This window comes from Bombus huntii, unplaced genomic scaffold (assembly GCF_024542735.1).
Source record: "Bombus huntii isolate Logan2020A unplaced genomic scaffold, iyBomHunt1.1 ctg00000075.1, whole genome shotgun sequence".
Lineage (NCBI taxonomy): Eukaryota > Metazoa > Arthropoda > Insecta > Hymenoptera > Apidae > Bombus > Bombus huntii.
In genome coordinates, this window is record NW_026099333.1 from 178,554 (window position 1) to 250,642 (window position 72,089).

The 72,089-nt window shown below is 41.7% G+C and overlaps 3 protein-coding genes across 3 annotated transcripts in view; all 3 read left to right on the plus strand.

Annotated features, from left to right (window-relative positions):
- The first annotated feature begins 618 nt into the window (after positions 1-618).
- LOC126876439 (uncharacterized) lies at positions 619-6,183 on the plus strand. The gene is made up of 2 exons (XM_050639294.1): positions 619-1,732; positions 2,309-6,183. The coding sequence occupies exons 1-2, from the start codon at positions 619-621 to the stop codon at positions 6,181-6,183; spliced, it is 4,989 nt and encodes a 1,662-aa protein (XP_050495251.1).
- A 27,431-nt stretch (positions 6,184-33,614) lies between these two features.
- Positions 33,615-39,179, plus strand: LOC126876440 (uncharacterized). The gene is made up of 2 exons (XM_050639296.1): positions 33,615-34,728; positions 35,305-39,179. Exons 1-2 carry the CDS (start codon positions 33,615-33,617, stop codon positions 39,177-39,179), a joined length of 4,989 nt encoding a protein of 1,662 aa, XP_050495253.1.
- Positions 39,180-66,676: 27,497 nt separating this feature from the next.
- LOC126876441 (uncharacterized) overlaps positions 66,677-72,089 on the plus strand; it is a 5,565-nt gene continuing 152 nt past the window's right edge. The window contains exons 1-2 of the mRNA XM_050639297.1: positions 66,677-67,790; positions 68,367-72,089. The exon at positions 68,367-72,089 is cut by the window's right edge and continues 152 nt beyond it. Coding sequence (XP_050495254.1) covers positions 66,677-67,790; positions 68,367-72,089 — 4,837 coding nt within the window. The remainder of the gene's footprint in view (positions 67,791-68,366) is intronic.

Genomic DNA, 72,089 nt, shown 5'->3' on the forward strand with positions numbered 1-72,089 from the left:
TCCCAACTAACGCCTAACGCGACAGTCTATCACCTAACGCCTAACGCGACGGTCTCCCAACTAACGCCTAACGCGACAGTCTACCACCTAACGCCTAACGCGACGGTCCACCAACTAACGCCTAACGCGGCAATCTACACATAGCGCGAGAGTCGCATACTTCACACAAATCCTTTTGTAACTAAGTGCTTGGAAATATATACTTTATAATACTGTGAATCCCAGTGTTATACCAAATCAATCACCCCTTATTATCCCACCGGAAATCAGGGGATCGATCAATTCGTGGTGTCGATTGTTATAATCGTAACGGGGATTTACGACCCCCGTTGACGACTCTCCTCGCGAGTACGTCTCCCCGCGATTGGTCGAACTTACATGGTCCTTCGAGCCGGATCTCGTGCCACCAAAAAGTGCACTGACCAGTGACTATACAGTGTCGCGTGAGATCCAAGTTCCAACCACTTAGTCAACTGAGCAAGGGAACCGCCATCGGAGAGAAGCACCTCCGTCGCGCAGCATCTACACGAGCCCACGCCGCATCGTAACGATTAGCAACAGAATCCCAGATCAACGTCCATTTGATCAAGGTAAGGGCGTTCATTATCAAAATCAAACATGGCCCAAGCTGAATCAATCAGCACGTTACGGCGGAGACGAGGCGTCCTAGCCCGTCGACTTGCAACCATAAGGCGCGAACTCGATGAGTACGAAGCGTCTGGGAAGGCAAACAGAATCTTCCTAGCATCTTGCCGCAGCTCGTTCGATGAGCTTTGGAAGAGGATACTCGAGGTTCAAGAAGAGTTAGGTGTGGTAGATGAGGGGGAAGATGCACGGGTAGATTCGTTATCGCAAGAGCATCGGGAGCTTGACATGCGGTTCCGAGAGCTCTTTGAACAAATATCAGCAACAACCCCGTCGACTACAACAAGAGGTGAGACATGCCGGAAACCAGAGCCGACCACCGTTCCAGAGGTCCGCGTGCCCCAATTCGACGGTGCCCTCGAGAATTGGACCTATTTCTACGACACGTTCACATCCATAGTGGACCGTAACGAAGGTTTGACGAATGTCCAAAAGTTCCAGCATCTACGCTCATCTATAACTGGACGGGCCGCACAGAGTATCCAGTCATTAGAACTCACAGAGGCCAACTATTCCATCGCGCTTGATACACTGAAGGACAAGTTCAATTGCCCCCTCCAAATCTGCATGCGCCATTGGAATCTGATGCGTAATTATCCGGAAATCAAAAAGGAAACTCCAGAGGCCCTGGAGGATTTGCTGGAAACCATCAGCGTAAATCTAAAGGCGCTCGAACATCTAAAGGAGCCCGTCACTTCAAACATAGCGATGATCGAATTGATCGCGTCGAAGTTGCCCGCGTCCAGCCTGCGTAAATGGCAACGCACACTGCCCCGCCAAAAGGTGCCATCCTATCAGCATCTGATAGACTTTCTCAAAACACGGGCGAACGGGACTCAATTCCTCTCTAAAGAGAAGGAATCAAAAGGGTCAACACACAAACACCGCAGTCAGCGAACAACCATACCGCATGGGCGAACCCTTGCTACAACCAGCAGAACGGTGGTGTGTCCGACCTGCAACGGACATCACGAGATCAGACACTGCAAAATATTCAAGGCCAAATCAGCGACCAAACGTTTTCAGATCGTGAAGAAGGCATCGTTGTGCATAAATTGCCTAGGCACAGGACATTCGCCGACACAGTGTACGTCGGGTTCGTGTCGTATCTGCGGTCACCGACATCATACGTATCTACACCGCGAAAAAACCCAGGTAGATTCATGGTCGTCGAGCGGTCGATCTGCGAGCGGTCGATCTTCGAGCGGTCGATCGTCGAGCGGTCGATCGGCAAGCGGTTGGTCGCCGAGCAGTCGGTCGTCGGACAGTCGCTCATCGAGCGGTCGGTCGTCGGGCAGTCGCGCATCGAGCGGTCGGTCGTCGGGCAGTCGCGCACCGAGCGGTCGGTCGTCGGGCAGTCGTTCATCACACAAGCGAGCCTCCACCGAACAATCCCCATCGGGATCATCGAAGTCGCGGTCGTCCCACAAATCGAGGCGAACATCCGATACTTCACGGAAGCATACATCTTCGGCTCCAAGAGGTACGAAAGAGCATTCCTCGTACGAGTCACGCTCAGCCCGGATCCGGAACACCACCCCAACCTCTTCATCCAAGTCCCAACCGGGGAAAAACTGACTGTCCGAGACTACGACAGCAAGGGGGATCGGACTAACAAACACATCTCCCCACACCCCTCTGCATCATGATCTGTTGGCCACAGCACAGATCAAGGTCTTGAACAAACAGGCACAACCAATCCGAGCCCGAGCCTTACTCGACACTGGGTCGAGCATGAACTTCATGACCGACAGGCTCGCGAACTCCCTCGGTATAAGGCAAAGGAGATGTGCGATCCAGATCGGAGCCCTCGACAATTTGAGCACCACGGCAAAACGTTACACCACGGCCACCATCACGTCGACGGACGGCGAGTACAAGAAGACATTGAGATTTCTTGTTATCCCGGCCATATCGATCCTCGTACCAAGCGAGCCCATCGATCCCTCGAGTCTGGGACTACCCAGAAATATTCATCTAGCCGATCCACAATTCCATTGCCCAGCCCCGATCGATGTATTACTTAGTACCGGATCAACATTCGCGTCGCTGTGCATCGGGCAGGTCAATCTGGCACAACCAGGCGAACCTGAACTACGTCTACAGAAAACACGCTTCGGCTGGGTAATCGGGGGGAGTCCCACGTCCCAAACCGCGATAAATACGTTCCACGCAACCACAACGGCTCTGCAAGAGGACCTCGCACGGTTTTGGGAGATCGACGAGGGACCGGCCACTACTCATCTTTCGGACTCGGAACGACTATGTGAAGAACATTTCCGAAACCATGTCCGACGAACCAAGGAAGGCAGATACATCGTTGCATTACCGTTCAACGAAAAGCTTTCCTCACTAGGGTCATCGAAGGCCGCTGCAATGAGCAGGCTCGCCTCTCTTCATCGCCGATTCCAACGCGACAAACAATATGAAACCGCGTATAGTGCTGTGATTCAAGAATATTTAGACTTGGGTCACATGACAAAGATCAACACGGATCACGCCACCGACCACGGATATTATTTACCACATCACGGCGTGACCAAGGAATCGAGCGACACCACCAAGCTACGGGTTGTGTTCGACGGCTCAGCTTCAAGTACCACGGGAGTGTCTCTAAACGACGCCCTTCATACGGGTCCGAAATTACAAGAAGACCTGAGGAACATCCTATTGAGATTCCGGTCATTTCAATATGTCCTTACCGGCGACATCGAAAAGATGTACCGCCAATTCCTCCTACGTCCAGAAGATCGTCCCTACCAAAAGATTCTGTGGCGTGCCGACAACGGAGAGATCGAAACTTACCGACTCAACACCGTAACGTTCGGTCTATCCGCAGCCCCGTATCTGGCCATCCGATGTCTCAAACAGTTGGCAGAGGACGAGGGACCTCGATTTCCGAGAGCAGCGCAGATCCTACGGCGAGACTTCTATGTCGACGATGCGTTGACCGGAGCCGATACGAAGGACGAAGCCCTATCAATCAGGAATGATCTCACGAGATTACTTAAGCTAGCCGGTCTAAATATCCGCAAATGGGCCTCAAACGATCGGGATCTGCTGAGAGGGCTACCTGAGGAAGACACCAAGCAGAAATTACATCTCGGTGAGTCATCCACGTTAAAAACACTCGGCGTCTTTTGGGATTCAGCCGACGATACCATACTATATTCGGTCAAGACGAACAGTGACACTTCCCGAATCACAAAGCGATCAATCAGCTCAGTCATCGCACAAATATATGATCCACTAGGATTGCTCGCGCCGGTAATCGTTCGAGCAAAAATGATTTTGCAACAAGTCTGGACATTGAAGGTAGATTGGGACGAATCCCTTCCGTCAGACGTACACACAGCATGGATCAAATACCACACCCAATTGCCGTTGTTAAATGCGGTAAGGTTCCCTCGGAAGACCATCCTAGAATCCGCAACGAAAATTGAGCTCCACGGATTCTGTGACGCTAGCGAAAGGGCATATGGGGCGTGCGTCTACGTGCGGACGACTGACCGAAAGAACAATATTTGGACTCGACTCCTCACGGCGCGGTCGAAGGTAGCGCCGCTCAAATCGCTCTCCATACCACGTCTCGAATTAAGTGGGGCACTTATTTTGACGTCCTTGATTTCGTCAATACAACAGGCCCTGACGACCAAGATATCGCGGATAGTCTACTGGACTGACTCCACCATCGTACTCCATTGGATCAGGTCTTCGCCGCACACCTTGAAAACATTTGTGGCGAATCGAGTCGCTGAGATACAGACCAAGACCAATATCTCCGACTGGCGTCATGTGCCTACCGACGATAATCCAGCGGATCTCATCTCCCGAGGCCAGACGCCCAAGGAATTCCTATGTCCGTCCATTTGGAAAAACGGGCCAAGGTGGCTCCTGCAAAGCGAAAGCTATTGGCCGGTTTGGAGCCCGACACCGGTAGTCGACCTCCCGGAGCAAAAGAAGACGATCTGTCTGAGGACGAGTGTTAACGACAACACTCTCCTCCATCGCTACTCGTCTTGGCCAAGACTAATAAGAATCGTCGCCCGGTGTCTTCGATGGAGACATAAGCAACACCGAACTGCCCATCTCACCACAGACGAACTGACCGCAGCGCACAACAGGCTGATAAAAATCTTACAATCCCAGCATTTCGCGCCTGAAATTCGGATCCTCCAAAAGAATCGAAGCGAGGACGTTGGAGGGAAACTACAGCCATTAAACCCCTTCCTCGACGAAGATGGGCTACTCCGGGTAGGAGGGCGACTAACCAACTCCGCCATACCCTTCAGCCAAAAACACCCGATCATCCTACCCAAATCCCCGGTGACAGAGCTAATTATAGAACAAGAGCACCGGAACAATCATCACACAGGGACCCAAGCTACCCTATACGCGATGAGACTGCGCTATTGGCCGATCGACGGCCGTAGCCAGGTATGGCGCACTCTCAGAAGGTGCGTCCGCTGCTGCAGAGCCAACCCTCCACCAGTGGAATACTTGATGGGTGATTTGCCAGAGGCGCGTATTACCGAATCGCGGCCGTTCACGAACGTCGGAATCGACTACTGCGGCCCATTCAACATCAAGGAGAGGAGGGACCGCAACCGACGTAAAATCAAGACGTACGCCGCCATATTCGTTTGTCTGGCGACAAAGGCGGTCCACATAGAGTTAATCAGCGACCTAACCACCGACGCCTTCTTGGCCGCGCTACGCCGTTTCATCTCGCGGCGAGGATACTGCGCAACGATCCTCACCGACAACGGCACCAATTTCGTCGGGGCTAATCGGGAGCTGCAAGAACTCCGGACCCTATTGCAGTCCGACGACCACCAGGATAGGGTACAGAATTTTCTCGCCGACCGACAAATACAATGGCGTTTTAATCCTCCGAACACACCACATTTTGGCGGCTTATGGGAAGCCGCAGTTAAATCGTTCAAACGCCATCTCATCCGCGTGGTCGGCACGGAGCTCCTGACCTTTGAACACCTCAACACCCTTGTGATCGAAATTGAGGCCATTCTCAATTCACGCCCACTGACTCCCATCTCATCCGATCCGAAAGATCCCCCTGTCCTCACTCCCGGTCATTTTCTAATCGGTGATACCCTAACCAGTTTACGGGAGCGTGATTTCAGGACAGTTCCATCAGGACGGCTATCCAGTTGGCAGCGCATTCACCAGATTAAGCAGCACTTCTGGAGCCGATGGTATCGAGAATACCTAAACGAGTTAACCCGCCGCAGCAAATGGGACAAGGGCAAACACAACATTCATGAAGGCACCGTAGTAATCCTCAGGGAGGACAACGTGCCCTCTATGCAGTGGCCTTTGGGCCGCGTAATCAAGGTCCATCCAGGAGCCGACGGAATCATCCGGACCGCTACAGTGCAGACGGCAACAAGCATCCTGGACCGCGGCGTCAAACGACTGGTCCCCTTACCCATCCACCCAGATCCAGATGAGGCCGAACGCCCACACGGAGCGAAGGAGGTCACCAACGACACCCCTGACTCCACAGCCAGAATTTGATCGGTGCCCTCTCAACGGGGGGAGGATGTTACGACGCCTAAAACATCTGCACGCCAGCCCGCGCGACCGGACAACAACCGACCTGCGTAACGGCACTTCGACCCTCAATAAACCTAAGGACCCACCATAACTTTCACTTCCCTGCATTGTTTAGCCATATGTCTTCAATCCGATTGTCTTGAAGAATTGCTAAAACCTAAAAATATGCTCGAAACACAGTCGGTTTTATAGGTGTCCTTGGGTTTATTAGTCGCCTTTAAAACACGGAGAAAGCGGGTATGCACCCATTAGGAAAACCCGAATAGCCCTGTAATAAAACAGGCTAGGTTTTCTCATACACACCGTCATTTACGCACCACGATGGTAGAAGACTCCCTACTCATCCCTTCGAGCAGTAGTGCAGCATGACCAATCGACACCGCGGTTCGTTACCCTCACTTTTCCTAACGAAAGTGGGACCAACGAATCCGCGTTCTTTAGGCACAGGGGCACACCCACACCGAGCTTTCTTCCGTATTAAACAAAAGAGCGACAAACAGTCTCCCAACTAACGCCTAACGCGACAGTCTATCACCTAACGCCTAACGCGACGGTCTCCCAACTAACGCCTAACGCGACAGTCTACCACCTAACGCCTAACGCGACGGTCCACCAACTAACGCCTAACGCGGCAATCTACACATAGCGCGAGAGTCGCATACTTCACACAAATCCTTTTGTAACTAAGTGCTTGGAAATATATACTTTATAATACTGTGAATCCCAGTGTTATACCAAATCAATCACCCCTTATTATCCCACCGGAAATCAGGGGATCGATCAATTCGTGGTGTCGATTGTTATAATCGTAACGGGGATTTACGACCCCCGTTGACGACTCTCCTCGCGAGTACGTCTCCCCGCGATTGGTCGAACTTACAGTATGTATGTTTTATATTATCGAATACTCTATAAAATAAACTACTCAAAACAATAAATAACGCAATCGAAGAATTACAAAACATTATATATATATATATATATACGTATTCATATGCATATTTCTCTTGGCAGTGTAGTATTCATACGAAATGAAATGTCAATTATTTATTTATCCTTTACCGGAATGTAGGCTAGTTTTAAGTATGTATCTTAGATTATCGATTTGATAGAATTCGCACACATATATATATTTCTGACAATGTAACCTTCATTTCTTTAATAATACAATATTGTATGTTTTATGTATTCGTTAAACTATTAGTTTTTGACTTCATGTATACTTTTATTTCATAAATTGATAATATTGTATTTATTGCATAGTATTGGAAGCACTGTCTCTAATATTTACTAGGTTATTACATGTTCGGCATATATGTTTATACTTATATGTAACTGTCCAAATTGATTGATTGAAATATATTTATATATATATATATGAGTCTAAAAAATTTATTGTAGCTGTGTATGTGGACGACATCCTCGTGTTTGGGACGAATGAGTGGATTGAGATATTCAAAACTAGGATTAAGGACAAATTAGATGTTAGAATGCTAGGCGTAGACACTCAATTTCTGTCCATCCACCTGAGTAAGCCAAACAGCACCACTGTAGTATTCGATCAATCTGTACAGATAGGTCAAATGCTGGATCTGTTTGACATTACTCGTGAGGTTGGGGTGGTGGGAGTGTCGACACCGCTAGCTAGAGAATGCGAGGCTGGTTTTGATATTGAACGTGATGAGCCTCTCGACAGTAAATTATATGAACAAGCTGTGGGGCACATAATGTATGTAGCTACTGTAAGTCGTCCTGATGTTGCGTGTGCAATAGGGAAACTAAGCCAAAGATGCGCGAATCCGACTGTATCCGATTGGAAAGCAGCGAAGCGGGTATTCAGATATTTACTAAAGACCAAAGACTTGAAGTTAGTATACCAAAGGATCGGGCAACCTCTGAAGGTGTTTTGCGACTCGGATTTTGCGGGTTGTACGGTAGACAGGAAATCCAGGAGCGGGTATATGTTCATACTCGCTGGTGGTGCGATATCCTGGCTATCCAAAAAACAACCGATTATAGCTCAATCGACGTGCGAAGCGGAATTTGTGGCAATGCTGGAAGCAACAAGGGAAACAGTGTGGATTTCTTTACTGTTAAAGGAATTGGGTCAACTGTCATATTGCCATCGCCCCTGCAAGATATTCTGCGATAATATCGGAGCTATTTCATGGTCAAAGGACGAAATAGTTGCTGAGAGTTCTAAGCACGTCCAAGTGCGCTACTTTTACGTTAAGAACTGCGTATCGAGGGGGATACTAGATTATACTTATGTACCTAGTCCTGAGAATGTGGCTGACATTCTCACCAAAGGCCTAACTAGGATTAAGACCCAGCAATTTACCAAAGCTATGGGGCTTGTAGAAACTAGCGATCAAAGGGGAGTGTTGAGAAATGTTAAGTTGGTATGATCGCTGCTTACTACAAGCTAAGTTGGTACGACTTCTAACGACGCTCTTTTGTCTTAGAAGTCGACCACGTTGTTCTATTGACTTGGAGATTCCTGTGTGGTAAGACGTGTTATAAGACTGAAATATATTGGAGAAAACGAATCTAAGTGAATCGTTATTTTATAAACCCAAAACCTTATTAAATAACAATCAAAGCCATGTGTCCTGGGTTTTGGTTATGGTGTATGCAAATTCGTCGGGCGGTAAGTTTGCCAAGCTTAAAGCGTTCTCTATTAGTTTCTTCTGTGTGGTGTATCTTTGTGTCAGTGTATCATGGTATAATGTTTTCGTTTCTCGAGTTTATCAGAAATAGGAATAACCTTTTACAGAAAAAGAAAATTTTATATTTATATATATTATATTTTTTTTCTTTCCTTTTTTTTCTTCTTCCCCTTTTTTTTGTTTTTTTTTTATTGTTAAAACCTTTGTTTTATTTTAGGTTTTACGTACTTGTTATCAGTGAAAATAAATATTATGAATACTACTTGGATTGTAACTATATACATATATGCGTACAAAATCCACTTCTACATGTTAGATATAATAATATAACAATACTACGTAGATTAATACACAATAAAATATCCTTTTACTCCGGTTATATTTATTACTAACTCTCAATTAATCTATCTTAATTATTTTCTAACCACTTTCTATATTTACCAGCTATTTTATTTCTTTTTGTTAATCTGCGAAATCCATGCATGTACACTTCCTTGTATGGTGATTGATTGTTCACGAGGTAAGTTGCACTTTCACTGTTTTCGTTATTCGTTGAACTAACACGTTTTACATTCAAACAGTAATTGGTACACTCGTAATAAACTTCTTTTCTTTTTCCAAGTTTCCGCTATCTGTGTCATTCGACGAACACTGCCACGCCTCCACAGCACCGTTATAACATTTAGCGATGCTGCTCTTTGCATTAAGGCAATTGAAGTTAATTCGTTCGTTTATTTTCAGCTGGTACATGGTGTCCCGCAAGCAGGGAGCCATATCATATTTTGCATGTAGACCTTCTTGTTTGATGATTACTTGTTTACAAGGTAACTTTCACTTCCCCTCTTTTAATTATTTATTGAATCGACACGTTGTATATTCAAACAATAATTGGAGTACACATAATAATTTTCCCTTTTTCTTTTTAGGTTTTCGCTATCTGTATTATTCGACGGACAGTGTTACACCTCCTTTTGATTTATCCATAATATAGTTATAACATTTAGTAACCTTGTATTTTGCACTGAGACAATTGAAACTAATTTATTCACTTATTTTAGGTAGCTGTCATACATTGTGTTCCACGAACAACGATCCATAACCTATACTTGCACGTACACTTTCTTGTATGTTGATCACTTGTTCACAAGGTAACTTTTACTTTCACTAGTTAATTGTTCATTAAGTTAACACGTTTTATATTTAAGCAATAATTGAAACACGTATAATAATTTTCCTTTTTCCTTTTAGGTGTTCGATATCTGTATTATTCGACGAACAGCACTATAACATATACTACCGCACTACGTTGCCCACTGAAATCGCTTTATTCATTGCTTATTTCGATTATGCGCTAGTTTTAACTTGTTTAAATGCACCGTTCGCGGAATCCCTTTTACTTCGATCTTGACGTTTTGGTTCTGCAAGATTTCTAGCACTTTGTATGGTCCAGTATATTGATCGGAGAATTTTCCTTTACTGGGTTCTTTTAGTAAATATATCGAATCTCCTATTTTAAAATCTTGGGGGTTGATTCGTCGGTCGTAATATTCTTTTGATCTTAGTTTGGATTTTATCAAATTTTCTCTCGCCATTCGTTGTACGGTGTTAATTTTATCGAACAGATCTTCGAGATATTCTGCGTAAGTTGGTTCCATGTTCTCTTCGATTATTACTTCACCAGTAGGTTCTCTGGCTAGATGTCCAAAAACTAATTCGTGCGGGGAGAATTTCGTTCCTTCGTGTACAGAGGTATTATAGGAAAACATAGCTAATTCTACCCATTCGTCCCAATTTTTGGAATTTTCAATGTATAATTTGAGATATTCTATCAGCACGTGGTGAGATCTTTCGATTGAACCGTTACTTTGTGGATGATATGCCGTCGTGGTATATTGTTTGATGCGGAATCTCTTTGCTACTTTCTTCATTAGTGAGGATGTAAAGTTCGTTCCTTGATCAGTGAGAATAGCTCTCGGTGACCCGAAACGACAAATAAATCGCTTTACAAAAACGTCCGCTAAGATAGGCCGAGAGGCTGAAGAGATTCCTCCTAGTGGAATCCCAATTGAGTATTTTGTTAATAAGTCTTGGATAGTTAATATATATTCGTTTCCCTTTTGGGTTTTTGGTAATGGACCTATAATATCCATACTAACCTTATCGAACGCTTTACCTGGTGTGTCTGTAAGTACCATTGGTTGCTTTGCTTTTATTCTTGTGAGTTTCTTCAATTGACATTCCTTACATGTTCTTACGTAATCTTGAATTTCCTTTTTCATATTTTCCCAATAGTAATGTTGTCGTATTCTTTGATAAGTTTTTGTTATTCCTTTGTGTCCTGCTACGCTTGATTCATGTTTTTCTCGTATTATGTTGTTCCGCGCTTCCACAGATGGGGTAATTACTTCCCCAGTGCAAATGGTGATGGTTAAGGTTTTTTCCATAAATATTTCCTTTAATTTTCTGATTGTATATCGCCAGGGTATTGTTTCTCATTTACTGCGTCTAATAGAGATCTTAGCGAGTTTAATAAATTTTCTGGTGTTATTGGAATATTTCTATTTTCCTTTATCGGTAGGAATACAATGTATTTTCCAGAATCGTAATTCAATCTTGCTTTTTCTAACATTAAATCTTCATAACGAGGTAACTTTCCCGTTTCCTTCATTTCTAAGGCTCCTTTATCTATCGGATTGCCATGTATATCTATAAATACTACTTTATGGTCATTTACTCTCGCAATTGAGTCTCGGGTTTCTGAAATTCTTAGTTCCGCAATTATCGTAGGTCTCGTGTCCTTTTCTCGTTGTTGAATTAGTTCTGGAATTACAGTGGAGGTCTCTTTTTCGCTTGTTGTATCCGTGCCTTCTTTTTCTCGATTGGTTATTGCTCTATCTGTACTTACATCGATTTCTGCTAATGCTTGGTCTAAATATTTTATGGGGGTTTCTTCTATTGTAAAATGTTTTCGGGTAAAACCCTTTCCTTGATTTTTAGAATCACTGGATTGAGGCAAGACGTGTGGTTTAGCTTCGAATATGGGAGAGTCTTCGGTTGACGTATCTATTTCGAATCTTTTTGAGACAGGATAGCGAATCGGTGAGACTTCCTCTCTCTTTCTGATTGGTAAACAAACTTCCGGAGGTTTCCTAGATAATGCGTCTGCGTTTCCGTTCGCCCTGCCTTCTTTGTATACAATATCAAATTCGAAGTCCGATAACTTTAATTTCCATTTCCAAATTCTTGAAGTAGGATCTTTGATAGAATGCATCCACGCTAAAGGTTTATGATCGGTTACGATGGTAAACTTTCTTCCGTAAAGATACGGTCGGAAGTGCATTGCGCTGTAAACAATTGCCAGACACTCCTTTTCTATGGTAGAGTAGTTTCGTTCGGCGGGATTTAATAGCCTTGAGGCATACGCAATCGGCAAATCCTTTCCGATTGGCCCTTGACTCAGTACACCGCTTATTGCATATCCTGATGCGTCTGTAGTAAGGTTAAAGGGTTTAGAAAAGTCTGGATATTGCAGGATGGGTTTCGTCACTAACGCTGTCTTTAAATTATTGAATGCGTTTTCTTGATTTTCTGTCCATTTAAAGGGAGTATCTTTCTTTAATAGTTGTGTCAATGGTTTCGCGACCTTGGGGAAATCGGGTATAAATCTTCTGTAATATCCTGCTAGTCCCAGAAATCGTTTGATATTTTTCGCCCTCTTTGGTCGTGGAAATTTTGATACGGCTTCGACTTTCTTTGGGTCGGGTTTCACGCCATCCTCACTAATTATATGTCCTAAATAATTCACCTCGTGTCGTAAAAATTCGCACTTATCAGGTTGTAATCGTAATTTAGCTTTCCTCAGTCTTTCCATTAATTTATTAAATTTAATTTCGCGTTCTTGGAGAGACGTGGAATAAATCACTATGTCATCCAGATAGACGAATAGTTCTATTCCTTGCAGACCAGATAATATTGAATTCATCAAACGTTGAAATGTTGCTGGGGCATCTTTTAATCCAAAGGGCATTCTTTTGAATTGAAAATGCCCGTATGGTGTCGAAAATGCAGTTTTGTGGGCATCTTCCTGTGACATACGGATCTGGTGAAAGCCCGATGCCAAGTCAAACGTGGAAAAATATTTTGCACTTCCTAATTGATCCAATATTTCTGTAATGTTGGGTAGTGGGAAGGCATCGCCAATCGTTTTATCGTTCAATTTTCTATAATCGATGACTAATCTCCAGCGCTTATTTCCTTGCGAATCGGGTTTTTGAGCACAATCCATAACGGGGAGTTATATGGAGATATTGATGGTTCCACTACGTCCGTATCTAGTAGTTCTTGGTCCTGTCGATTTATTTCTTCTCGATGTATTGGTGGATATCGATACTGTTTAGTATTGATGGGTATATTATCCGTTGTAATTATCCTATGTTCCAGAACTTCGGTTGCTTCCAATGTATCTCCTGGAATATGAAACCTATCTTGATTATTACGAATCAATTTTTTAGCATTTTCCTTTTCTTCTTCGTTCAAATGTTCGAGTCGTAGTAACTCATTTATTTTATCGTATCTACTTTCCTCCGATCTTAGAACTGTATTGCACGCTGTCCTAGGAAGCGGGGCGGGGGGCGGGGGGATTTTCAAATTCTTTAATTACCATCGTTGGTGTTGTAAATACGTAATCTCTCGAAGTAGTATTTATTACTCTTATGTAACCTTTTCCTTTATGATTCCTCACAACTGCATTACCAAAATAGATTCCCTTGTTCGGCTCGATTCTTGGAATAAATCCCTCTTTTATCTCTGGATTAGCGATATTAACTGAACACGTTATTGAACTTCGCTTCGGTATAATTATTTTTTCTTTACTATCGAAGGGAATATAAATATTTCCCCATCTGATATGTTTTCCCTCATAATCTAAACGAGCCTTACAACCTGCAAAAAATTCGGATCCTAGGATTCCGTCTTGATCGATTAGCAATGAATCATCGACTATGATGAAAACCAACCGGATGGCCCGCAACCTGTATTACCGTCTGCCCTAGGGAGACCAGGCTCGTTGCCGTAATTCCTCGCACTTCGATTGATTCCTTTTCGTCGATGATGGCTGAATCGAGTAAAGCAGGTTTCTTGATAATGTTGATTTCCGATCCAGAGTCTAATAATAAACTCGTCTTAGTCTTTAGATCTGGGGAAACTATTCGTGCAGTTGGGTTCGTTGGGGAATCGTTAAATTTTATTGAAATAATTCGGAGAGGTCGCCTTCCGAATCTGAATTCAACTCCTGATGATTTTCCTTCGCCGGTTGCTTGTGCTTCACTCTTTTCCTTTTGCCTTGAGATTCTGGATTCTCTGTCTGTGACCTCGTTTGGTTGTGGGATGACTCCCCCACAATATTTAGTGGTTGTTCGTTCGATCTTATGGTCGGCATTGCGTTCGCTCTGTCTCTCGTTATGGGTGGTGGAGTCGATCTCGCGGGGGTGGCTGTCCTTGTTCTGTTTGTTGCCGTCGGCGCCGGTCGCCTGGTTGCCGCCTGTACTCTTGGGCGATTCGGCGTATCGTTCCTTCGTGGCTCGCCCCATTCTCCCGAAGGACGTGTTTGGTTTCCCGATGGTCTCGAAGCATAGGGTACGATTAATCCGGCATCTACTCGGGCTTTAAATTTGTAACAGTCTTTCACTAGATGCCCGGGTTTTTTGCAATAGTTACACGTGATATTTTGTCTTGTAGAATTCAAAAAATTCTGCGATGGAGGTAGCGATCTTCGATCTTGGCGGTTGTTCCTGATATTGTTGTTAGTGTTCGAAGGATGTGCGTTGTCGCGTCTGTAATAGTTCGAGGGTGTCGGTCGTTGGGGTCGCGTTCTATCGGTTATTTGTTTCAATTCGTGTGTTGCTTTGACGGCTTGACGATACGCATCTTCTAAAGTATGGTACCCTGCTATTTTTACTCGCACATATACCTCGTTCGGAAGTCCTTTAACGAAAGCTTCTTTCGTTTCCCAATCTATAGTATCTTGGATATCGGGGGATATGATGCCGTAGTCGCCTCTTTCTCCGTCCATTATTGCCAATCTAAGATTTCTAACGCGATCCATATAATCTAATATGTCTTCCCCGGGTCGTTGAAATATCGTTCCTAATTCCCCTTTATATTCGTTAAGAGATTTCTTTGGGCCGAATAGATCCTTTAATTTGTTTCCGAAATCGTTTAGACTCATTAATTCTGTGTCTTCGATGGCGAGGAGCGCGTGTCCACGGAGCTTATTTACTAACAATTTTACCAATTGAGGTTCTTGATATCTGGAAATCATATTTCGCGCGCGCTCACAAGCTCTTAAAAAGTGGAATACCGATGGTCGATATCCGTCAAACACTGGCACCGATTCGATCGCATCTTTTAGCTTAATTGGCTGGGTATGTCCACTCGGCTGGACCGTCTCTTGTTGCGTTGTCGGCGGCGATACGGGTGTTTTAGGTTCTTGTTTTGTTTTAAGTTCGAATAAGCCGCTTTGTAATTCGGCGAGTTTTGCACTCATATCGCGAAAGTTCGCATCCCATGCTTTAAGCTTTTCCGACAATGTCAAAACCATTTCTTCGTCCAACGATTTCACAACACTCGCCATTGTTTCTTAAATATTTGTTAAATATATATATTAATCAAGATAGACTAACTAAATATTAACGACAAGACATAACTGACCTCGGTGCGAAGGAATAAAGTTATGCTACACGAAATAACTGGTAACACAATACACAAAACATTAACTAAATTAAACGAGACTTACATAAATGCAAGTCACGTATAATCAAAACAATGACTATTGAAATTCGGTAACAATACAATCCATGCTATCACATTAAAGTAGCACACGGTATTGACACACACAATATCATGAAACACAAAACAATATTACAAAACACTACTAAATAAAATTATAGTGATTAACAATTAATTAGTTATTTCAACAACACGTTACTGTTGACATTAAACCAACGCCATACCAAAGAGACACGCGAGCGACCATGTTGAAAAATTCGTCGCGCGCACATACAAATAACAGCCAATGCAATACAATACAGCATCATAATAGCAATGTTAGGTACTAATAAAAAAAAAAAAAAAAAAAAAAACAAGGAAAAGGGGGAGAGAGTTAAGGAAAATATATATAATAAATAACAACTAACATAATTATAACATATTATATATATTATATTATATACAGGGATACAGTATTCGTACAAAGGAACAGATCCAAACGAAAATTATATATATAAAAAAAAATAAATAATATATATATGTAATATCGTGATATAATATATTTACAAGGAATGGATGATACAGATGTTAATCGGACAGAAAAAGACGATTGTTGTTCAACCTGAACTATTCACACCAAACGTACAGAAAACAGCACAACTAAATAATTAGATAACGACTCGACTTTCACAAAATGCAATCAACACTCTCTCGGCAACGCCACTCGCAAACTCTGTTTGTTGATTCCTTTTCTCCCGTCCCTTGGCAACCGCTCGTGGCCAAGATCACGTAGGTCTCCTCTTTCCAAAACTACGCGATCAAAAACAAACGCCTCGGCTCTCGCGACATTCCACGCGGATCACCCGCCAACTCCCAGGCCTCTCACTCACGATACTACATATATACATTAACTATTTTTATATGTGTGTACAGAACTGATGGCGAACTCATCAACCATTTTCTGAACGACGGATGGAACAACATGAATAGCAATTCACACAGTGGAACTGTAAAGTATTTGTACGAAACCAAATACTGATGCTATCCACCTGTAAACAAACAATATTTATAACTATGCATATAATTTTCACTTATGTTCACCACTATATATATATATACTCGAAGACAAGGTACATTTGTGATATTTATTCCTATTGATGATATATACTTATATATTTATAACAATAAAACAAATCTCATTTATACTACTTACCAATACGTACGCATATATGTATGTCGGATCACGATTCGAATTTTGGGCGCGCGACGACTCTTCGTGTGGACTGGCCATCGTTTCACAAAGCCGAGATTTTATTTACACGTATATACAGGTCTATCACTAAGCTTAACAAATAATAAGTACAACTAATAATCAGTCTAACAAACACTAAGCCTAATGAATAATACGATCTACGAATAATTAAATTAAATAATACTATTAGCAATGTTTGAGTTCAAACGAATCCACGGTCACCGGGATAACTCCTTACTAAGCGAAACTAACTTAGACGCAAATGCGATCGTCGAAAATGCTCGATGTATCACTCTCCAAGGCAATCGCAAGAATGCCAGCCTCGTGGTGATTTTTCTCCCTGTACGATTGCATTTTGTTTTCTATACCCGTTTGGAAGCATCGAGAAGGTTCCAAACGCCGTTGCTAGGCACACTCGTTGGAAGCATCGAGAAAGTTCCAAACGCCGTTGCTAGGCAGTTTCTGCCTGGAGTTTTGATTACTAATACAATGTATGTCCCATTGCATCGGCACCTCCGAGGCAACATCACACGTGGCTAGGCCCGCTCTCGAGGCCGCATGCCGCCACAACCACATTTCTCGGAAAACACATACAACCACTCCAGACCTCCGTTAGATAAAACATCCATCCCGTGACCGTGGCTACGTTCAGCGACCGATTGTCACCTCGAACCCAATCTCGCTTATTACAAATCTTAAGCAATTACAACTATAATAAAATCTAGGCTAAGGTACTAGAGGATGTTCCCAAAATTTCCAAGGAAAGGCTTCGGCTTTCCTTTCATCTCCGACATGTATATAATTACAAGCCAAGTAGTATTCATAATATTTATTTTCACTGATAACAAGTACGTAAAACCTAAAATAAATCAAAGGTTTTAACAATAAAAAAAAAAACAAAAAAAAAAAGAAAGAAAAAGGGGAAGAAGAAAAATAAAGAAGAAAAAAAAGGAAAGAAAAAAAATATAATATTGTTAGGGAAGTGATACATTTACACTGTACATGAGAGTGTGTGTGTAAGGGCCAGAGGGCGTCAAGGCTTAGTGGAGACAAAAGACTGTTGCCAGATGTTAGCAGAATCTAGGATAGTCGGTTGGCGACCAGCGTGCGTGCAAGACGTTCTTCAGAGAGTAATATAGATGTATAACTGTTGTGTGGGAAATATAGGCAATAATTTGTATTCCCAAATCCTCGAATTTCCTTAACAAATATATATAAATATAAAATTTTCTTTTTCTATAAAAGGTTATTACTATTTCTGATAAGCTCGAGAAATGAAAACATTATACCATGATACACTGACACAAAGATACACCACACAGAAGAAACTAACAGAGAACGCTTTAAGCTTGGCAAACTTACCGCCCGACGAATTTGCATACACCATAACCAAAACCCAGGACACATGGCTCTGATCGCAGGAGAAGCGATCCATATAGTCAAATGCATTCCGGTACAAGTAATGGTACGACATACAACAAAATGCTACTCGGAACTACCCGTTTGGCAAAGGAATCGCACCACAGGAACTCCACCCGGACGTGCGCCAAACGTGGCGATATTCAGCACCATCGTCGTTGGCCACGAGCGGAAGCCACGTCATGTTCCCGGCAGAAAATCTGCAGTCTCGAACGCATTGGCGAGAGGAGCAACAGGAAAAACAATCGTCCCTGGAACAGTAAACATCCTGGGAATGATGGACAAAACACATTAACGACAATAGCGAAAAATACCGTATCAAGCTTATGGACTGGTTTTATGGAATTTGGAACTGTCAGTGCAGCAATATTTGGAATACTCGCAATATTTAAACTAATCAAAACAATAATAGATATAGCCGCACACGGATACCAGTTACGTGAAACTTACGAATGTGGAATCGCCCTATTAGGAGCAATATGCGGCTCAGTCACCCACCCGCTACGATACCTCAAAAGAAGACGAAATATCGATGATCAAACAGCACAACCTCAAGGGATATCGATAACACCGGTAGTCACTCAACTACCAACGACATCTACGTCCGCCTTGAGCGAACTCAGAGATACCATCAGTCAAATTTCCTTTGGAAATTTGAACTTCAAGGGCGGGGGTGTCACGTCCCGCGCTCCGCACACGCCGTAACAAGAACAAGAAAACCATTCTATACAAAACACGCGAATAAGGATTTGAATGCACAAACGAACACACGGCACTACGAAACGAAAGGAAGGATTAACAAAACGAGGGCGATTAACGGATCCAACCAATAAACAAAATACATATACACACAATTCAAAATAAACCAGGAAATAAGAATAACTACAAAAGGGGAAAATAATTGAAACGCCAGGAATATATATATATATATATTTCAATCAATCAATTTGGAGAGTTACATATAAGTATAAACATATATGCCGAACATGTAATAACCTAGTAAATATTAGAGACAGTGCTTCCAATACTATGCCATAAATACAATATTATCAATTTATGAAATAAAAGTATACATGAAGTCAAAAACTAATAGTTTAACGAATACATAAAACATACAATATTGTATTATTAAAGAAATGAAGGTTACATTGTCAGAAACATATATATATATATATATATATATATATATGTGTGCGCATTCTATCAAATTGATAATCTAAGATACATACTTAAAACTAGCATACATTCCGGTAAAGGATTAATAAGTAATTGACATTTCATTTCGTATGAATACTACACTGCCAGGAGAAATATGCATATGAATACGTGTATATATATATATGTGTGTGCGCGTATGTTTTATATTATCGAATACTCTATAAAATAAACTACTCAAAACAATAAATAACGCAATCGAAGAATTACAAAACATTATATATATATATATATATATATATATACGTATTCATATGCATATTTCTCTTGGCAGTGTAGTATTCATACGAAATGAAATGTCAATTATTTATTTATCCTTTACCGGAATGTAGGCTAGTTTTAAGTATGTATCTTAGATTATCGATTTGATAGAATTCGCACACATATATATATTTCTGACAATGTAACCTTCATTTCTTTAATAATACAATATTGTATGTTTTATGTATTCGTTAAACTATTAGTTTTTGACTTCATGTATACTTTTATTTCATAAATTGATAATATTGTATTTATTGCATAGTATTGGAAGCACTGTCTCTAATATTTACTAGGTTATTACATGTTCGGCATATATGTTTATACTTATATGTAACTGTCCAAATTGATTGATTGAAATATATTTATATATATATATATATGAGTCTAAAAAATTTATTGTAGCTGTGTATGTGGACGACATCCTCGTGTTTGGGACGAATGAGTGGATTGAGATATTCAAAACTAGGATTAAGGACAAATTAGATGTTAGAATGCTAGGCGTAGACACTCAATTTCTGTCCATCCACCTGAGTAAGCCAAACAGCACCACTGTAGTATTCGATCAATCTGTACAGATAGGTCAAATGCTGGATCTGTTTGACATTACTCGTGAGGTTGGGGTGGTGGGAGTGTCGACACCGCTAGCTAGAGAATGCGAGGCTGGTTTTGATATTGAACGTGATGAGCCTCTCGACAGTAAATTATATGAACAAGCTGTGGGGCACATAATGTATGTAGCTACTGTAAGTCGTCCTGATGTTGCGTGTGCAATAGGGAAACTAAGCCAAAGATGCGCGAATCCGACTGTATCCGATTGGAAAGCAGCGAAGCGGGTATTCAGATATTTACTAAAGACCAAAGACTTGAAGTTAGTATACCAAAGGACCGGGCAACCTCTGAAGGTGTTTTGCGACTCGGATTTTGCGGGTTGTACGGTAGACAGGAAATCCAGGAGCGGGTATATGTTCATACTCGCTGGTGGTGCGATATCCTGGCTATCCAAAAAACAACCGATTATAGCTCAATCGACGTGCGAAGCGGAATTTGTGGCAATGCTGGAAGCAGCAAGGGAAACAGTGTGGATTTCTTTACTGTTAAAGGAATTGGGTCAACTGTCATATTGCCATCGCCCCTGCAAGATATTCTGCGATAATATCGGAGCTATTTCATGGTCAAAGGACGAAATAGTTGCTGAGAGTTCTAAGCACGTCCAAGTGCGCTACTTTTACGTTAAGAACTGCGTATCGAGGGGGATACTAGATTATACTTATGTACCTAGTCCTGAGAATGTGGCTGACATTCTCACCAAAGGCCTAACTAGGATTAAGACCCAGCAATTTACCAAAGCTATGGGGCTTGTAGAAACTAGCGATCAAAGGGGAGTGTTGAGAAATGTTAAGTTGGTATGATCGCTGCTTACTACAAGCTAAGTTGGTACGACTTCTAACGACGCTCTTTTGTCTTAGAAGTCGACCACGTTGTTCTATTGACTTGGAGATTCCTGTGTGGTAAGACGTGTTATAAGACTGAAATATATTGGAGAAAACGAATCTAAGTGAATCGTTATTTTATAAACCCAAAACCTTATTAAATAACAATCAAAGCCATGTGTCCTGGGTTTTGGTTATGGTGTATGCAAATTCGTCGGGCGGTAAGTTTGCCAAGCTTAAAGCGTTCTCTATTAGTTTCTTCTGTGTGGTGTATCTTTGTGTCAGTGTATCATGGTATAATGTTTTCGTTTCTCGAGTTTATCAGAAATAGGAATAACCTTTTATAGAAAAAGAAAATTTTATATTTATATATATTATATTTTTTTTCTTTCCTTTTTTTTTCTTCTTTTTTTTTCTTCTTCCCCCTTTTTTTTGTTTTTTTTTTTATTGTTAAAACCTTTGTTTTATTTTAGGTTTTACGTACTTGTTATCAGTGAAAATAAATATTATGAATACTACTTGGATTGTAACTATATACATATATGCGTACAAAATCCACTTCTACATGTTAGATATAATAATATAACAATACTAGGTAGATTAATACACAATAAAATATCCTTTTACTCCGGTTATATTTATTACTAACTCTCAATTAATCTATCTTAATTATTTTCTAACCACTTTCTATATTTATCAGCTATTTTATTTCTTTTTGTTAATCTGCGAAATCCATGCATGTACACTTCCTTGTATGGTGATTGATTGTTCACGAGGTAAGTTGCACTTTCACTGTTTTCGTTATTCGTTGAACTAACACGTTTTACATTCAAACAGTAATTGGAACACTCGTAATAAACTTCTTTTCTTTTTCCAAGTTTCCGCTATCTGTGTCATTCGACGAACACTGCCACGCCTCCACAGCACCGTTATAACATTTAGCGATGCTGCTCTTTGCATTAAGGCAATTGAAGTTAATTCGTTCGTTTATTTTCAGCTGGTACATGGTGTCCCGCAAGCAGGGAGCCATATCATATTTTGCATGTAGACCTTCTTGTTTGATGATTACTTGTTTACAAGGTAACTTTCACTTCCCCTCTTTTAATTATTTATTGAATCGACACGTTGTATATTCAAACAATAATTGGAGTACACATAATAATTTTCCCTTTTTCTTTTTAGGTTTTCGCTATCTGTATTATTCGACGGACAGTGTTACACCTCCTTTTGATTTATCCATAATATAGTTATAACATTTAGTAACCTTGTATTTTGCACTGAGACAATTGAAACTAATTTATTCACTTATTTTAGGTAGCTGTCATACATTGTGTTCCACGAACAACGATCCATAACCTATACTTGCACGTACACTTTCTTGTATGTTGATCACTTGTTCACAAGGTAACTTTCACTTTCACTAGTTAATTGTTCATTAAGTTAACACGTTTTATATTTAAGCAATAATTGAAACACGTATAATAATTTTCCTTTTTCCTTTTAGGTGTTCGATATCTGTATTATTCGACGAACAGCACTATAACATATACTACCGCACTACGTTGCCCACTGAAATCGCTTTATTCATTGCTTATTTCGATTATGCGCTAGTTTTAACTTGTTTAAATGCACCGTTCGCGGAATCCCTTTTACTTCGATCTTGACGTTTTGGTTCTGCAAGATTTCTAGCACTTTGTATGGTCCAGTATATTGATCGGAGAATTTTCCTTTACTGGGTTCTTTTAGTAAATATATCGAATCTCCTATTTTAAAATCTTGGGGGTTGATTCGTCGGTCGTAATATTCTTTTGATCTTAGTTTGGATTTTATCAAATTTTCTCTCGCCATTCGTTGTACGGTGTTAATTTTATCGAACAGATCTTCGAGATATTCTGCGTAAGTTGGTTCCATGTTCTCTTCGATTATTACTTCACCAGTAGGTTCTCTGGCTAGATGTCCAAAAACTAATTCGTGCGGGGAGAATTTCGTTCCTTCGTGTACAGAGGTATTATAGGAAAACATAGCTAATTCTACCCATTCGTCCCAATTTTTGGAATTTTCAATGTATAATTTGAGATATTCTATCAGCACGTGGTGAGATCTTTCGATTGAACCGTTACTTTGTGGATGATATGCCGTCGTGGTATATTGTTTGATGCGGAATCTCTTTGCTACTTTCTTCATTAGTGAGGATGTAAAGTTCGTTCCTTGATCAGTGAGAATAGCTCTCGGTGACCCGAAACGACAAATAAATCGCTTTACAAAAACGTCCGCTAAGATAGGCCGAGAGGCTGAAGAGATTCCTCCTAGTGGAATCCCAATTGAGTATTTTGTTAATAAGTCTTGGATAGTTAATATATATTCGTTTCCCTTTTGGGTTTTTGGTAATGGACCTATAATATCCATACTAACCTTATCGAACGCTTTACCTGGTGTGTCTGTAAGTACCATTGGTTGCTTTGCTTTTATTCTTGTGAGTTTCTTCAATTGACATTCCTTACATGTTCTTACGTAATCTTGAATTTCCTTTTTCATATTTTCCCAATAGTAATGTTGTCGTATTCTTTGATAAGTTTTTGTTATTCCTTTGTGTCCTGCTACGCTTGATTCATGTTTTTCTCGTATTATGTTGTTCCGCGCTTCCACAGATGGGGTAATTACTTCCCCAGTGCAAATGGTGATGGTTAAGGTTTTTTCCATAAATATTTCCTTTAATTTTCTGATTGTATATCGCCAGGGTATTGTTTCTCATTTACTGCGTCTAATAGAGATCTTAGCGAGTTTAATAAATTTTCTGGTGTTATTGGAATATTTCTATTTTCCTTTATCGGTAGGAATACAATGTATTTTCCAGAATCGTAATTCAATCTTGCTTTTTCTAACATTAAATCTTCATAACGAGGTAACTTTCCCGTTTCCTTCATTTCTAAGGCTCCTTTATCTATCGGATTGCCATGTATATCTATAAATACTACTTTATGGTCATTTACTCTCGCAATTGAGTCTCGGGTTTCTGAAATTCTTAGTTCCGCAATTATCGTAGGTCTCGTGTCCTTTTCTCGTTGTTGAATTAGTTCTGGAATTACAGTGGAGGTCTCTTTTTCGCTTGTTGTATCCGTGCCTTCTTTTTCTCGATTGGTTATTGCTCTATCTGTACTTACATCGATTTCTGCTAATGCTTGGTCTAAATATTTTATGGGGGTTTCTTCTATTGTAAAATGTTTTCGGGTAAAACCCTTTCCTTGATTTTTAGAATCACTGGATTGAGGCAAGACGTGTGGTTTAGCTTCGAATATGGGAGAGTCTTCGGTTGACGTATCTATTTCGAATCTTTTTGAGACAGGATAGCGAATCGGTGAGACTTCCTCTCTCTTTCTGATTGGTAAACAAACTTCCGGAGGGTTCCTAGATAATGCGTCTGCGTTTGCGTTCGCCCTGCCTTCTTTGTATACAATATCAAATTCGAAGTCCGATAACTTTAATTTCCATTTCCAAATTCTTGAAGTAGGATCTTTGATAGAATGCATCCACGCTAAAGGTTTATGATCGGTTACGATGGTAAACTTTCTTCCGTAAAGATACGGTCGGAAGTGCATTGCGCTGTAAACAATTGCCAGACACTCCTTTTCTATGGTAGAGTAGTTTCGTTCGGCGGGATTTAATAGCCTTGAGGCATACGCAATCGGCAAATCCTTTCCGATTGGCCCTTGACTCAGTACACCGCTTATTGCATATCCTGATGCGTCTGTAGTAAGGTTAAAGGGTTTAGAAAAGTCTGGATATTGCAGGATGGGTTTCGTCACTAACGCTGTCTTTAAATTATTGAATGCGTTTTCTTGATTTTCTGTCCATTTAAAGGGAGTGTCTTTCTTTAATAGTTGTGTCAATGGTTTCGCGACCTTGGGGAAATCGGGTATAAATCTTCTGTAATATCCTGCTAGTCCCAGAAATCGTTTGATATTTTTCGCCCTCTTTGGTCGTGGAAATTTTGATACGGCTTCGACTTTCTTTGGGTCGGGTTTCACGCCATCCTCACTAATTATATGTCCTAAATAATTCACCTCGTGTCGTAAAAATTCGCACTTATCAGGTTGTAATCGTAATTTAGCTTTCCTCAGTCTTTCCATTAATTTATTAAATTTAATTTCGCGTTCTTGGAGAGACGTGGAATAAATCACTATGTCATCCAGATAGACGAATAGTTCTATTCCTTGCAGACCAGATAATATTGAATTCATCAAACGTTGAAATGTTGCTGGGGCATCTTTTAATCCAAAGGGCATTCTTTTGAATTGAAAATGCCCGTATGGTGTCGAAAATGCAGTTTTGTGGGCATCTTCCTGTGACATACGGATCTGGTGAAAGCCCGATGCCAAGTCAAACGTGGAAAAATATTTTGCACTTCCTAATTGATCCAATATTTCTGTAATGTTGGGTAGTGGGAAGGCATCGCCAATCGTTTTATCGTTCAATTTTCTATAATCGATGACTAATCTCCAGCGCTTATTTCCTTGCGAATCGGGTTTTTGAGCACAATCCATAACGGGGAGTTATATGGAGATATTGATGGTTCCACTACGTCCGTATCTAGTAGTTCTTGGTCCTGTCGATTTATTTCTTCTCGATGTATTGGTGGATATCGATACTGTTTAGTATTGATGGGTATATTATCCGTTGTAATTATCCTATGTTCCAGAACTTCGGTTGCTTCCAATGTATCTCCTGGAATATGAAACCTATCTTGATTATTACGAATCAATTTTTTAGCATTTTCCTTTTCTTCTTCGTTCAAATGTTCGAGTCGTAGTAACTCATTTATTTTATCGTATCTACTTTCCTCCGATCTTAGAACTGTATTGCACGCTGTCCTAGGAAGCGGGGCGGGGGGCGGGGGGATTTTCAAATTCTTTAATTACCATCGTTGGTGTTGTAAATACGTAATCTCTCGAAGTAGTATTTATTACTCTTATGTAACCTTTTCCTTTATGATTCCTCACAACTGCATTACCAAAATAGATTCCCTTGTTCGGCTCGATTCTTGGAATAAATCCCTCTTTTATCTCTGGATTAGCGATATTAACTGAACACGTTATTGAACTTCGCTTCGGTATAATTATTTTTTCTTTACTATCGAAGGGAATATAAATATTTCCCCATCTGATATGTTTTCCCTCATAATCTAAACGAGCCTTACAACCTGCAAAAAATTCGGATCCTAGGATTCCGTCTTGATCGATTAGCAATGAATCATCGACTATGATGAAAACCAACCGGATGGCCCGCAACCTGTATTACCGTCTGCCCTAGGGAGACCAGGCTCGTTGCCGTAATTCCTCGCACTTCGATTGATTCCTTTTCGTCGATGATGGCTGAATCGAGTAAAGCAGGTTTCTTGATAATGTTGATTTCCGATCCAGAGTCTAATAATAAACTCGTCTTAGTCTTTAGATCTGGGGAAACTATTCGTGCAGTTGGGTTCGTTGGGGAATCGTTAAATTTTATTGAAATAATTCGGAGAGGTCGCCTTCCGAATCTGAATTCAACTCCTGATGATTTTCCTTCGCCGGTTGCTTGTGCTTCACTCTTTTCCTTTTGCCTTGAGATTCTGGATTCTCTGTCTGTGACCTCGTTTGGTTGTGGGATGACTCCCCCACAATATTTAGTGGTTGTTCGTTCGATCTTATGGTCGGCATTGCGTTCGCTCTGTCTCTCGTTATGGGTGGTGGAGTCGATCTCGCGGGGGTGGCTGTCCTTGTTCTGTTTGTTGCCGTCGGCGCCGGTCGCCTGGTTGCCGCCTGTACTCTTGGGCGATTCGGCGTATCGTTCCTTCGTGGCTCGCCCCATTCTCCCGAAGGACGTGTTTGGTTTCCCGATGGTCTCGAAGCATAGGGTACGATTAATCCGGCATCTACTCGGGCTTTAAATTTGTAACAGTCTTTCACTAGATGCCCGGGTTTTTTGCAATAGTTACACGTGATATTTTGTCTTGTAGAATTCAAAAAATTCTGCGATGGAGGTAGCGATCTTCGATCTTGGCGGTTGTTCCTGATATTGTTGTTAGTGTTCGAAGGATGTGCGTTGTCGCGTCTGTAATAGTTCGAGGGTGTCGGTCGTTGGGGTCGCGTTCTATCGGTTATTTGTTTCAATTCGTGTGTTGCTTTGACGGCTTGACGATACGCATCTTCTAAAGTATGGTACCCTGCTATTTTTACTCGCACATATACCTCGTTCGGAAGTCCTTTAACGAAAGCTTCTTTCGTTTCCCAATCTATAGTATCTTGGATATCGGGGGATATGATGCCGTAGTCGCCTCTTTCTCCGTCCATTATTGCCAATCTAAGATTTCTAACGCGATCCATATAATCTAATATGTCTTCCCCGGGTCGTTGAAATATCGTTCCTAATTCCCCTTTATATTCGTTAAGAGATTTCTTTGGGCCGAATAGATCCTTTAATTTGTTTCCGAAATCGTTTAGACTCATTAATTCTGTGTCTTCGATGGCGAGGAGCGCGTGTCCACGGAGCTTATTTACTAACAATTTTACCAATTGAGGTTCTTGATATCTGGAAATCATATTTCGCGCGCGCTCACAAGCTCTTAAAAAGTGGAATACCGATGGTCGATATCCGTCAAACACTGGCACCGATTCGATCGCATCTTTTAGCTTAATTGGCTGGGTATGTCCACTCGGCTGGACCGTCTCTTGTTGCGTTGTCGGCGGCGATACGGGTGTTTTAGGTTCTTGTTTTGTTTTAAGTTCGAATAAGCCGCTTTGTAATTCGGCGAGTTTTGCACTCATATCGCGAAAGTTCGCATCCCATGCTTTAAGCTTTTCCGACAATGTCAAAACCATTTCTTCGTCCAACGATTTCACAACACTCGCCATTGTTTCTTAAATATTTGTTAAATATATATATTAATCAAGATAGACTAACTAAATATTAACGACAAGACATAACTGACCTCGGTGCGAAGGAATAAAGTTATGCTACACGAAATAACTGGTAACACAATACACAAAACATTAACTAAATTAAACGAGACTTACATAAATGCAAGTCACGTATAATCAAAACAATGACTATTGAAATTCGGTAACAATACAATCCATGCTATCACATTAAAGTAGCACACGGTATTGACACACACAATATCATGAAACACAAAACAATATTACAAAACACTACTAAATAAAATTATAGTGATTAACAATTAATTAGTTATTTCAACAACACGTTACTGTTGACATTAAACCAACGCCATACCAAAGAGACACGCGAGCGACCATGTTGAAAAATTCGTCGCGCGCACATACAAATAACAGCCAATGCAATACAATACAGCATCATAATAGCAATGTTAGGTACTAATAAAAAAAAAAAAAAAAAAAAAAACAAGGAAAAGGGGGAGAGAGTTAAGGAAAATATATATAATAAATAACAACTAACATAATTATAACATATTATATATATTATATTATATACAGGGATACAGTATTCGTACAAAGGAACAGATCCAAACGAAAATTATATATATAAAAAAAAATAAATAATATATATATGTAATATCGTGATATAATATATTTACAAGGAATGGATGATACAGATGTTAATCGGACAGAAAAAGACGATTGTTGTTCAACCTGAACTATTCACACCAAACGTACAGAAAACAGCACAACTAAATAATTAGATAACGACTCGACTTTCACAAAATGCAATCAACACTCTCTCGGCAACGCCACTCGCAAACTCTGTTTGTTGATTCCTTTTCTCCCGTCCCTTGGCAACCGCTCGTGGCCAAGATCACGTAGGTCTCCTCTTTCCAAAACTACGCGATCAAAAACAAACGCCTCGGCTCTCGCGACATTCCACGCGGATCACCCGCCAACTCCCAGGCCTCTCACTCACGATACTACATATATACATTAACTATTTTTATATGTGTGTACAGAACTGATGGCGAACTCATCAACCATTTTCTGAACGACGGATGGAACAACATGAATAGCAATTCACACAGTGGAACTGTAAAGTATTTGTACGAAACCAAATACTGATGCTATCCACCTGTAAACAAACAATATTTATAACTATGCATATAATTTTCACTTATGTTCACCACTATATATATATATATACTCGAAGACAAGGTACATTTGTGATATTTATTCCTATTGATGATATATACTTATATATTTATAACAATAAAACAAATCTCATTTATACTACTTACCAATACGTACGCATATATGTATGTCGGATCACGATTCGAATTTTGGGCGCGCGACGACTCTTCGTGTGGACTAGCCATCGTTTCACAAAGCCGAGATTTTATTTACACGTATATACAGGTCTATCACTAAGCTTAACAAATAATAAGTACAACTAATAATAAGTCTAACAAACACTAAGACTAATGAATAATACGATCTACGAATAATTAAATTAAATTAAATAATACTATTAGCAATGTTTGAGTTCAAACGAATCCACGGTCACCGGGATAACTCCTTACTAAGCGAAACTAACTTAGACGCAAATGCGATCGTCGAAAATGCTCGATGTATCACTCTCCAAGGCAATCGCAAGAATGCCAGCCTCGTGGTGATTTTTCTCCCTGTACGATTGCATTTTGTTTTCTATACCCGTTTGGAAGCATCGAGAAGGTTCCAAACGCCGTTGCTAGGCACACTCGTTGGAAGCATCGAGAAAGTTCCAAACGCCGTTGCTAGGCAGTTTCTGCCTGGAGCTTTGATTACTAATACAATGTATGTCCCATTGCATCGGCACCTCCGAGGCAACATCACACGTGGCTAGGCCCGCTCTCGAGGCCGCATGCCGCCACAACCACATTTCTCGGAAAACACATACAACCACTCCAGACCTCCGTTAGATAAAACATCCATCCCGTGACCGTGGCTACGTTCAGCGACCGATTGTCACCTCGAACCCAATCTCGCTTATTACAAATCTTAAGCAATTACAACTATAATAAAATCTAGGCTAAGGTACTAGAGGATGTTCCCAAAATTTCCAAGGAAAGGCTTCGGCTTTCCTTTCATCTCCGACATGTATATAATTACAAGCCAAGTAGTATTCATAATATTTATTTTCACTGATAACAAGTACGTAAAACCTTAAATAAATCAAAGGTTTTAACAATAAAAAAAAACAAAAAAAAGAAGAAAGAAAAAGGGGAAGAAGAAAAATAAAGAAGAAAAAAAAGGAAAGAAAAAAAATATAATATTGTTAGGGAAGTGATACATTTACACTGTACATGAGAGTGTGTGTGTAAGGGCCAGAGGGCGTCAAGGCTTAGTGGAGACAAAAGACTGTTGCCAGATGTTAGCAGAATCTAGGATAGTCGGTTGGCGACCAGCGTGCGTGCAAGACGTTCTTCAGAGAGTAATATAGATGTATAACTGTTGTGTGGGAAATATAGGCAATAATTTGTATTCCCAAATCCTCGAATTTCCTTAACAAATATATATAAATATAAAATTTTCTTTTTCTATAAAAGGTTATTACTATTTCTGATAAACTCGAGAAATGAAAACATTATACCATGATACACTGACACAAAGATACACCACACAGAAGAAACTAACAGAGAACGCTTTAAGCTTGGCAAACTTACCGCCCGACGAATTTGCATACACCATAACCAAAACCCAGGACACATGGCTCTGATCGCAGGAGAAGCGATCCATATAGTCAAATGCATTCCGGTACAAGTAAAGGTACGACATACAACAAAATGCTACTCGGAACTACCCGTTTGGCAAAGGAATCGCACCACAGGAACTCCACCCGGACGTGCGCCAAACGTGGCGATATTTAGCACCATCGTCGTTGGCCACGAGCGGAAGCCACGTCATGTTCCCGGCAGAAAATCTGCAGTCTCGAACGCATTGGCGAGAGGAGCAACAGGAAAAACAATCGTCCCTGGAACAGTAAACATCCTGGGAATGATGGACAAAACACATTAACGACAATAGCGAAAAATACCGTATCAAGCTTATGGACTGGTTTTATGGAATTTGGAACTGTCAGTGCAGCAATATTTGGAATACTCGCAATATTTAAACTAATCAAAACAATAATAGATATAGCCGCACACGGATACCAGTTACGTGAAACTTACGAATGTGGAATCGCCCTATTAGGAGCAATATGCGGCTCAGTCACCCACCCGCTACGATACCTCAAAAGAAGACGAAATATCGATGATCAAACAGCACAACCTCAAGGGATATCGATAACACCGGTAGTCACTCAACTACCAACGACATCTACGTCCGCCTTGAGCGAACTCAGAGATATCATCAGTCAAATTTCCTTTGGAAATTTGAACTTCAAGGGCGGGGGTGTCACGTCCCGCGCTCCGCACACGCCGTAACAAGAACAAGAAAACCATTCTATACAAAACACGCGAATAAGGATTTGAATGCACAAACGAACACACGGCACTACGAAACGAAAGGAAGGATTAACAAAACGAGGGCGATTAACGGATCCAACCAATAAACAAAATACATATACACACAATTCAAAATAAACCAGGAAATAAGAATAACTACAAAAGGGGAAAATAATTGAAACGCCAGGAATATATATATATATATATATATATATATATATATATATATATATATATATATATTTCAATCAATCAATTTGGAGAGTTACATATAAGTATAAACATATATGCCGAACATGTAATAACCTAGTAAATATTAGAGACAGTGCTTCCAATACTATGCAATAAATACAATATTATCAATTTATGAAATAAAAGTATACATGAAGTCAAAAACTAATAGTTTAACGAATACATAAAACATACAATATTGTATTATTAAAGAAATGAAGGTTACATTGTCAGAAACATATATATATATATATATATATATGTGCGCATTCTATCAAATTGATAATCTAAGATACATACTTAAAACTAGCCTACATTCCGGTAAAGAATTATAAAATAAGAACTATATTACGGAACATGCATGTCTATATATAAATATATAAATTATATTCTAAACTAAACTACTATTAATGTATGCGCATTCTACATTATTGATTCAAATCGATAATCTAAGATACATACTTATAACTAGCCTACATTCCGGTAAAGGATTAATAAGTAATTGACATTTCATTTCGTATGAATACTACACTGCCAGGAGAAATATGCATAGGAATACGTATATATATATATATATGTATGTATGTATGTATGTGTTACGACGCCTAAAACATCTGCACGCCAGCCCGCGCGACCGGACAACAACCGACCTGCGTAACGGCACTTCGACCCTCAATAAACCTAAGGACCCACCATAACTTTCACTTCCCTGCATTGTTTAGCCATATGTCTTCAATCCGATTGTCTTGAAGAATTGCTAAAACCTAAAAATATGCTCGAAACACAGTCGGTTTTATAGGTGTCCTTGGGTTTATTAGTCGCCTTTAAAACACGGAGAAAGCGGGTATGCACCCATTAGGAAAACCCGAATAGCCCTGTAATAAAACAGGCTAGGTTTTCTCATACACACCGTCATTTACGCACCACGATGGTAGAAGACTCCCTACTCATCCCTTCGAGCAGTAGTGCAGCATGACCAATCGACACCGCGGTTCGTTACCCTCACTTTTCCTAACGAAAGTGGGACCAATGAATCCGCGTTCTTTAGGCACAGGGGCACACCCACACCGAGCTTTCTTCCGTATTAAACAAAAGAGCGACAAACAGTCTCCCAACTAACGCCTAACGCGACAGTCTATCACCTAACGCCTAACGCGACGGTCTCCCAACTAACGCCTAACGCGACAGTCTACCACCTAACGCCTAACGCGACGGTCCACCAACTAACGCCTAACGCGGCAATCTACACATAGCGCGAGAGTCGCATACTTCACACAAATCCTTTTGTAACTAAGTGCTTGGAAATATATACTTTATAATACTGTGAATCCCAGTGTTATACCAAATCAATCACCCCTTATTATCCCACCGGAAATCAGGGGATCGATCAATTCGTGGTGTCGATTGTTATAATCGTAACGGGGATTTACGACCCCCGTTGACGACTCTCCTCGCGAGTACGTCTCCCCGCGATTGGTCGAACTTACATGGTCCTTCGAGCCGGATCTCGTGCCACCAAAAAGTGCACTGACCAGTGACTATACAGTGTCGCGTGAGATCCAAGTTCCAACCACTTAGTCAACTGAGCAAGGGAACCGCCATCGGAGAGAAGCACCTCCGTCGCGCAGCATCTACACGAGCCCACGCCGCATCGTAACGATTAGCAACAGAATCCCAGATCAACGTCCATTTGATCAAGGTAAGGGCGTTCATTATCAAAATCAAACATGGCCCAAGCTGAATCAATCAGCACGTTACGGCGGAGACGAGGCGTCCTAGCCCGTCGACTTGCAACCATAAGGCGCGAACTCGATGAGTACGAAGCGTCTGGGAAGGCAAACAGAATCTTCCTAGCATCTTGCCGCAGCTCGTTCGATGAGCTTTGGAAGAGGATACTCGAGGTTCAAGAAGAGTTAGGTGTGGTAGATGAGGGGGAAGATGCACGGGTAGATTCGTTATCGCAAGAGCATCGGGAGCTTGACATGCGGTTCCGAGAGCTCTTTGAACAAATATCAGCAACAACCCCGTCGACTACAACAAGAGGTGAGACATGCCGGAAACCAGAGCCGACCACCGTTCCAGAGGTCCGCGTGCCCCAATTCGACGGTGCCCTCGAGAATTGGACCTATTTCTACGACACGTTCACATCCATAGTGGACCGTAACGAAGGTTTGACGAATGTCCAAAAGTTCCAGCATCTACGCTCATCTATAACTGGACGGGCCGCACAGAGTATCCAGTCATTAGAACTCACAGAGGCCAACTATTCCATCGCGCTTGATACACTGAAGGACAAGTTCAATTGCCCCCTCCAAATCTGCATGCGCCATTGGAATCTGATGCGTAATTATCCGGAAATCAAAAAGGAAACTCCAGAGGCCCTGGAGGATTTGCTGGAAACCATCAGCGTAAATCTAAAGGCGCTCGAACATCTAAAGGAGCCCGTCACTTCAAACATAGCGATGATCGAATTGATCGCGTCGAAGTTGCCCGCGTCCAGCCTGCGTAAATGGCAACGCACACTGCCCCGCCAAAAGGTGCCATCCTATCAGCATCTGATAGACTTTCTCAAAACACGGGCGAACGGGACTCAATTCCTCTCTAAAGAGAAGGAATCAAAAGGGTCAACACACAAACACCGCAGTCAGCGAACAACCATACCGCATGGGCGAACCCTTGCTACAACCAGCAGAACGGTGGTGTGTCCGACCTGCAACGGACATCACGAGATCAGACACTGCAAAATATTCAAGGCCAAATCAGCGACCAAACGTTTTCAGATCGTGAAGAAGGCATCGTTGTGCATAAATTGCCTAGGCACAGGACATTCGCCGACACAGTGTACGTCGGGTTCGTGTCGTATCTGCGGTCACCGACATCATACGTATCTACACCGCGAAAAAACCCAGGTAGATTCATGGTCGTCGAGCGGTCGATCTGCGAGCGGTCGATCTTCGAGCGGTCGATCGTCGAGCGGTCGATCGGCAAGCGGTTGGTCGCCGAGCAGTCGGTCGTCGGACAGTCGCTCATCGAGCGGTCGGTCGTCGGGCAGTCGCGCATCGAGCGGTCGGTCGTCGGGCAGTCGCGCACCGAGCGGTCGGTCGTCGGGCAGTCGTTCATCACACAAGCGAGCCTCCACCGAACAATCCCCATCGGGATCATCGAAGTCGCGGTCGTCCCACAAATCGAGGCGAACATCCGATACTTCACGGAAGCATACATCTTCGGCTCCAAGAGGTACGAAAGAGCATTCCTCGTACGAGTCACGCTCAGCCCGGATCCGGAACACCACCCCAACCTCTTCATCCAAGTCCCAACCGGGGAAAAACTGACTGTCCGAGACTACGACAGCAAGGGGGATCGGACTAACAAACACATCTCCCCACACCCCTCTGCATCATGATCTGTTGGCCACAGCACAGATCAAGGTCTTGAACAAACAGGCACAACCAATCCGAGCCCGAGCCTTACTCGACACTGGGTCGAGCATGAACTTCATGACCGACAGGCTCGCGAACTCCCTCGGTATAAGGCAAAGGAGATGTGCGATCCAGATCGGAGCCCTCGACAATTTGAGCACCACGGCAAAACGTTACACCACGGCCACCATCACGTCGACGGACGGCGAGTACAAGAAGACATTGAGATTTCTTGTTATCCCGGCCATATCGATCCTCGTACCAAGCGAGCCCATCGATCCCTCGAGTCTGGGACTACCCAGAAATATTCATCTAGCCGATCCACAATTCCATTGCCCAGCCCCGATCGATGTATTACTTAGTACCGGATCAACATTCGCGTCGCTGTGCATCGGGCAGGTCAATCTGGCACAACCAGGCGAACCTGAACTACGTCTACAGAAAACACGCTTCGGCTGGGTAATCGGGGGGAGTCCCACGTCCCAAACCGCGATAAATACGTTCCACGCAACCACAACGGCTCTGCAAGAGGACCTCGCACGGTTTTGGGAGATCGACGAGGGACCGGCCACTACTCATCTTTCGGACTCGGAACGACTATGTGAAGAACATTTCCGAAACCATGTCCGACGAACCAAGGAAGGCAGATACATCGTTGCATTACCGTTCAACGAAAAGCTTTCCTCACTAGGGTCATCGAAGGCCGCTGCAATGAGCAGGCTCGCCTCTCTTCATCGCCGATTCCAACGCGACAAACAATATGAAACCGCGTATAGTGCTGTGATTCAAGAATATTTAGACTTGGGTCACATGACAAAGATCAACACGGATCACGCCACCGACCACGGATATTATTTACCACATCACGGCGTGACCAAGGAATCGAGCGACACCACCAAGCTACGGGTTGTGTTCGACGGCTCAGCTTCAAGTACCACGGGAGTGTCTCTAAACGACGCCCTTCATACGGGTCCGAAATTACAAGAAGACCTGAGGAACATCCTATTGAGATTCCGGTCATTTCAATATGTCCTTACCGGCGACATCGAAAAGATGTACCGCCAATTCCTCCTACGTCCAGAAGATCGTCCCTACCAAAAGATTCTGTGGCGTGCCGACAACGGAGAGATCGAAACTTACCGACTCAACACCGTAACGTTCGGTCTATCCGCAGCCCCGTATCTGGCCATCCGATGTCTCAAACAGTTGGCAGAGGACGAGGGACCTCGATTTCCGAGAGCAGCGCAGATCCTACGGCGAGACTTCTATGTCGACGATGCGTTGACCGGAGCCGATACGAAGGACGAAGCCCTATCAATCAGGAATGATCTCACGAGATTACTTAAGCTAGCCGGTCTAAATATCCGCAAATGGGCCTCAAACGATCGGGATCTGCTGAGAGGGCTACCTGAGGAAGACACCAAGCAGAAATTACATCTCGGTGAGTCATCCACGTTAAAAACACTCGGCGTCTTTTGGGATTCAGCCGACGATACCATACTATATTCGGTCAAGACGAACAGTGACACTTCCCGAATCACAAAGCGATCAATCAGCTCAGTCATCGCACAAATATATGATCCACTAGGATTGCTCGCGCCGGTAATCGTTCGAGCAAAAATGATTTTGCAACAAGTCTGGACATTGAAGGTAGATTGGGACGAATCCCTTCCGTCAGACGTACACACAGCATGGATCAAATACCACACCCAATTGCCGTTGTTAAATGCGGTAAGGTTCCCTCGGAAGACCATCCTAGAATCCGCAACGAAAATTGAGCTCCACGGATTCTGTGACGCTAGCGAAAGGGCATATGGGGCGTGCGTCTACGTGCGGACGACTGACCGAAAGAACAATATTTGGACTCGACTCCTCACGGCGCGGTCGAAGGTAGCGCCGCTCAAATCGCTCTCCATACCACGTCTCGAATTAAGTGGGGCACTTATTTTGACGTCCTTGATTTCGTCAATACAACAGGCCCTGACGACCAAGATATCGCGGATAGTCTACTGGACTGACTCCACCATCGTACTCCATTGGATCAGGTCTTCGCCGCACACCTTGAAAACATTTGTGGCGAATCGAGTCGCTGAGATACAGACCAAGACCAATATCTCCGACTGGCGTCATGTGCCTACCGACGATAATCCAGCGGATCTCATCTCCCGAGGCCAGACGCCCAAGGAATTCCTATGTCCGTCCATTTGGAAAAACGGGCCAAGGTGGCTCCTGCAAAGCGAAAGCTATTGGCCGGTTTGGAGCCCGACACCGGTAGTCGACCTCCCGGAGCAAAAGAAGACGATCTGTCTGAGGACGAGTGTTAACGACAACAGTCTCCTCCATCGCTACTCGTCTTGGCCAAGACTAATAAGAATCGTCGCCCGGTGTCTTCGATGGAGACATAAGCAACACCGAACTGCCCATCTCACCACAGACGAACTGACCGCAGCGCACAACAGGCTGATAAAAATCTTACAATCCCAGCATTTCGCGCCTGAAATTCGGATCCTCCAAAAGAATCGAAGCGAGGACGTTGGAGGGAAACTACAGCCATTAAACCCCTTCCTCGACGAAGATGGGCTACTCCGGGTAGGAGGGCGACTAACCAACTCCGCCATACCCTTCAGCCAAAAACACCCGATCATCCTACCCAAATCCCCGGTGACAGAGCTAATTATAGAACAAGAGCACCGGAACAATCATCACACAGGGACCCAAGCTACCCTATACGCGATGAGACTGCGCTATTGGCCGATCGACGGCCGTAGCCAGGTATGGCGCACTCTCAGAAGGTGCGTCCGCTGCTGCAGAGCCAACCCTCCACCAGTGGAATACTTGATGGGTGATTTGCCAGAGGCGCGTATTACCGAATCGCGGCCGTTCACGAACGTCGGAATCGACTACTGCGGCCCATTCAACATCAAGGAGAGGAGGGACCGCAACCGACGTAAAATCAAGACGTACGCCGCCATATTCGTTTGTCTGGCGACAAAGGCGGTCCACATAGAGTTAGTCAGCGACCTAACCACCGACGCCTTCTTGGCCGCGCTACGCCGTTTCATCTCGCGGCGAGGATACTGCGCAACGATCCTCACCGACAACGGCACCAATTTCGTCGGGGCTAATCGGGAGCTGCAAGAACTCCGGACCCTATTGCAGTCCGACGACCACCAGGATAGGGTACAGAATTTTCTCGCCGACCGACAAATACAATGGCGTTTTAATCCTCCGAACACACCACATTTTGGCGGCTTATGGGAAGCCGCAGTTAAATCGTTCAAACGCCATCTCATCCGCGTGGTCGGCACGGAGCTCCTGACCTTTGAACACCTCAACACCCTTGTGATCGAAATTGAGGCCATTCTCAATTCACGCCCACTGACTCCCATCTCATCCGATCCGAAAGATCCCCCTGTCCTCACTCCCGGTCATTTTCTAATCGGTGATACCCTAACCAGTTTACGGGAGCGTGATTTCAGGACAGTTCCATCAGGACGGCTATCCAGTTGGCAGCGCATTCACCAGATTAAGCAGCACTTCTGGAGCCGATGGTATCGAGAATACCTAAACGAGTTAACCCGCCGCAGCAAATGGGACAAGGGCAAACACAACATTCATGAAGGCACCGTAGTAATCCTCAGGGAGGACAACGTGCCCTCTATGCAGTGGCCTTTGGGCCGCGTAATCAAGGTCCATCCAGGAGCCGACGGAATCATCCGGACCGCTACAGTGCAGACGGCAACAAGCATCCTGGACCGCGGCGTCAAACGACTGGTCCCCTTACCCATCCACCCAGATCCAGATGAGGCCGAACGCCCACACGGAGCGAAGGAGGTCACCAACGACACCCCTGACTCCACAGCCAGAATTTGATCGGTGCCCTCTCAACGGGGGGAGGATGTTACGACGCCTAAAACATCTGCACGCCAGCCCGCGCGACCGGACAACAACCGACCTGCGTAACGGCACTTCGACCCTCAATAAACCTAAGGACCCACCATAACTTTCACTTCCCTGCATTGTTTAGCCATATGTCTTCAATCCGATTGTCTTGAAGAATTGCTAAAACCTAAAAATATGCTCGAAACACAGTCGGTTTTATAGGTGTCCTTGGGTTTATTAGTCGCCTTTAAAACACGGAGAAAGCGGGTATGCACCCATTAGGAAAACCCGAATAGCCCTGTAATAAAACAGGCTAGGTTTTCTCATACACACCGTCATTTACGCACCACGATGGTAGAAGACTCCCTACTCATCCCTTCGAGCAGTAGTGCAGCATGACCAATCGACACCGCGGTTCGTTACCCTCACTTTTCCTAACGAAAGTGGGACCAACGAATCCGCGTTCTTTAGGCACAGGGGCACACCCACACCGAGCTTTCTTCCGTATTAAACAAAAGAGCGACAAACAGTCTCCCAACTAACGCCTAACGCGACAGTCTATCACCTAACGCCTAACGCGACGGTCTCCCAACTAACGCCTAACGCGACAGTCTACCACCTAACGCCTAACGCGACGGTCCACCAACTAACGCCTAACGCGGCAATCTACACATAGCGCGAGAGTCGCATACTTCACACAAATCCTTTTGTAACTAAGTGCTTGGAAATATATACTTTATAATACTGTGAATCCCAGTGTTATACCAAATCAATCACCCCTTATTATCCCACCGGAAATCAGGGGATCGATCAATTCGTGGTGTCGATTGTTATAATCGTAACGGGGATTTACGACCCCCGTTGACGACTCTCCTCGCGAGTACGTCTCCCCGCGATTGGTCGAACTTACAGTATGTATGTTTTATATTATCGAATACTCTATAAAATAAACTACTCAAAACAATAAATAACGCAATCGAAGAATTACAAAACATTATATATATATATATATATACGTATTCATATGCATATTTCTCTTGGCAGTGTAGTATTCATACGAAATGAAATGTCAATTATTTATTTATCCTTTACCGGAATGTAGGCTAGTTTTAAGTATGTATCTTAGATTATCGATTTGATAGAATTCGCACACATATATATATTTCTGACAATGTAACCTTCATTTCTTTAATAATACAATATTGTATGTTTTATGTATTCGTTAAACTATTAGTTTTTGACTTCATGTATACTTTTATTTCATAAATTGATAATATTGTATTTATTGCATAGTATTGGAAGCACTGTCTCTAATATTTACTAGGTTATTACATGTTCGGCATATATGTTTATACTTATATGTAACTGTCCAAATTGATTGATTGAAATATATTTATATATATATATATGAGTCTAAAAAATTTATTGTAGCTGTGTATGTGGACGACATCCTCGTGTTTGGGACGAATGAGTGGATTGAGATATTCAAAACTAGGATTAAGGACAAATTAGATGTTAGAATGCTAGGCGTAGACACTCAATTTCTGTCCATCCACCTGAGTAAGCCAAACAGCACCACTGTAGTATTCGATCAATCTGTACAGATAGGTCAAATGCTGGATCTGTTTGACATTACTCGTGAGGTTGGGGTGGTGGGAGTGTCGACACCGCTAGCTAGAGAATGCGAGGCTGGTTTTGATATTGAACGTGATGAGCCTCTCGACAGTAAATTATATGAACAAGCTGTGGGGCACATAATGTATGTAGCTACTGTAAGTCGTCCTGATGTTGCGTGTGCAATAGGGAAACTAAGCCAAAGATGCGCGAATCCGACTGTATCCGATTGGAAAGCAGCGAAGCGGGTATTCAGATATTTACTAAAGACCAAAGACTTGAAGTTAGTATACCAAAGGATCGGGCAACCTCTGAAGGTGTTTTGCGACTCGGATTTTGCGGGTTGTACGGTAGACAGGAAATCCAGGAGCGGGTATATGTTCATACTCGCTGGTGGTGCGATATCCTGGCTATCCAAAAAACAACCGATTATAGCTCAATCGACGTGCGAAGCGGAATTTGTGGCAATGCTGGAAGCAACAAGGGAAACAGTGTGGATTTCTTTACTGTTAAAGGAATTGGGTCAACTGTCATATTGCCATCGCCCCTGCAAGATATTCTGCGATAATATCGGAGCTATTTCATGGTCAAAGGACGAAATAGTTGCTGAGAGTTCTAAGCACGTCCAAGTGCGCTACTTTTACGTTAAGAACTGCGTATCGAGGGGGATACTAGATTATACTTATGTACCTAGTCCTGAGAATGTGGCTGACATTCTCACCAAAGGCCTAACTAGGATTAAGACCCAGCAATTTACCAAAGCTATGGGGCTTGTAGAAACTAGCGATCAAAGGGGAGTGTTGAGAAATGTTAAGTTGGTATGATCGCTGCTTACTACAAGCTAAGTTGGTACGACTTCTAACGACGCTCTTTTGTCTTAGAAGTCGACCACGTTGTTCTATTGACTTGGAGATTCCTGTGTGGTAAGACGTGTTATAAGACTGAAATATATTGGAGAAAACGAATCTAAGTGAATCGTTATTTTATAAACCCAAAACCTTATTAAATAACAATCAAAGCCATGTGTCCTGGGTTTTGGTTATGGTGTATGCAAATTCGTCGGGCGGTAAGTTTGCCAAGCTTAAAGCGTTCTCTATTAGTTTCTTCTGTGTGGTGTATCTTTGTGTCAGTGTATCATGGTATAATGTTTTCGTTTCTCGAGTTTATCAGAAATAGGAATAACCTTTTATAGAAAAAGAAAATTTTATATTTATATATATTATATTTTTTTCTTTCCTTTTTTTTTCTTCTTTTTTTTCTTCTTCCCCCTTTTTTTTGTTTTTTTTTTTATTGTTAAAACCTTTGTTTTATTTTAGGTTTTACGTACTTGTTATCAGTGAAAATAAATATTATGAATACTACTTGGATTGTAACTATATACATATATGCGTACAAAATCCACTTCTACATGTTAGATATAATAATATAACAATACTACGTAGATTAATACACAATAAAATATCCTTTTACTCCGGTTATATTTATTACTAACTCTCAATTAATCTATCTTAATTATTTTCTAACCACTTTCTATATTTACCAGCTATTTTATTTCTTTTTGTTAATCTGCGAAATCCATGCATGTACACTTCCTTGTATGGTGATTGATTGTTCACGAGGTAAGTTGCACTTTCACTGTTTTCGTTATTCGTTGAACTAACACGTTTTACATTCAAACAGTAATTGGAACACTCGTAATAAACTTCTTTTCTTTTTCCAAGTTTCCGCTATCTGTGTCATTCGACGAACACTGCCACGCCTCCACAGCACCGTTATAACATTTAGCGATGCTGCTCTTTGCATTAAGGCAATTGAAGTTAATTCGTTCGTTTATTTTCAGCTGGTACATGGTGTCCCGCAAGCAGGGAGCCATATCATATTTTGCATGTAGACCTTCTTGTTTGATGATTACTTGTTTACAAGGTAACTTTCACTTCCCCTCTTTTAATTATTTATTGAATCGACACGTTGTATATTCAAACAATAATTGGAGTACACATAATAATTTTCCCTTTTTCTTTTTAGGTTTTCGCTATCTGTATTATTCGACGGACAGTGTTACACCTCCTTTTGATTTATCCATAATATAGTTATAACATTTAGTAACCTTGTATTTTGCACTGAGACAATTGAAACTAATTTATTCACTTATTTTAGGTAGCTGTCATACATTGTGTTCCACGAACAACGATCCATAACCTATACTTGCACGTACACTTTCTTGTATGTTGATCACTTGTTCACAAGGTAACTTTCACTTTCACTAGTTAATTGTTCATTAAGTTAACACGTTTTATATTTAAGCAATAATTGAAACACGTATAATAATTTTCCTTTTTCCTTTTAGGTGTTCGATATCTGTATTATTCGACGAACAGCACTATAACATATACTACCGCACTACGTTGCCCACTGAAATCGCTTTATTCATTGCTTATTTCGATTATGCGCTAGTTTTAACTTGTTTAAATGCACCGTTCGCGGAATCCCTTTTACTTCGATCTTGACGTTTTGGTTCTGCAAGATTTCTAGCACTTTGTATGGTCCAGTATATTGATCGGAGAATTTTCCTTTACTGGGTTCTTTTAGTAAATATATCGAATCTCCTATTTTAAAATCTTGGGGGTTGATTCGTCGGTCGTAATATTCTTTTGATCTTAGTTTGGATTTTATCAAATTTTCTCTCGCCATTCGTTGTACGGTGTTAATTTTATCGAACAGATCTTCGAGATATTCTGCGTAAGTTGGTTCCATGTTCTCTTCGATTATTACTTCACCAGTAGGTTCTCTGGCTAGATGTCCAAAAACTAATTCGTGCGGGGAGAATTTCGTTCCTTCGTGTACAGAGGTATTATAGGAAAACATAGCTAATTCTACCCATTCGTCCCAATTTTTGGAATTTTCAATGTATAATTTGAGATATTCTATCAGCACGTGGTGAGATCTTTCGATTGAACCGTTACTTTGTGGATGATATGCCGTCGTGGTATATTGTTTGATGCGGAATCTCTTTGCTACTTTCTTCATTAGTGAGGATGTAAAGTTCGTTCCTTGATCAGTGAGAATAGCTCTCGGTGACCCGAAACGACAAATAAATCGCTTTACAAAAACGTCCGCTAAGATAGGCCGAGAGGCTGAAGAGATTCCTCCTAGTGGAATCCCAATTGAGTATTTTGTTAATAAGTCTTGGATAGTTAATATATATTCGTTTCCCTTTTGGGTTTTTGGTAATGGACCTATAATATCCATACTAACCTTATCGAACGCTTTACCTGGTGTGTCTGTAAGTACCATTGGTTGCTTTGCTTTTATTCTTGTGAGTTTCTTCAATTGACATTCCTTACATGTTCTTACGTAATCTTGAATTTCCTTTTTCATATTTTCCCAATAGTAATGTTGTCGTATTCTTTGATAAGTTTTTGTTATTCCTTTGTGTCCTGCTACGCTTGATTCATGTTTTTCTCGTATTATGTTGTTCCGCGCTTCCACAGATGGGGTAATTACTTCCCCAGTGCAAATGGTGATGGTTAAGGTTTTTTCCATAAATATTTCCTTTAATTTTCTGATTGTATATCGCCAGGGTATTGTTTCTCATTTACTGCGTCTAATAGAGATCTTAGCGAGTTTAATAAATTTTCTGGTGTTATTGGAATATTTCTATTTTCCTTTATCGGTAGGAATACAATGTATTTTCCAGAATCGTAATTCAATCTTGCTTTTTCTAACATTAAATCTTCATAACGAGGTAACTTTCCCGTTTCCTTCATTTCTAAGGCTCCTTTATCTATCGGATTGCCATGTATATCTATAAATACTACTTTATGGTCATTTACTCTCGCAATTGAGTCTCGGGTTTCTGAAATTCTTAGTTCCGCAATTATCGTAGGTCTCGTGTCCTTTTCTCGTTGTTGAATTAGTTCTGGAATTACAGTGGAGGTCTCTTTTTCGCTTGTTGTATCCGTGCCTTCTTTTTCTCGATTGGTTATTGCTCTATCTGTACTTACATCGATTTCTGCTAATGCTTGGTCTAAATATTTTATGGGGGTTTCTTCTATTGTAAAATGTTTTCGGGTAAAACCCTTTCCTTGATTTTTAGAATCACTGGATTGAGGCAAGACGTGTGGTTTAGCTTCGAATATGGGAGAGTCTTCGGTTGACGTATCTATTTCGAATCTTTTTGAGACAGGATAGCGAATCGGTGAGACTTCCTCTCTCTTTCTGATTGGTAAACAAACTTCCGGAGGTTTCCTAGATAATGCGTCTGCGTTTCCGTTCGCCCTGCCTTCTTTGTATACAATATCAAATTCGAAGTCCGATAACTTTAATTTCCATTTCCAAATTCTTGAAGTAGGATCTTTGATAGAATGCATCCACGCTAAAGGTTTATGATCGGTTACGATGGTAAACTTTCTTCCGTAAAGATACGGTCGGAAGTGCATTGCGCTGTAAACAATTGCCAGACACTCCTTTTCTATGGTAGAGTAGTTTCGTTCGGCGGGATTTAATAGCCTTGAGGCATACGCAATCGGCAAATCCTTTCCGATTGGCCCTTGACTCAGTACACCGCTTATTGCATATCCTGATGCGTCTGTAGTAAGGTTAAAGGGTTTAGAAAAGTCTGGATATTGCAGGATGGGTTTCGTCACTAACGCTGTCTTTAAATTATTGAATGCGTTTTCTTGATTTTCTGTCCATTTAAAGGGAGTATCTTTCTTTAATAGTTGTGTCAATGGTTTCGCGACCTTGGGGAAATCGGGTATAAATCTTCTGTAATATCCTGCTAGTCCCAGAAATCGTTTGATATTTTTCGCCCTCTTTGGTCGTGGAAATTTTGATACGGCTTCGACTTTCTTTGGGTCGGGTTTCACGCCATCCTCACTAATTATATGTCCTAAATAATTCACCTCGTGTCGTAAAAATTCGCACTTATCAGGTTGTAATCGTAATTTAGCTTTCCTCAGTCTTTCCATTAATTTATTAAATTTAATTTCGCGTTCTTGGAGAGACGTGGAATAAATCACTATGTCATCCAGATAGACGAATAGTTCTATTCCTTGCAGACCAGATAATATTGAATTCATCAAACGTTGAAATGTTGCTGGGGCATCTTTTAATCCAAAGGGCATTCTTTTGAATTGAAAATGCCCGTATGGTGTCGAAAATGCAGTTTTGTGGGCATCTTCCTGTGACATACGGATCTGGTGAAAGCCCGATGCCAAGTCAAACGTGGAAAAATATTTTGCACTTCCTAATTGATCCAATATTTCTGTAATGTTGGGTAGTGGGAAGGCATCGCCAATCGTTTTATCGTTCAATTTTCTATAATCGATGACTAATCTCCAGCGCTTATTTCCTTGCGAATCGGGTTTTTGAGCACAATCCATAACGGGGAGTTATATGGAGATATTGATGGTTCCACTACGTCCGTATCTAGTAGTTCTTGGTCCTGTCGATTTATTTCTTCTCGATGTATTGGTGGATATCGATACTGTTTAGTATTGATGGGTATATTATCCGTTGTAATTATCCTATGTTCCAGAACTTCGGTTGCTTCCAATGTATCTCCTGGAATATGAAACCTATCTTGATTATTACGAATCAATTTTTTAGCATTTTCCTTTTCTTCTTCGTTCAAATGTTCGAGTCGTAGTAACTCATTTATTTTATCGTATCTACTTTCCTCCGATCTTAGAACTGTATTGCACGCTGTCCTAGGAAGCGGGGCGGGGGGCGGGGGGATTTTCAAATTCTTTAATTACCATCGTTGGTGTTGTAAATACGTAATCTCTCGAAGTAGTATTTATTACTCTTATGTAACCTTTTCCTTTATGATTCCTCACAACTGCATTACCAAAATAGATTCCCTTGTTCGGCTCGATTCTTGGAATAAATCCCTCTTTTATCTCTGGATTAGCGATATTAACTGAACACGTTATTGAACTTCGCTTCGGTATAATTATTTTTTCTTTACTATCGAAGGGAATATAAATATTTCCCCATCTGATATGTTTTCCCTCATAATCTAAACGAGCCTTACAACCTGCAAAAAATTCGGATCCTAGGATTCCGTCTTGATCGATTAGCAATGAATCATCGACTATGATGAAAACCAACCGGATGGCCCGCAACCTGTATTACCGTCTGCCCTAGGGAGACCAGGCTCGTTGCCGTAATTCCTCGCACTTCGATTGATTCCTTTTCGTCGATGATGGCTGAATCGAGTAAAGCAGGTTTCTTGATAATGTTGATTTCCGATCCAGAGTCTAATAATAAACTCGTCTTAGTCTTTAGATCTGGGGAAACTATTCGTGCAGTTGGGTTCGTTGGGGAATCGTTAAATTTTATTGAAATAATTCGGAGAGGTCGCCTTCCGAATCTGAATTCAACTCCTGATGATTTTCCTTCGCCGGTTGCTTGTGCTTCACTCTTTTCCTTTTGCCTTGAGATTCTGGATTCTCTGTCTGTGACCTCGTTTGGTTGTGGGATGACTCCCCCACAATATTTAGTGGTTGTTCGTTCGATCTTATGGTCGGCATTGCGTTCGCTCTGTCTCTCGTTATGGGTGGTGGAGTCGATCTCGCGGGGGTGGCTGTCCTTGTTCTGTTTGTTGCCGTCGGCGCCGGTCGCCTGGTTGCCGCCTGTACTCTTGGGCGATTCGGCGTATCGTTCCTTCGTGGCTCGCCCCATTCTCCCGAAGGACGTGTTTGGTTTCCCGATGGTCTCGAAGCATAGGGTACGATTAATCCGGCACCTACTCGGGCTTTAAATTTGTAACAGTCTTTCACTAGATGCCCGGGTTTTTTGCAATAGTTACACGTGATATTTTGTCTTGTAGAATTAAAAAAATTCTGCGATGGAGGTAGCGATCTTCGATCTTGGCGGTTGTTCCTGATATTGTTGTTAGTGTTCGAAGGATGTGCGTTGTCGCGTCTGTAATAGTTCGAGGGTGTCGGTCGTTGGGGTCGCGTTCTATCGGTTATTTGTTTCAATTCGTGTGTTGCTTTGACGGCTTGACGATACGCATCTTCTAAAGTATGGTACCCTGCTATTTTTACTCGCACATATACCTCGTTCGGAAGTCCTTTAACGAAAGCTTCTTTCGTTTCCCAATCTATAGTATCTTGGATATCGGGGGATATGATGCCGTAGTCGCCTCTTTCTCCGTCCATTATTGCCAATCTAAGATTTCTAACGCGATCCATATAATCTAATATGTCTTCCCCGGGTCGTTGAAATATCGTTCCTAATTCCCCTTTATATTCGTTAAGAGATTTCTTTGGGCCGAATAGATCCTTTAATTTGTTTCCGAAATCGTTTAGACTCATTAATTCTGTGTCTTCGATGGCGAGGAGCGCGTGTCCACGGAGCTTATTTACTAACAATTTTACCAATTGAGGTTCTTGATATCTGGAAATCATATTTCGCGCGCGCTCACAAGCTCTTAAAAAGTGGAATACCGATGGTCGATATCCGTCAAACACTGGCACCGATTCGATCGCATCTTTTAGCTTAATTGGCTGGGTATGTCCACTCGGCTGGACCGTCTCTTGTTGCGTTGTCGGCGGCGATACGGGTGTTTTAGGTTCTTGTTTTGTTTTAAGTTCGAATAAGCCGCTTTGTAATTCGGCGAGTTTTGCACTCATATCGCGAAAGTTCGCATCCCATGCTTTAAGCTTTTCCGACAATGTCAAAACCATTTCTTCGTCCAACGATTTCACAACACTCGCCATTGTTTCTTAAATATTTGTTAAATATATATATTAATCAAGATAGACTAACTAAATATTAACGACAAGACATAACTGACCTCGGTGCGAAGGAATAAAGTTATGCTACACGAAATAACTGGTAACACAATACACAAAACATTAACTAAATTAAACGAGACTTACATAAATGCAAGTCACGTATAATCAAAACAATGACTATTGAAATTCGGTAACAATACAATCCATGCTATCACATTAAAGTAGCACACGGTATTGACACACACAATATCATGAAACACAAAACAATATTACAAAACACTACTAAATAAAATTATAGTGATTAACAATTAATTAGTTATTTCAACAACACGTTACTGTTGACATTAAACCAACGCCATACCAAAGAGACACGCGAGCGACCATGTTGAAAAATTCGTCGCGCGCACATACAAATAACAGCCAATGCAATACAATACAGCATCATAATAGCAATGTTAGGTACTAATAAAAAAAAAAAAAAAAAAAAAAACAAGGAAAAGGGGGAGAGAGTTAAGGAAAATATATATAATAAATAACAACTAACATAATTATAACATATTATATATATTATATTATATACAGGGATACAGTATTCGTACAAAGGAACAGATCCAAACGAAAATTATATATATAAAAAAAAATAAATAATATATATATGTAATATCGTGATATAATATATTTACAAGGAATGGATGATACAGATGTTAATCGGACAGAAAAAGACGATTGTTGTTCAACCTGAACTATTCACACCAAACGTACAGAAAACAGCACAACTAAATAATTAGATAACGACTCGACTTTCACAAAATGCAATCAACACTCTCTCGGCAACGCCACTCGCAAACTCTGTTTGTTGATTCCTTTTCTCCCGTCCCTTGGCAACCGCTCGTGGCCAAGATCACGTAGGTCTCCTCTTTCCAAAACTACGCGATCAAAAACAAACGCCTCGGCTCTCGCGACATTCCACGCGGATCACCCGCCAACTCCCAGGCCTCTCACTCACGATACTACATATATACATTAACTATTTTTATATGTGTGTACAGAACTGATGGCGAACTCATCAACCATTTTCTGAACGACGGATGGAACAACATGAATAGCAATTCACACAGTGGAACTGTAAAGTATTTGTACGAAACCAAATACTGATGCTATCCACCTGTAAACAAACAATATTTATAACTATGCATATAATTTTCACTTATGTTCACCACTATATATATATATACTCGAAGACAAGGTACATTTGTGATATTTATTCCTATTGATGATATATACTTATATATTTATAACAATAAAACAAATCTCATTTATACTACTTACCAATACGTACGCATATATGTATGTCGGATCACGATTCGAATTTTGGGCGCGCGACGACTCTTCGTGTGGACTGGCCATCGTTTCACAAAGCCGAGATTTTATTTACACGTATATACAGGTCTATCACTAAGCTTAACAAATAATAAGTACAACTAATAATCAGTCTAACAAACACTAAGCCTAATGAATAATACGATCTACGAATAATTAAATTAAATAATACTATTAGCAATGTTTGAGTTCAAACGAATCCACGGTCACCGGGATAACTCCTTACTAAGCGAAACTAACTTAGACGCAAATGCGATCGTCGAAAATGCTCGATGTATCACTCTCCAAGGCAATCGCAAGAATGCCAGCCTCGTGGTGATTTTTCTCCCTGTACGATTGCATTTTGTTTTCTATACCCGTTTGGAAGCATCGAGAAGGTTCCAAACGCCGTTGCTAGGCACACTCGTTGGAAGCATCGAGAAAGTTCCAAACGCCGTTGCTAGGCAGTTTCTGCCTGGAGTTTTGATTACTAATACAATGTATGTCCCATTGCATCGGCACCTCCGAGGCAACATCACACGTGGCTAGGCCCGCTCTCGAGGCCGCATGCCGCCACAACCACATTTCTCGGAAAACACATACAACCACTCCAGACCTCCGTTAGATAAAACATCCATCCCGTGACCGTGGCTACGTTCAGCGACCGATTGTCACCTCGAACCCAATCTCGCTTATTACAAATCTTAAGCAATTACAACTATAATAAAATCTAGGCTAAGGTACTAGAGGATGTTCCCAAAATTTCCAAGGAAAGGCTTCGGCTTTCCTTTCATCTCCGACATGTATATAATTACAAGCCAAGTAGTATTCATAATATTTATTTTCACTGATAACAAGTACGTAAAACCTAAAATAAATCAAAGGTTTTAACAATAAAAAAAAAAACAAAAAAAAAAAGAAAGAAAAAGGGGAAGAAGAAAAATAAAGAAGAAAAAAAAGGAAAGAAAAAAAATATAATATTGTTAGGGAAGTGATACATTTACACTGTACATGAGAGTGTGTGTGTAAGGGCCAGAGGGCGTCAAGGCTTAGTGGAGACAAAAGACTGTTGCCAGATGTTAGCAGAATCTAGGATAGTCGGTTGGCGACCAGCGTGCGTGCAAGACGTTCTTCAGAGAGTAATATAGATGTATAACTGTTGTGTGGGAAATATAGGCAATAATTTGTATTCCCAAATCCTCGAATTTCCTTAACAAATATATATAAATATAAAATTTTCTTTTTCTATAAAAGGTTATTACTATTTCTGATAAGCTCGAGAAATGAAAACATTATACCATGATACACTGACACAAAGATACACCACACAGAAGAAACTAACAGAGAACGCTTTAAGCTTGGCAAACTTACCGCCCGACGAATTTGCATACACCATAACCAAAACCCAGGACACATGGCTCTGATCGCAGGAGAAGCGATCCATATAGTCAAATGCATTCCGGTACAAGTAATGGTACGACATACAACAAAATGCTACTCGGAACTACCCGTTTGGCAAAGGAATCGCACCACAGGAACTCCACCCGGACGTGCGCCAAACGTGGCGATATTCAGCACCATCGTCGTTGGCCACGAGCGGAAGCCACGTCATGTTCCCGGCAGAAAATCTGCAGTCTCGAACGCATTGGCGAGAGGAGCAACAGGAAAAACAATCGTCCCTGGAACAGTAAACATCCTGGGAATGATGGACAAAACACATTAACGACAATAGCGAAAAATACCGTATCAAGCTTATGGACTGGTTTTATGGAATTTGGAACTGTCAGTGCAGCAATATTTGGAATACTCGCAATATTTAAACTAATCAAAACAATAATAGATATAGCCGCACACGGATACCAGTTACGTGAAACTTACGAATGTGGAATCGCCCTATTAGGAGCAATATGCGGCTCAGTCACCCACCCGCTACGATACCTCAAAAGAAGACGAAATATCGATGATCAAACAGCACAACCTCAAGGGATATCGATAACACCGGTAGTCACTCAACTACCAACGACATCTACGTCCGCCTTGAGCGAACTCAGAGATACCATCAGTCAAATTTCCTTTGGAAATTTGAACTTCAAGGGCGGGGGTGTCACGTCCCGCGCTCCGCACACGCCGTAACAAGAACAAGAAAACCATTCTATACAAAACACGCGAATAAGGATTTGAATGCACAAACGAACACACGGCACTACGAAACGAAAGGAAGGATTAACAAAACGAGGGCGATTAACGGATCCAACCAATAAACAAAATACATATACACACAATTCAAAATAAACCAGGAAATAAGAATAACTACAAAAGGGGAAAATAATTGAAACGCCAGGAATATATATATATATATATTTCAATCAATCAATTTGGAGAGTTACATATAAGTATAAACATATATGCCGAACATGTAATAACCTAGTAAATATTAGAGACAGTGCTTCCAATACTATGCCATAAATACAATATTATCAATTTATGAAATAAAAGTATACATGAAGTCAAAAACTAATAGTTTAACGAATACATAAAACATACAATATTGTATTATTAAAGAAATGAAGGTTACATTGTCAGAAACATATATATATATATATATATATATATATATATATGTGTGCGCATTCTATCAAATTGATAATCTAAGATACATACTTAAAACTAGCATACATTCCGGTAAAGGATTAATAAGTAATTGACATTTCATTTCGTATGAATACTACACTGCCAGGAGAAATATGCATATGAATACGTGTATATATATATATGTGTGTGCGCGTATGTTTTATATTATCGAATACTCTATAAAATAAACTACTCAAAACAATAAATAACGCAATCGAAGAATTACAAAACATTATATATATATATATATATATATATATATATATATATATATATATATATATATATATATATATATATATATATACGTATTCATATGCATATTTCTCTTGGCAGTGTAGTATTCATACGAAATGAAATGTCAATTATTTATTTATCCTTTACCGGAATGTAGGCTAGTTTTAAGTATGTATCTTAGATTATCGATTTGATAGAATTCGCACACATATATATATTTCTGACAATGTAACCTTCATTTCTTTAATAATACAATATTGTATGTTTTATGTATTCGTTAAACTATTAGTTTTTGACTTCATGTATACTTTTATTTCATAAATTGATAATATTGTATTTATTGCATAGTATTGGAAGCACTGTCTCTAATATTTACTAGGTTATTACATGTTCGGCATATATGTTTATACTTATATGTAACTGTCCAAATTGATTGATTGAAATATATTTATATATATATATATATGAGTCTAAAAAATTTATTGTAGCTGTGTATGTGGACGACATCCTCGTGTTTGGGACGAATGAGTGGATTGAGATATTCAAAACTAGGATTAAGGACAAATTAGATGTTAGAATGCTAGGCGTAGACACTCAATTTCTGTCCATCCACCTGAGTAAGCCAAACAGCACCACTGTAGTATTCGATCAATCTGTACAGATAGGTCAAATGCTGGATCTGTTTGACATTACTCGTGAGGTTGGGGTGGTGGGAGTGTCGACACCGCTAGCTAGAGAATGCGAGGCTGGTTTTGATATTGAACGTGATGAGCCTCTCGACAGTAAATTATATGAACAAGCTGTGGGGCACATAATGTATGTAGCTACTGTAAGTCGTCCTGATGTTGCGTGTGCAATAGGGAAACTAAGCCAAAGATGCGCGAATCCGACTGTATCCGATTGGAAAGCAGCGAAGCGGGTATTCAGATATTTACTAAAGACCAAAGACTTGAAGTTAGTATACCAAAGGACCGGGCAACCTCTGAAGGTGTTTTGCGACTCGGATTTTGCGGGTTGTACGGTAGACAGGAAATCCAGGAGCGGGTATATGTTCATACTCGCTGGTGGTGCGATATCCTGGCTATCCAAAAAACAACCGATTATAGCTCAATCGACGTGCGAAGCGGAATTTGTGGCAATGCTGGAAGCAGCAAGGGAAACAGTGTGGATTTCTTTACTGTTAAAGGAATTGGGTCAACTGTCATATTGCCATCGCCCCTGCAAGATATTCTGCGATAATATCGGAGCTATTTCATGGTCAAAGGACGAAATAGTTGCTGAGAGTTCTAAGCACGTCCAAGTGCGCTACTTTTACGTTAAGAACTGCGTATCGAGGGGGATACTAGATTATACTTATGTACCTAGTCCTGAGAATGTGGCTGACATTCTCACCAAAGGCCTAACTAGGATTAAGACCCAGCAATTTACCAAAGCTATGGGGCTTGTAGAAACTAGCGATCAAAGGGGAGTGTTGAGAAATGTTAAGTTGGTATGATCGCTGCTTACTACAAGCTAAGTTGGTACGACTTCTAACGACGCTCTTTTGTCTTAGAAGTCGACCACGTTGTTCTATTGACTTGGAGATTCCTGTGTGGTAAGACGTGTTATAAGACTGAAATATATTGGAGAAAACGAATCTAAGTGAATCGTTATTTTATAAACCCAAAACCTTATTAAATAACAATCAAAGCCATGTGTCCTGGGTTTTGGTTATGGTGTATGCAAATTCGTCGGGCGGTAAGTTTGCCAAGCTTAAAGCGTTCTCTATTAGTTTCTTCTGTGTGGTGTATCTTTGTGTCAGTGTATCATGGTATAATGTTTTCGTTTCTCGAGTTTATCAGAAATAGGAATAACCTTTTATAGAAAAAGAAAATTTTATATTTATATATATTATATTTTTTTTCTTTCCTTTTTTTTTCTTCTTTTTTTTTCTTCTTCCCCCTTTTTTTTGTTTTTTTTTTTATTGTTAAAACCTTTGTTTTATTTTAGGTTTTACGTACTTGTTATCAGTGAAAATAAATATTATGAATACTACTTGGATTGTAACTATATACATATATGCGTACAAAATCCACTTCTACATGTTAGATATAATAATATAACAATACTACGTAGATTAATACACAATAAAATATCCTTTTACTCCGGTTATATTTATTACTAACTCTCAATTAATCTATCTTAATTATTTTCTAACCACTTTCTATATTTACCAGCTATTTTATTTCTTTTTGTTAATCTGCGAAATCCATGCATGTACACTTCCTTGTATGGTGATTGATTGTTCACGAGGTAAGTTGCACTTTCACTGTTTTCGTTATTCGTTGAACTAACACGTTTTACATTCAAACAGTAATTGGTACACTCGTAATAAACTTCTTTTCTTTTTCCAAGTTTCCGCTATCTGTGTCATTCGACGAACACTGCCACGCCTCCACAGCACCGTTATAACATTTAGCGATGCTGCTCTTTGCATTAAGGCAATTGAAGTTAATTCGTTCGTTTATTTTCAGCTGGTACATGGTGTCCCGCAAGCAGGGAGCCATATCATATTTTGCATGTAGACCTTCTTGTTTGATGATTACTTGTTTACAAGGTAACTTTCACTTCCCCTCTTTTAATTATTTATTGAATCGACACGTTGTATATTCAAACAATAATTGGAGTACACATAATAATTTTCCCTTTTTCTTTTTAGGTTTTCGCTATCTGTATTATTCGACGGACAGTGTTACACCTCCTTTTGATTTATCCATAATATAGTTATAACATTTAGTAACCTTGTATTTTGCACTGAGACAATTGAAACTAATTTATTCACTTATTTTAGGTAGCTGTCATACATTGTGTTCCACGAACAACGATCCATAACCTATACTTGCACGTACACTTTCTTGTATGTTGATCACTTGTTCACAAGGTAACTTTCACTTTCACTAGTTAATTGTTCATTAAGTTAACACGTTTTATATTTAAGCAATAATTGAAACACGTATAATAATTTTCCTTTTTCCTTTTAGGTGTTCGATATCTGTATTATTCGACGAACAGCACTATAACATATACTACCGCACTACGTTGCCCACTGAAATCGCTTTATTCATTGCTTATTTCGATTATGCGCTAGTTTTAACTTGTTTAAATGCACCGTTCGCGGAATCCCTTTTACTTCGATCTTGACGTTTTGGTTCTGCAAGATTTCTAGCACTTTGTATGGTCCAGTATATTGATCGGAGAATTTTCCTTTACTGGGTTCTTTTAGTAAATATATCGAATCTCCTATTTTAAAATCTTGGGGGTTGATTCGTCGGTCGTAATATTCTTTTGATCTTAGTTTGGATTTTATCAAATTTTCTCTCGCCATTCGTTGTACGGTGTTAATTTTATCGAACAGATCTTCGAGATATTCTGCGTAAGTTGGTTCCATGTTCTCTTCGATTATTACTTCACCAGTAGGTTCTCTGGCTAGATGTCCAAAAACTAATTCGTGCGGGGAGAATTTCGTTCCTTCGTGTACAGAGGTATTATAGGAAAACATAGCTAATTCTACCCATTCGTCCCAATTTTTGGAATTTTCAATGTATAATTTGAGATATTCTATCAGCACGTGGTGAGATCTTTCGATTGAACCGTTACTTTGTGGATGATATGCCGTCGTGGTATATTGTTTGATGCGGAATCTCTTTGCTACTTTCTTCATTAGTGAGGATGTAAAGTTCGTTCCTTGATCAGTGAGAATAGCTCTCGGTGACCCGAAACGACAAATAAATCGCTTTACAAAAACGTCCGCTAAGATAGGCCGAGAGGCTGAAGAGATTCCTCCTAGTGGAATCCCAATTGAGTATTTTGTTAATAAGTCTTGGATAGTTAATATATATTCGTTTCCCTTTTGGGTTTTTGGTAATGGACCTATAATATCCATACTAACCTTATCGAACGCTTTACCTGGTGTGTCTGTAAGTACCATTGGTTGCTTTGCTTTTATTCTTGTGAGTTTCTTCAATTGACATTCCTTACATGTTCTTACGTAATCTTGAATTTCCTTTTTCATATTTTCCCAATAGTAATGTTGTCGTATTCTTTGATAAGTTTTTGTTATTCCTTTGTGTCCTGCTACGCTTGATTCATGTTTTTCTCGTATTATGTTGTTCCGCGCTTCCACAGATGGGGTAATTACTTCCCCAGTGCAAATGGTGATGGTTAAGGTTTTTTCCATAAATATTTCCTTTAATTTTCTGATTGTATATCGCCAGGGTATTGTTTCTCATTTACTGCGTCTAATAGAGATCTTAGCGAGTTTAATAAATTTTCTGGTGTTATTGGAATATTTCTATTTTCCTTTATCGGTAGGAATACAATGTATTTTCCAGAATCGTAATTCAATCTTGCTTTTTCTAACATTAAATCTTCATAACGAGGTAACTTTCCCGTTTCCTTCATTTCTAAGGCTCCTTTATCTATCGGATTGCCATGTATATCTATAAATACTACTTTATGGTCATTTACTCTCGCAATTGAGTCTCGGGTTTCTGAAATTCTTAGTTCCGCAATTATCGTAGGTCTCGTGTCCTTTTCTCGTTGTTGAATTAGTTCTGGAATTACAGTGGAGGTCTCTTTTTCGCTTGTTGTATCCGTGCCTTCTTTTTCTCGATTGGTTATTGCTCTATCTGTACTTACATCGATTTCTGCTAATGCTTGGTCTAAATATTTTATGGGGGTTTCTTCTATTGTAAAATGTTTTCGGGTAAAACCCTTTCCTTGATTTTTAGAATCACTGGATTGAGGCAAGACGTGTGGTTTAGCTTCGAATATGGGAGAGTCTTCGGTTGACGTATCTATTTCGAATCTTTTTGAGACAGGATAGCGAATCGGTGAGACTTCCTCTCTCTTTCTGATTGGTAAACAAACTTCCGGAGGGTTCCTAGATAATGCGTCTGCGTTTGCGTTCGCCCTGCCTTCTTTGTATACAATATCAAATTCGAAGTCCGATAACTTTAATTTCCATTTCCAAATTCTTGAAGTAGGATCTTTGATAGAATGCATCCACGCTAAAGGTTTATGATCGGTTACGATGGTAAACTTTCTTCCGTAAAGATACGGTCGGAAGTGCATTGCGCTGTAAACAATTGCCAGACACTCCTTTTCTATGGTAGAGTAGTTTCGTTCGGCGGGATTTAATAGCCTTGAGGCATACGCAATCGGCAAATCCTTTCCGATTGGCCCTTGACTCAGTACACCGCTTATTGCATATCCTGATGCGTCTGTAGTAAGGTTAAAGGGTTTAGAAAAGTCTGGATATTGCAGGATGGGTTTCGTCACTAACGCTGTCTTTAAATTATTGAATGCGTTTTCTTGATTTTCTGTCCATTTAAAGGGAGTGTCTTTCTTTAATAGTTGTGTCAATGGTTTCGCGACCTTGGGGAAATCGGGTATAAATCTTCTGTAATATCCTGCTAGTCCCAGAAATCGTTTGATATTTTTCGCCCTCTTTGGTCGTGGAAATTTTGATACGGCTTCGACTTTCTTTGGGTCGGGTTTCACGCCATCCTCACTAATTATATGTCCTAAATAATTCACCTCGTGTCGTAAAAATTCGCACTTATCAGGTTGTAATCGTAATTTAGCTTTCCTCAGTCTTTCCATTAATTTATTAAATTTAATTTCGCGTTCTTGGAGAGACGTGGAATAAATCACTATGTCATCCAGATAGACGAATAGTTCTATTCCTTGCAGACCAGATAATATTGAATTCATCAAACGTTGAAATGTTGCTGGGGCATCTTTTAATCCAAAGGGCATTCTTTTGAATTGAAAATGCCCGTATGGTGTCGAAAATGCAGTTTTGTGGGCATCTTCCTGTGACATACGGATCTGGTGAAAGCCCGATGCCAAGTCAAACGTGGAAAAATATTTTGCACTTCCTAATTGATCCAATATTTCTGTAATGTTGGGTAGTGGGAAGGCATCGCCAATCGTTTTATCGTTCAATTTTCTATAATCGATGACTAATCTCCAGCGCTTATTTCCTTGCGAATCGGGTTTTTGAGCACAATCCATAACGGGGAGTTATATGGAGATATTGATGGTTCCACTACGTCCGTATCTAGTAGTTCTTGGTCCTGTCGATTTATTTCTTCTCGATGTATTGGTGGATATCGATACTGTTTAGTATTGATGGGTATATTATCCGTTGTAATTATCCTATGTTCCAGAACTTCGGTTGCTTCCAATGTATCTCCTGGAATATGAAACCTATCTTGATTATTACGAATCAATTTTTTAGCATTTTCCTTTTCTTCTTCGTTCAAATGTTCGAGTCGTAGTAACTCATTTATTTTATCGTATCTACTTTCCTCCGATCTTAGAACTGTATTGCACGCTGTCCTAGGAAGCGGGGCGGGGGGCGGGGGGATTTTCAAATTCTTTAATTACCATCGTTGGTGTTGTAAATACGTAATCTCTCGAAGTAGTATTTATTACTCTTATGTAACCTTTTCCTTTATGATTCCTCACAACTGCATTACCAAAATAGATTCCCTTGTTCGGCTCGATTCTTGGAATAAATCCCTCTTTTATCTCTGGATTAGCGATATTAACTGAACACGTTATTGAACTTCGCTTCGGTATAATTATTTTTTCTTTACTATCGAAGGGAATATAAATATTTCCCCATCTGATATGTTTTCCCTCATAATCTAAACGAGCCTTACAACCTGCAAAAAATTCGGATCCTAGGATTCCGTCTTGATCGATTAGCAATGAATCATCGACTATGATGAAAACCAACCGGATGGCCCGCAACCTGTATTACCGTCTGCCCTAGGGAGACCAGGCTCGTTGCCGTAATTCCTCGCACTTCGATTGATTCCTTTTCGTCGATGATGGCTGAATCGAGTAAAGCAGGTTTCTTGATAATGTTGATTTCCGATCCAGAGTCTAATAATAAACTCGTCTTAGTCTTTAGATCTGGGGAAACTATTCGTGCAGTTGGGTTCGTTGGGGAATCGTTAAATTTTATTGAAATAATTCGGAGAGGTCGCCTTCCGAATCTGAATTCAACTCCTGATGATTTTCCTTCGCCGGTTGCTTGTGCTTCACTCTTTTCCTTTTGCCTTGAGATTCTGGATTCTCTGTCTGTGACCTCGTTTGGTTGTGGGATGACTCCCCCACAATATTTAGTGGTTGTTCGTTCGATCTTATGGTCGGCATTGCGTTCGCTCTGTCTCTCGTTATGGGTGGTGGAGTCGATCTCGCGGGGGTGGCTGTCCTTGTTCTGTTTGTTGCCGTCGGCGCCGGTCGCCTGGTTGCCGCCTGTACTCTTGGGCGATTCGGCGTATCGTTCCTTCGTGGCTCGCCCCATTCTCCCGAAGGACGTGTTTGGTTTCCCGATGGTCTCGAAGCATAGGGTACGATTAATCCGGCATCTACTCGGGCTTTAAATTTGTAACAGTCTTTCACTAGATGCCCGGGTTTTTTGCAATAGTTACACGTGATATTTTGTCTTGTAGAATTCAAAAAATTCTGCGATGGAGGTAGCGATCTTCGATCTTGGCGGTTGTTCCTGATATTGTTGTTAGTGTTCGAAGGATGTGCGTTGTCGCGTCTGTAATAGTTCGAGGGTGTCGGTCGTTGGGGTCGCGTTCTATCGGTTATTTGTTTCAATTCGTGTGTTGCTTTGACGGCTTGACGATACGCATCTTCTAAAGTATGGTACCCTGCTATTTTTACTCGCACATATACCTCGTTCGGAAGTCCTTTAACGAAAGCTTCTTTCGTTTCCCAATCTATAGTATCTTGGATATCGGGGGATATGATGCCGTAGTCGCCTCTTTCTCCGTCCATTATTGCCAATCTAAGATTTCTAACGCGATCCATATAATCTAATATGTCTTCCCCGGGTCGTTGAAATATCGTTCCTAATTCCCCTTTATATTCGTTAAGAGATTTCTTTGGGCCGAATAGATCCTTTAATTTGTTTCCGAAATCGTTTAGACTCATTAATTCTGTGTCTTCGATGGCGAGGAGCGCGTGTCCACGGAGCTTATTTACTAACAATTTTACCAATTGAGGTTCTTGATATCTGGAAATCATATTTCGCGCGCGCTCACAAGCTCTTAAAAAGTGGAATACCGATGGTCGATATCCGTCAAACACTGGCACCGATTCGATCGCATCTTTTAGCTTAATTGGCTGGGTATGTCCACTCGGCTGGACCGTCTCTTGTTGCGTTGTCGGCGGCGATACGGGTGTTTTAGGTTCTTGTTTTGTTTTAAGTTCGAATAAGCCGCTTTGTAATTCGGCGAGTTTTGCACTCATATCGCGAAAGTTCGCATCCCATGCTTTAAGCTTTTCCGACAATGTCAAAACCATTTCTTCGTCCAACGATTTCACAACACTCGCCATTGTTTCTTAAATATTTGTTAAATATATATATTAATCAAGATAGACTAACTAAATATTAACGACAAGACATAACTGACCTCGGTGCGAAGGAATAAAGTTATGCTACACGAAATAACTGGTAACACAATACACAAAACATTAACTAAATTAAACGAGACTTACATAAATGCAAGTCACGTATAATCAAAACAATGACTATTGAAATTCGGTAACAATACAATCCATGCTATCACATTAAAGTAGCACACGGTATTGACACACACAATATCATGAAACACAAAACAATATTACAAAACACTACTAAATAAAATTATAGTGATTAACAATTAATTAGTTATTTCAACAACACGTTACTGTTGACATTAAACCAACGCCATACCAAAGAGACACGCGAGCGACCATGTTGAAAAATTCGTCGCGCGCACATACAAATAACAGCCAATGCAATACAATACAGCATCATAATAGCAATGTTAGGTACTAATAAAAAAAAAAAAAAAAAAAAAAACAAGGAAAAGGGGGAGAGAGTTAAGGAAAATATATATAATAAATAACAACTAACATAATTATAACATATTATATATATTATATTATATACAGGGATACAGTATTCGTACAAAGGAACAGATCCAAACGAAAATTATATATATAAAAAAAAATAAATAATATATATATGTAATATCGTGATATAATATATTTACAAGGAATGGATGATACAGATGTTAATCGGACAGAAAAAGACGATTGTTGTTCAACCTGAACTATTCACACCAAACGTACAGAAAACAGCACAACTAAATAATTAGATAACGACTCGACTTTCACAAAATGCAATCAACACTCTCTCGGCAACGCCACTCGCAAACTCTGTTTGTTGATTCCTTTTCTCCCGTCCCTTGGCAACCGCTCGTGGCCAAGATCACGTAGGTCTCCTCTTTCCAAAACTACGCGATCAAAAACAAACGCCTCGGCTCTCGCGACATTCCACGCGGATCACCCGCCAACTCCCAGGCCTCTCACTCACGATACTACATATATACATTAACTATTTTTATATGTGTGTACAGAACTGATGGCGAACTCATCAACCATTTTCTGAACGACGGATGGAACAACATGAATAGCAATTCACACAGTGGAACTGTAAAGTATTTGTACGAAACCAAATACTGATGCTATCCACCTGTAAACAAACAATATTTATAACTATGCATATAATTTTCACTTATGTTCACCACTATATATATATATATACTCGAAGACAAGGTACATTTGTGATATTTATTCCTATTGATGATATATACTTATATATTTATAACAATAAAACAAATCTCATTTATACTACTTACCAATACGTACGCATATATGTATGTCGGATCACGATTCGAATTTTGGGCGCGCGACGACTCTTCGTGTGGACTAGCCATCGTTTCACAAAGCCGAGATTTTATTTACACGTATATACAGGTCTATCACTAAGCTTAACAAATAATAAGTACAACTAATAATAAGTCTAACAAACACTAAGACTAATGAATAATACGATCTACGAATAATTAAATTAAATTAAATAATACTATTAGCAATGTTTGAGTTCAAACGAATCCACGGTCACCGGGATAACTCCTTACTAAGCGAAACTAACTTAGACGCAAATGCGATCGTCGAAAATGCTCGATGTATCACTCTCCAAGGCAATCGCAAGAATGCCAGCCTCGTGGTGATTTTTCTCCCTGTACGATTGCATTTTGTTTTCTATACCCGTTTGGAAGCATCGAGAAGGTTCCAAACGCCGTTGCTAGGCACACTCGTTGGAAGCATCGAGAAAGTTCCAAACGCCGTTGCTAGGCAGTTTCTGCCTGGAGCTTTGATTACTAATACAATGTATGTCCCATTGCATCGGCACCTCCGAGGCAACATCACACGTGGCTAGGCCCGCTCTCGAGGCCGCATGCCGCCACAACCACATTTCTCGGAAAACACATACAACCACTCCAGACCTCCGTTAGATAAAACATCCATCCCGTGACCGTGGCTACGTTCAGCGACCGATTGTCACCTCGAACCCAATCTCGCTTATTACAAATCTTAAGCAATTACAACTATAATAAAATCTAGGCTAAGGTACTAGAGGATGTTCCCAAAATTTCCAAGGAAAGGCTTCGGCTTTCCTTTCATCTCCGACATGTATATAATTACAAGCCAAGTAGTATTCATAATATTTATTTTCACTGATAACAAGTACGTAAAACCTTAAATAAATCAAAGGTTTTAACAATAAAAAAAAACAAAAAAAAGAAGAAAGAAAAAGGGGAAGAAGAAAAATAAAGAAGAAAAAAAAGGAAAGAAAAAAAATATAATATTGTTAGGGAAGTGATACATTTACACTGTACATGAGAGTGTGTGTGTAAGGGCCAGAGGGCGTCAAGGCTTAGTGGAGACAAAAGACTGTTGCCAGATGTTAGCAGAATCTAGGATAGTCGGTTGGCGACCAGCGTGCGTGCAAGACGTTCTTCAGAGAGTAATATAGATGTATAACTGTTGTGTGGGAAATATAGGCAATAATTTGTATTCCCAAATCCTCGAATTTCCTTAACAAATATATATAAATATAAAATTTTCTTTTTCTATAAAAGGTTATTACTATTTCTGATAAACTCGAGAAATGAAAACATTATACCATGATACACTGACACAAAGATACACCACACAGAAGAAACTAACAGAGAACGCTTTAAGCTTGGCAAACTTACCGCCCGACGAATTTGCATACACCATAACCAAAACCCAGGACACATGGCTCTGATCGCAGGAGAAGCGATCCATATAGTCAAATGCATTCCGGTACAAGTAAAGGTACGACATACAACAAAATGCTACTCGGAACTACCCGTTTGGCAAAGGAATCGCACCACAGGAACTCCACCCGGACGTGCGCCAAACGTGGCGATATTTAGCACCATCGTCGTTGGCCACGAGCGGAAGCCACGTCATGTTCCCGGCAGAAAATCTGCAGTCTCGAACGCATTGGCGAGAGGAGCAACAGGAAAAACAATCGTCCCTGGAACAGTAAACATCCTGGGAATGATGGACAAAACACATTAACGACAATAGCGAAAAATACCGTATCAAGCTTATGGACTGGTTTTATGGAATTTGGAACTGTCAGTGCAGCAATATTTGGAATACTCGCAATATTTAAACTAATCAAAACAATAATAGATATAGCCGCACACGGATACCAGTTACGTGAAACTTACGAATGTGGAATCGCCCTATTAGGAGCAATATGCGGCTCAGTCACCCACCCGCTACGATACCTCAAAAGAAGACGAAATATCGATGATCAAACAGCACAACCTCAAGGGATATCGATAACACCGGTAGTCACTCAACTACCAACGACATCTACGTCCGCCTTGAGCGAACTCAGAGATATCATCAGTCAAATTTCCTTTGGAAATTTGAACTTCAAGGGCGGGGGTGTCACGTCCCGCGCTCCGCACACGCCGTAACAAGAACAAGAAAACCATTCTATACAAAACACGCGAATAAGGATTTGAATGCACAAACGAACACACGGCACTACGAAACGAAAGGAAGGATTAACAAAACGAGGGCGATTAACGGATCCAACCAATAAACAAAATACATATACACACAATTCAAAATAAACCAGGAAATAAGAATAACTACAAAAGGGGAAAATAATTGAAACGCCAGGAATATATATATATATATATATATATATATATATATATATATATATATATATATATTTCAATCAATCAATTTGGAGAGTTACATATAAGTATAAACATATATGCCGAACATGTAATAACCTAGTAAATATTAGAGACAGTGCTTCCAATACTATGCAATAAATACAATATTATCAATTTATGAAATAAAAGTATACATGAAGTCAAAAACTAATAGTTTAACGAATACATAAAACATACAATATTGTATTATTAAAGAAATGAAGGTTACATTGTCAGAAACATATATATATATATATATATATATGTGCGCATTCTATCAAATTGATAATCTAAGATACATACTTAAAACTAGCCTACATTCCGGTAAAGAATTATAAAATAAGAACTATATTACGGAACATGCATGTCTATATATAAATATATAAATTATATTCTAAACTAAACTACTATTAATGTATGCGCATTCTACATTATTGATTCAAATCGATAATCTAAGATACATACTTATAACTAGCCTACATTCCGGTAAAGGATTAATAAGTAATTGACATTTCATTTCGTATGAATACTACACTGCCAGGAGAAATATGCATAGGAATACGTATATATATATATATATATGTATGTATGTATGTATGTGTTACGACGCCTAAAACATCTGCACGCCAGCCCGCGCGACCGGACAACAACCGACCTGCGTAACGGCACTTCGACCCTCAATAAACCTAAGGACCCACCATAACTTTCACTTCCCTGCATTGTTTAGCCATATGTCTTCAATCCGATTGTCTTGAAGAATTGCTAAAACCTAAAAATATGCTCGAAACACAGTCGGTTTTATAGGTGTCCTTGGGTTTATTAGTCGCCTTTAAAACACGGAGAAAGCGGGTATGCACCCATTAGGAAAACCCGAATAGCCCTGTAATAAAACAGGCTAGGTTTTCTCATACACACCGTCATTTACGCACCACGATGGTAGAAGACTCCCTACTCATCCCTTCGAGCAGTAGTGCAGCATGACCAATCGACACCGCGGTTCGTTACCCTCACTTTTCCTAACGAAAGTGGGACCAATGAATCCGCGTTCTTTAGGCACAGGGGCACACCCACACCGAGCTTTCTTCCGTATTAAACAAAAGAGCGACAAACAGTCTCCCAACTAACGCCTAACGCGACAGTCTATCACCTAACGCCTAACGCGACGGTCTCCCAACTAACGCCTAACGCGACAGTCTACCACCTAACGCCTAACGCGACGGTCCACCAACTAACGCCTAACGCGGCAATCTACACATAGCGCGAGAGTCGCATACTTCACACAAATCCTTTTGTAACTAAGTGCTTGGAAATATATACTTTATAATACTGTGAATCCCAGTGTTATACCAAATCAATCACCCCTTATTATCCCACCGGAAATCAGGGGATCGATCAATTCGTGGTGTCGATTGTTATAATCGTAACGGGGATTTACGACCCCCGTTGACGACTCTCCTCGCGAGTACGTCTCCCCGCGATTGGTCGAACTTACATGGTCCTTCGAGCCGGATCTCGTGCCACCAAAAAGTGCACTGACCAGTGACTATACAGTGTCGCGTGAGATCCAAGTTCCAACCACTTAGTCAACTGAGCAAGGGAACCGCCATCGGAGAGAAGCACCTCCGTCGCGCAGCATCTACACGAGCCCACGCCGCATCGTAACGATTAGCAACAGAATCCCAGATCAACGTCCATTTGATCAAGGTAAGGGCGTTCATTATCAAAATCAAACATGGCCCAAGCTGAATCAATCAGCACGTTACGGCGGAGACGAGGCGTCCTAGCCCGTCGACTTGCAACCATAAGGCGCGAACTCGATGAGTACGAAGCGTCTGGGAAGGCAAACAGAATCTTCCTAGCATCTTGCCGCAGCTCGTTCGATGAGCTTTGGAAGAGGATACTCGAGGTTCAAGAAGAGTTAGGTGTGGTAGATGAGGGGGAAGATGCACGGGTAGATTCGTTATCGCAAGAGCATCGGGAGCTTGACATGCGGTTCCGAGAGCTCTTTGAACAAATATCAGCAACAACCCCGTCGACTACAACAAGAGGTGAGACATGCCGGAAACCAGAGCCGACCACCGTTCCAGAGGTCCGCGTGCCCCAATTCGACGGTGCCCTCGAGAATTGGACCTATTTCTACGACACGTTCACATCCATAGTGGACCGTAACGAAGGTTTGACGAATGTCCAAAAGTTCCAGCATCTACGCTCATCTATAACTGGACGGGCCGCACAGAGTATCCAGTCATTAGAACTCACAGAGGCCAACTATTCCATCGCGCTTGATACACTGAAGGACAAGTTCAATTGCCCCCTCCAAATCTGCATGCGCCATTGGAATCTGATGCGTAATTATCCGGAAATCAAAAAGGAAACTCCAGAGGCCCTGGAGGATTTGCTGGAAACCATCAGCGTAAATCTAAAGGCGCTCGAACATCTAAAGGAGCCCGTCACTTCAAACATAGCGATGATCGAATTGATCGCGTCGAAGTTGCCCGCGTCCAGCCTGCGTAAATGGCAACGCACACTGCCCCGCCAAAAGGTGCCATCCTATCAGCATCTGATAGACTTTCTCAAAACACGGGCGAACGGGACTCAATTCCTCTCTAAAGAGAAGGAATCAAAAGGGTCAACACACAAACACCGCAGTCAGCGAACAACCATACCGCATGGGCGAACCCTTGCTACAACCAGCAGAACGGTGGTGTGTCCGACCTGCAACGGACATCACGAGATCAGACACTGCAAAATATTCAAGGCCAAATCAGCGACCAAACGTTTTCAGATCGTGAAGAAGGCATCGTTGTGCATAAATTGCCTAGGCACAGGACATTCGCCGACACAGTGTACGTCGGGTTCGTGTCGTATCTGCGGTCACCGACATCATACGTATCTACACCGCGAAAAAACCCAGGTAGATTCATGGTCGTCGAGCGGTCGATCTGCGAGCGGTCGATCTTCGAGCGGTCGATCGTCGAGCGGTCGATCGGCAAGCGGTTGGTCGCCGAGCAGTCGGTCGTCGGACAGTCGCTCATCGAGCGGTCGGTCGTCGGGCAGTCGCGCATCGAGCGGTCGGTCGTCGGGCAGTCGCGCACCGAGCGGTCGGTCGTCGGGCAGTCGTTCATCACACAAGCGAGCCTCCACCGAACAATCCCCATCGGGATCATCGAAGTCGCGGTCGTCCCACAAATCGAGGCGAACATCCGATACTTCACGGAAGCATACATCTTCGGCTCCAAGAGGTACGAAAGAGCATTCCTCGTACGAGTCACGCTCAGCCCGGATCCGGAACACCACCCCAACCTCTTCATCCAAGTCCCAACCGGGGAAAAACTGACTGTCCGAGACTACGACAGCAAGGGGGATCGGACTAACAAACACATCTCCCCACACCCCTCTGCATCATGATCTGTTGGCCACAGCACAGATCAAGGTCTTGAACAAACAGGCACAACCAATCCGAGCCCGAGCCTTACTCGACACTGGGTCGAGCATGAACTTCATGACCGACAGGCTCGCGAACTCCCTCGGTATAAGGCAAAGGAGATGTGCGATCCAGATCGGAGCCCTCGACAATTTGAGCACCACGGCAAAACGTTACACCACGGCCACCATCACGTCGACGGACGGCGAGTACAAGAAGACATTGAGATTTCTTGTTATCCCGGCCATATCGATCCTCGTACCAAGCGAGCCCATCGATCCCTCGAGTCTGGGACTACCCAGAAATATTCATCTAGCCGATCCACAATTCCATTGCCCAGCCCCGATCGATGTATTACTTAGTACCGGATCAACATTCGCGTCGCTGTGCATCGGGCAGGTCAATCTGGCACAACCAGGCGAACCTGAACTACGTCTACAGAAAACACGCTTCGGCTGGGTAATCGGGGGGAGTCCCACGTCCCAAACCGCGATAAATACGTTCCACGCAACCACAACGGCTCTGCAAGAGGACCTCGCACGGTTTTGGGAGATCGACGAGGGACCGGCCACTACTCATCTTTCGGACTCGGAACGACTATGTGAAGAACATTTCCGAAACCATGTCCGACGAACCAAGGAAGGCAGATACATCGTTGCATTACCGTTCAACGAAAAGCTTTCCTCACTAGGGTCATCGAAGGCCGCTGCAATGAGCAGGCTCGCCTCTCTTCATCGCCGATTCCAACGCGACAAACAATATGAAACCGCGTATAGTGCTGTGATTCAAGAATATTTAGACTTGGGTCACATGACAAAGATCAACACGGATCACGCCACCGACCACGGATATTATTTACCACATCACGGCGTGACCAAGGAATCGAGCGACACCACCAAGCTACGGGTTGTGTTCGACGGCTCAGCTTCAAGTACCACGGGAGTGTCTCTAAACGACGCCCTTCATACGGGTCCGAAATTACAAGAAGACCTGAGGAACATCCTATTGAGATTCCGGTCATTTCAATATGTCCTTACCGGCGACATCGAAAAGATGTACCGCCAATTCCTCCTACGTCCAGAAGATCGTCCCTACCAAAAGATTCTGTGGCGTGCCGACAACGGAGAGATCGAAACTTACCGACTCAACACCGTAACGTTCGGTCTATCCGCAGCCCCGTATCTGGCCATCCGATGTCTCAAACAGTTGGCAGAGGACGAGGGACCTCGATTTCCGAGAGCAGCGCAGATCCTACGGCGAGACTTCTATGTCGACGATGCGTTGACCGGAGCCGATACGAAGGACGAAGCCCTATCAATCAGGAATGATCTCACGAGATTACTTAAGCTAGCCGGTCTAAATATCCGCAAATGGGCCTCAAACGATCGGGATCTGCTGAGAGGGCTACCTGAGGAAGACACCAAGCAGAAATTACATCTCGGTGAGTCATCCACGTTAAAAACACTCGGCGTCTTTTGGGATTCAGCCGACGATACCATACTATATTCGGTCAAGACGAACAGTGACACTTCCCGAATCACAAAGCGATCAATCAGCTCAGTCATCGCACAAATATATGATCCACTAGGATTGCTCGCGCCGGTAATCGTTCGAGCAAAAATGATTTTGCAACAAGTCTGGACATTGAAGGTAGATTGGGACGAATCCCTTCCGTCAGACGTACACACAGCATGGATCAAATACCACACCCAATTGCCGTTGTTAAATGCGGTAAGGTTCCCTCGGAAGACCATCCTAGAATCCGCAACGAAAATTGAGCTCCACGGATTCTGTGACGCTAGCGAAAGGGCATATGGGGCGTGCGTCTACGTGCGGACGACTGACCGAAAGAACAATATTTGGACTCGACTCCTCACGGCGCGGTCGAAGGTAGCGCCGCTCAAATCGCTCTCCATACCACGTCTCGAATTAAGTGGGGCACTTATTTTGACGTCCTTGATTTCGTCAATACAACAGGCCCTGACGACCAAGATATCGCGGATAGTCTACTGGACTGACTCCACCATCGTACTCCATTGGATCAGGTCTTCGCCGCACACCTTGAAAACATTTGTGGCGAATCGAGTCGCTGAGATACAGACCAAGACCAATATCTCCGACTGGCGTCATGTGCCTACCGACGATAATCCAGCGGATCTCATCTCCCGAGGCCAGACGCCCAAGGAATTCCTATGTCCGTCCATTTGGAAAAACGGGCCAAGGTGGCTCCTGCAAAGCGAAAGCTATTGGCCGGTTTGGAGCCCGACACCGGTAGTCGACCTCCCGGAGCAAAAGAAGACGATCTGTCTGAGGACGAGTGTTAACGACAACACTCTCCTCCATCGCTACTCGTCTTGGCCAAGACTAATAAGAATCGTCGCCCGGTGTCTTCGATGGAGACATAAGCAACACCGAACTGCCCATCTCACCACAGACGAACTGACCGCAGCGCACAACAGGCTGATAAAAATCTTACAATCCCAGCATTTCGCGCCTGAAATTCGGATCCTCCAAAAGAATCGAAGCGAGGACGTTGGAGGGAAACTACAGCCATTAAACCCCTTCCTCGACGAAGATGGGCTACTCCGGGTAGGAGGGCGACTAACCAACTCCGCCATACCCTTCAGCCAAAAACACCCGATCATCCTACCCAAATCCCCGGTGACAGAGCTAATTATAGAACAAGAGCACCGGAACAATCATCACACAGGGACCCAAGCTACCCTATACGCGATGAGACTGCGCTATTGGCCGATCGACGGCCGTAGCCAGGTATGGCGCACTCTCAGAAGGTGCGTCCGCTGCTGCAGAGCCAACCCTCCACCAGTGGAATACTTGATGGGTGATTTGCCAGAGGCGCGTATTACCGAATCGCGGCCGTTCACGAACGTCGGAATCGACTACTGCGGCCCATTCAACATCAAGGAGAGGAGGGACCGCAACCGACGTAAAATCAAGACGTACGCCGCCATATTCGTTTGTCTGGCGACAAAGGCGGTCCACATAGAGTTAATCAGCGACCTAACCACCGACGCCTTCTTGGCCGCGCTACGCCGTTTCATCTCGCGGCGAGGATACTGCGCAACGATCCTCACCGACAACGGCACCAATTTCGTCGGGGCTAATCGGGAGCTGCAAGAACTCCGGACCCTATTGCAGTCCGACGACCACCAGGATAGGGTACAGAATTTTCTCGCCGACCGACAAATACAATGGCGTTTTAATCCTCCGAACACACCACATTTTGGCGGCTTATGGGAAGCCGCAGTTAAATCGTTCAAACGCCATCTCATCCGCGTGGTCGGCACGGAGCTCCTGACCTTTGAACACCTCAACACCCTTGTGATCGAAATTGAGGCCATTCTCAATTCACGCCCACTGACTCCCATCTCATCCGATCCGAAAGATCCCCCTGTCCTCACTCCCGGTCATTTTCTAATCGGTGATACCCTAACCAGTTTACGGGAGCGTGATTTCAGGACAGTTCCATCAGGACGGCTATCCAGTTGGCAGCGCATTCACCAGATTAAGCAGCACTTCTGGAGCCGATGGTATCGAGAATACCTAAACGAGTTAACCCGCCGCAGCAAATGGGACAAGGGCAAACACAACATTCATGAAGGCACCGTAGTAATCCTCAGGGAGGACAACGTGCCCTCTATGCAGTGGCCTTTGGGCCGCGTAATCAAGGTCCATCCAGGAGCCGACGGAATCATCCGGA

Bases quoted from the DNA above. Each gene is read 5' to 3' on its own strand.
- LOC126876439 (XM_050639294.1), top strand. From the start codon at position 619: ATGGCCCAAGCTGAATCAATCAGCACGTTACGGCGGAGACGAGGCGTC. The intron at 1,733-2,308 runs GTACGTCGGGTT...TGTTGGCCACAG, and splicing joins AGGACATTCGCCGACACAGT to CACAGATCAAGGTCTTGAAC.
- LOC126876440 (XM_050639296.1), top strand. From the start codon at position 33,615: ATGGCCCAAGCTGAATCAATCAGCACGTTACGGCGGAGACGAGGCGTC. The intron at 34,729-35,304 runs GTACGTCGGGTT...TGTTGGCCACAG, and splicing joins AGGACATTCGCCGACACAGT to CACAGATCAAGGTCTTGAAC.